General features: G+C 38.6%; 1 protein-coding gene across 1 annotated transcript; it reads right to left on the minus strand.

Moving 5' to 3' along the window:
• Positions 1 to 23,185: 23,185 nt before the first annotated feature.
• LOC141362613 (mRNA decay activator protein ZFP36L1-like) lies at positions 23,186 to 28,142 on the minus strand. Its single transcript, XM_073864918.1, has 2 exons — positions 27,934 to 28,142; positions 23,186 to 26,678 (listed from the first exon to the last, which is right to left on the minus strand). Exons 1-2 carry the CDS (start codon positions 27,991 to 27,993, stop codon positions 25,611 to 25,613), a joined length of 1,128 nt encoding a protein of 375 aa, XP_073721019.1. The 5' UTR covers positions 27,994 to 28,142; the 3' UTR covers positions 23,186 to 25,610.
• Between the last annotated feature and the right edge of the window lie 43,947 nt (positions 28,143 to 72,089).

The raw sequence follows: 72,089 nt of genomic DNA on the forward strand, positions 1-72,089 counted from the left end.
ATTCTGCTAAGAGTCAGGGGTTCTGTGAATTTAGTTTGACCATTTGGATTTGTGTTTAAAGGACAAGTTCAGTATTTTACACTTAAGCCCTGTTTTCAGATTGTTTATGATGAAATAGAACGGTTTTGACTGAAATTTGGACATATGATGCTAGCTCGAGAATTTTCGGTTTCTGTTGTATCATCCCACCACCTCTATAATGGCTGCATAGGTGCACTAGAACAATCCTTCCTAAAATGCATTAAACTTTCGTTTACAAAGACGTGAAACTCACCGAGTGGTCAGGGGTGCTCACTGATATGCTCACACAAAAATCGCTGCAAAAGATGCTTTCCAACAGGTCTTTTAGCATTCGTTGTAAACTTGTGGACCTATTTTTCCAAACGCCTCACACCTGTACATTCTTCCGTTGAGAGCTTGAATAATAAACACTCCAGCCCAGTTGGTGGCGATAATCCACCTTTGCCAATTGCAAGAATACAAACGACGTTCCCGGCACGGAGTAATACCGTACCTCACAGCACATCTAATACAAGTCAATGGAGTTGGACAAAAACTACGATAAAACCTGTTAGAATGCGTCTTTTGCAGTGATTTTTGTGTGAGCATATCAGTGAACACCCCTGACCACTTGGTAAGTTTCACATCTTTGTAAACGAAAGTTTAATGCATTTTAGGAAGGATTGTTTCAGTGCACCTATACACCCATTGTAGAGGTGGTGGGGTGATACAACAAACACCCGAAAATTCTCGGGCCAGCATCATATGTCCAAATTTCAGTCAAAACCGTTCTATTTCATCATAAACAATCTGAAAACAGGGCTTTAAGTGTAAAATACCGAACTTGTCCTTTAAGGGTTTGAGAAAATAAGTGATGGTTTCAAAAAATTTGTTTAAGCAATTCAGAAAAACTGTAATTGAAGTATCGGCTTTAAGAACCCCATACGGCAAAAAATATATATATATATATTCAAATATAATTTTAAATATACTTCAGAATATACAAAAATGTATGCATTGAAATATATATTGAAATATGTTTACAAAAATGTATTTTTACCAATTTTTTTTGGGCACTTTGAAATATATATATATATTTAAGCATTTATATTCATGTTGCATTGGAAGAAAAACTTTGTATATACAAACCTGTAAAGATAACAAGTTTGAAAAGATTAAAATATATTTTCAACTGCAGAAATATACTTATAATTGTACATTTTATATAGAAATTTTGATTGCCTAAAGGGTTGTAAAATTAGAAAAGTGTTTGTTGCCCCTAAACATTTTAATGTTAATATATGAAGGTTAAAACTATATATATTTTCAAATTCAAAAATTTGTTTACTTTCACCAAAGTGTATTTAGCATATATTTAAAACATATTTTTCGGCCAAAGAAATGTATTGCTGTAAGGAACTGTATATATCTAAGATGTTTTTGCTTAAAAAAGTCTTTAGGACTTTGAAAGAAACGAGGTAATTGTTAACATTTTGATGAGAAATCAAGCTACGGGATCTTGGCAAATCTGAGCATATTTTGAAACACATTATTAATGTCTTTTTGAAAGTCGTGAAATTATTAGGATTTGCTTTGTGCAAAATATCAAAAATCTCCATTTAATCTTGCTGTCTAGGAGATCCAGTTGAGATATTTAGGAGATTTTCTTATCTGTGTAATTCTCTCACACTCATATCTCAGAACGTTGTGATTCTTTCTGTGCTTTGCTTTCATACTTTCACCTTTTGTTTTGTCCAACTTTTCCCTCCATTATTCACAGACTTTGCCGTTGTTATTCGCCAAGAGGTCAGACCCAGCCAAGAAATCTGTATTATCTTCTGTATTCACAACCTGAACCAAGGGAAGAAGAATTTTTCAACCACCTCTTTTTCTCCCCAACAGCTATTTTAGGTTAACCGCACATTTAATAAGCTGGAATGGAGTGGAGGGAATTGTACTCTTGTTTTGCTCTTGTACTTTTTCAAAGCTTAGTGAGATTTAACCCCCGCCAGTCTCCCATGAAAGAATCACACACACACACACACACACACACACACACACACACACACACACACACACACACACACACACACACACACACACACACACACACACATGCACGTACACGACAAAGCCTTTAGGTGATCTGCCTGTGATTAACAGATAAGCGACCTCAAATTGCAATCGATGAATCATACAAACGTCACGATCATGATTAAATAACTACATTTATTTCCCAGGATTCATCAAACGGTATCTGCGCTTTGTTCGATGAAGGCATGTTTCAACACTAACATGTTTATTCTGCAGCTAACATTCAGGTCATGCAGTCAAACCTTTTGTTCCTCCAACAATAATCACTTCATGTGAGAACCTGTTGCTCCAGCAACCTCTTACAAGCCTTATCCTCTGGTTTTTAAAGTCAGCGCCATTGGATGGCCCCAAGCGTGAAATTGTGTCCATCATCGCTTTGTGACGAAGCCAGACTTTGCACAAGCACTTGCTGACATCGATGCGGGACTCTTGCAGTAAAATGATTATTTCACGCCTAGATTTCATCGTGTTGTATAGTCATACAGTACAACTAGAGGCGTGCAGTGACTTGTTGTTAGCTGTAAACTTTGCGAACTCAACGAGACCAGTTTAAGTATAAGGGCCATTTCAGGGCAATGCATAGATTTAGGGCCATGCGTATAACACGGAGCGTTTTACAGTAACATTATATCTTATAAAACATTTTTTTAAACAAATGTGAGTTATAATGGAGGGTGGGTAAAATAATGCAAAATTGCACATTCTTGGTTTTCATATAACTACATATGTTTCAACAGCACAAACCACAACCCCAGTAACCACAAAAGTTCGATTACAAGTTAAAGTGCATGTTTTCGCTTGCCGCTGAAAAAACCCAAACAGAAGTTGCTCATATAAGAGGGTGACCATAGTAACGGTACACCAATAGCACATCAACCAATGTATCTCTAAAATATACTTTAAAAAGTCTTACTGATAATATTTTGCCTAAAAGAAACCAATATGTATAGCGTACGACAAACAGATAAATTAGCATTAAAGGAATAGTCTACTCATTTTCAATATTAAAATATGTTATTACCTTAACTAAGAACTGTTGAATCATCCCTCTATCATCTGTGTGTGTGCACGTAAGCGCTGGAGAGCGCTGCGACGCTACGATAGCATTTCGCTTAGCCCCATTCATTCAATGCTGCCATTTAGAGATAAAGTTAGAAGTGACCAAACACATCAACGTTTTTCCTATTTAAGACGAGTAGTTATACGAGCAAGTTTGGTGGTACAAAATAAAACGTAGCGCTTTTCTAAGCGGATTTAAAAGAGGAACTATATTTTATGGCGTAATAGCACTTTCGGGAGTACTTCGAATCGGCGCAGTAACACCCTCCCTCTCCCATTATGAGAGGGAGAAGGGGAGCGGACTTTTCAGGCGAGTCGAAGTACTCCCAAAAGTGCTATTACGCCATAAAATATAGTTACTCTTTTAAATCCGCTTAGAAAAGCGCTATGTTTTATTTTGTACCACCAAACTTGCTCGTATAACTACTCGTCTTAAATAGGAAAAACGTTGATGTGTTTGGTCACTTCTAACTTTATCTCTAAATGGCAGCATTGAATGAATGGGGCTAAGCTAAATGCTATCGAAGCGTCGCAGCGCGCTCCAGCGCTTACGTGCACACACACAGATGATAGAGGGATGATTCAACAGTTCTTAGTTAAGGTAATAACATATTTTAATATTGAAAATGAGTAGACTATTCCTTTAATGCCTCAATGCCTCTCTATCGCCATCTCTGTTTAAAACATAAAATTGCATGTTACTTGCTGTCTGTGTTTGTAATGTGTACACAAAAGCTGCGGCCTTTGTGAATAGCATAGGACACTGTAGCCTATTTGAAAATGTAATCACACAAAGCTTGTTTTTCTTGGTTCTAAGGCTATGCACAGAATCCAGCTGCTGTTTCATTCCCATAGTGCTTTGGGTGTCTCCTGCAGCTGCGACCAATCAGATCACAATGCGTTGAAACTGAAGCAGCCACGGCCTGGAAATACAGAAAACTGTATTCATCCCTTATCTGTATATCCCATTCATGAAAATCAGACTTACACCTCCCTCTCTCTCTTTGACTTTCTCACTTTTGCCCCCTTACTCAGGAGGTTTTATAAAATATGTAACTACACCTCTTTACCACAGGTGTTGCATATTGGTGATTAAAGCAGCTATGCATCTGTTGTTTCCAGGGGGAAATTTTATCTGATTACTGGTCACTTGGGTGTGGAGTGCCACGACCCATTGTTGTTTGAGTTTGGACTAATTTTGCGGTCCTTGAATATCAGCATTATTTTTGAAATCAACAAGTGGTTTGTTATCATTATTTCAAGAAGTCATAAGACTTTTTAAATGTTTTAAACTGCAGGGATTCACTGTTACTATGTTACACTAGTAACATCCAGTGGCAGCTGGTGACTTCTCTTCTGAGGGACGCAAATTCAAAATATGTGTTCGGAGTGTCATGTGTGTTGCTTGTCATTTCAAAATATGTGTTCGTTGTGTCATGTGAACCATGTGCATTATGCGTCTTGTCAAAATATGTGCCGGCAAAAATATGTTTTGAAATATATTTAAATATACAAATACATTTTGATCCCCAATATATTTTTGGCCATTTTTGAAATATTTTAAAAATAAATATATATTTAAAGCAAGGAAATATATTCACGTCGCATTGGAAGAAGAACTTTGTTACAGACCTGTAACATAACAGGTTTGAAACGGTTAAAATTAAATATATTTTCAACTTCAAAAATATACTTTATAAAATTAGATTGTATTTAGAATATATATTTAAAATATATTGCTTGTCATACAGTATGGTTGTAAAATTTGAAATGTATTTGCTTGCCCTTGAAATACATTTTGAAATATATTTAGTTTTAACTTTCATATCAACATATATTTTCAAATGTTAAAGAGTAACTAAACCCTAAACCAACTTTTTTTAGTTAATGATCTGTAAGAATGATGCTTTATTAGTGCTGTTCATTGATTTTAGTACGTTTTTTGACATTTGGATATAAAGTGTTTCAATACTACAATATATGGTGTAAAAACGTCTGAGTGCTGCCCTCTTCAGGTTAAACGGTAGCTACTGCAGTTGAATTTTCCTATTGGATGTTGGGTCCAAAAAATGACTCGTGATGTAAGCAGGTTCAAGCTCACCACGCCCTTGTTACGATCTCACCACACACTTGGTACGAGCTTGGTTCGTCCCCTCTACCTCCGTTGGGATCTGCCCACTTTTCTTGCATTTTTCAAATATTGCCAGTGGGTGGAGTCAGGCTCTGACCAGGGGTTTAGTTACGCTTTAAAATATATTTAGCATATATTTAAAACATATTTTTGTCCAAAGAAATTTATTTTTTCACTGTATCGGAAAAGAAACGCTCATGTTCACTAAATACTTGCAAGACACTCACTTAACAGTAAACTCAGATTACACATGAGATTAAGCGAGTATCTGAGTGTCACTTTTATCATAAACCCTTTAGATGCGTGTACAGCAGGTGCTTATTTTGACAAGATGCATGATGCACGTGATTCACATGACACGCTGAACACATAAAGAGTTTGGTTCCAAAACGCAATAAATCCATTTTGACTAATTTCGGTAAAAATGTGTTTTCTATACCAGGAAAGTAAGAAGATGAAAACCACGATTTTCTGTTACAAACTTTCACATAGCATCTTTACGTTATAATAACATAAAATATTTAAATCCATAATTTGATTTTCAAAGATTTATTATAAAAACTGATATTTTTTTCCGCAAAATGCTATAAATCTATTGAATCAATATATAAATGTGCATTCATCTTTGCCATGTTATATTCATTTAGTTGTCTATTGATATACACTGATTAAAAATCAAAACATAATGACATTAATCAAAACATTTACTCTGTATTAAGAACATAAGTCATTGCTGCTGTCATCCTTGGGACGTCGTCACTGAACTTTTTTGACAGCGATCAGCTGTAAAATGTTTTGGTTCTGCTCAATTTTATTGACTTCAAGTAAAATAATGGAAAGTTTTTCATAAGATCGCCTGGGGTCAATGTGTTAGCATGACAGAAACGTGATGCTGTCGTGTGAGAACAAGCAACAGGCAACATTTTTCCGTGGCTTACGTTTCTTCCCCGCCACGGAAAACCACTACAGGTTTATCAGTTCCGTCAAAAGTATTATTTTGTTTTTGTTTGTTTGTTGATCACAAATTGCAAAGGTTAGATAAGGGAAAACAAGGATTCCGTGTGTATTTAACGCAACGCCATTATTGTTTACAATGCGTGGAATGGTGCGCTGTGATTCGTTGAGCGAATTTATTGCATTCTGCAGAGAAGGAGGACTGGTGCTTACCGTGTTTTGGGAAAAAATGGAAAAAAGATGACAGAATAACACAACGTATATCTGATTTTGCATAAAGTTAATTTTGGTAGTAATTTTTTTTTTAAATGGCGCTTATGGCGATTTGGAACCAAACTCTTCACATATTTTGACATGATGAGCCACACACATGACTGGCTAAATACATGTTGTGACGAGCTTTGCATCGTGCACCATCAAATTTAAGGCCTTGGCCGCCACTGGTAACATCACAAACTAAGTTTAAAAACAAAGTTTCGATACATAATTGAAAACTTTTGCATCGTTAAAAGGGAGAAATCTAAGCAATATTTACCCTAATCTGATTAGTATCGCTAGAGTTTGTTTTATGCACTTTATTTCTTATACAAAGTGTTATATTGCAGCTAAAAAGTCCACGGAACAAGTTATGAAAGAATTAGACCACATTATACATTTATGCAACTCAATTATCAACTGTTCATAAAACTAGGTTAAACGATGACAATCTTGCTGACTCAAGGCTAAGTATCAGTATGGAGAAGGGAGGAGCACTGAGAATGTGGACCTGTCTCTTAAAACTAGGACAGTGCAGACTGACTGACTTTTTGTCTCCACATACGGTGTCAAAGCATATAGCGAACCAAAAAGTGGTAAAATGTAGGGTAATAGCACAGAGGGCTTACATTTCAGTGGTTTGAGGTAACCTGCTTTCTTTTTACTTCTCTGAGTGTTATTTAAAGCCGATCATGGTGATTCAGGATTATACGGGGCCCGTGCGTCAAATAGGCTGACTCACCTAGACGTGTTTCCGTTTAGCTTTAACAATCCAGACCTTGGACTGCTCATAGTCGCTTAACCTGCCAAAAGCAGTATCGCAAGACAGATGCGTTTTTTCAAAGCATCTCTTCGTCTGGATTTGTGGTCGCTTATGAAAGTGCAGTCATATCTATAAAGAGTGTTTGTGTGAGTGACCGAGAAAGGGGCATTAGGAGGGGGGATTCGGGGAAGGGGGGTGATGAGATACTGGTGAAGCAGTGAGCCCACAATGGGCCGCATTGTTCCAGGCTCATAATCAGAGCGGACATGGAACTTGGCTGGAAGATCGTCCCTGTAGCCCTCGACACAGCTGCTGTGACTTCAGTTTATATTCCCTTCATTCTGCCTTCATCAGCATCTCTCTCTTACTCACCATCTCTGCCTTTCCCATTCAGTCCTTGTTTTTCCTTCCTCTCTTTGAGACGAAGGCACAGGAGACATTGAGTTCTCATTATTCGCTTATTACGAGAACAAACAAAAAGCTTTGACATGACTCTATGAAACTTTGTACGTAAATAATCAATGAGGAGCATCTTCATTCTCTGATGGGTCAACCAGTAGTCCAACTAGAAACAATCTTAACAAGATTACAAGAGATCCGTTTCAATGGCGAGAGAAATACGAAGCTTAACAGCTGGCCCAGTGGCAGTAGCTGTGTTTACAATAAAAACTCAAAGTCAGCTGCAAAGCGACTGCGTCATTGGCACATAAAAATAAAACAAGAGACCCCTTCGCAGTGACTCAGAGTTTCCACATAATCATGACCAGTTGATGGTGCTACTCTTTCTCATGATCTGATACATCTCAGGTGGGCAGAATGGGAAATAAAGCCAAAATGTTTCTTTGCCCGTGTTTATTTCTTCTTCCCCTAAAAAGTCCAAGAACGAATTCCATCACGTGGCCTGTCAACAGCAAGCTAACCAATAATTTTCACCTCGTAGCTTTCCGAATTGATTCAAGCATTTGTGGCGTGTGTGTCTGTTGGCTCCACGTATGGTTGGCTGTGGTTCTTGGCCGTTGTTTCCATGAGGTTGCGTGTCGCAGAGCTGGAGTGGTTTTACATATAAACATTACACGGCCTCAACCAGCGACCAGACTCCAAGAACTGTTAGGGTTGCAGGGAGTGAGCTGTATTTTTGACCCCCTTTAGGTCAGGTGTCCACCCTTGTGTTACCTCCCATATGTTCTGCATTTTCCTACGCTTTACTCCCCACCCCCAGCCCCTATGCCCCTGTAATTGGCAGGTAATGTTTCGGCTCCGACCCCTCCTTCGCTGCCATTATTCCTGTTCTGTATTAATGTGACTGCCAGTAGTGGCCACAGGCTTGGCAGCATTTCAAAAAAGGGGCCCACCGTCGATACATTATACACCAGCAGCTTTCACCAAGGTGTGCATTTCAAGAAAGTCTTCCTCTGTTTTAATACTGTGTTTTTTCTTCTGTTAAATCAAAGCTAGAGGGACACCAGAGACTCTTTTTCCCCAATCTGATCTCTGTAACCCCTCCCAGTCCATATCAGATATTCCCCAGCCGCCTGGCGCCTGAGGGAGGCCTACCTTTACCACCCAACACAGGTTAAATCATGCAGATCTGCTGACTGTCATGGTCGTACCCAATCCTGCCCATTCCTCTACAGCCACTTTTCTGTTGAATGACTAAACCTACATTCTGTCAAGTGCAGACAGCTCTCAACTCAAAATACTTTTATTAATAAACAAAAACTCCCTTGAGGGGGTAAACAAGACAAGAATTAAATAAAAGACATGGCAAAAACAAGACAAGAACTCCTGACAGTGTCACACACAAATACACAATGATCCGACCAAGACAAGAGACACAATGGCATATAAATAGGGGAACTAATAAGGGGATAATAACAAACAATAACAGACTCTCCACACAAACACAGAACACGCATATGAGGGTGTCAGGATCCCGGCACCAGAAACAAGACTAAATACACTTAATAACATTAGGGATCCTGACACATTCATAATAATGGATTTTAAATAACAAAACAACATAAATATAAGGGTCCCATTGACAAACTAACAAAGTATCGCTATTGTATATCTTTTGTACATCATTCTATATTTTCATATTTTTTTGTTTCTCCTCATGTCTTTACTAATATGTAGTTACTGTAAAGCTGCTTAGCAAGAATGCAAAATTATGAAAAGCGATATAGAAATAAACTTTAATTGAATGTGGTTTTATTTTCCTATTCTGGCCTTGACTATTTAAACTGTGGACTTTTACATCACGGGCAATTTTTTCTTTCTTCCTCATTTCAGCCAATAGAAAACCGCTTGAGGTAAACAGTTTGAAAGTGGCCACTATTAAAAGGTCATCATGTGACTTTTCCGTTTCTGTTTGGCTTTGTTTTTGTGTTGATTTTGATAAATAACAAACAGAATTCAACATAATGGACGCTTTGGAGAATGTACCTTGACCACAGCGTTGGGCATGAGGTTTCCAGGGGTTCTTCCAGCAAACATTCTTGTTCCTCATGGTGCCTGCTGGGTGTAGATGTGCAAATTGTCACTAAAGCCAAGTACAAGGCTGATGCGAAGTAATTAAACGATGACACAGGCATACACACACAGTCCGGGAAGCATATGTTCCACTGAGCTCACTTGCTGTGGGTAAGCCAGACAAGTATTGCGCGGAAGAATTTATGATCCTTTGTCTAAGGATGTGTTTAGGTTTATCCAAACACATCTCGTTATTCGGTATGCAAACAAAGCTTGTTCTGTAAGTCTACAAAATATGAGTACAGCCTCTTCAGAACTACATTATAGAAGTAAAATTCATAAATGCTTTGATGCTTTTGTTGCTCCTTCCAAAGCATTTTTGTACTGTAGCTCAACTGGTAGTTGAAAGATTTATTAATAAAAGCTATCTCCAAACAACCGTCTCCCCATGTGTCCAATAGGGGTTGAAAATTACATAATTTTTTTTCACCATTATGGATTCTGGCACAGACACAAGAAAACTGATTTGTCCCAGAATCATGTATAGAGGTTTTGCCCATGTAAACAAACAACCCACCCAAGCTCTTTTTCACCTATTCTTCTCCTCCGTTCTCCACCCACCCAAACAGGGCCTTCAAACTCGCCTATTCCTGTCAATCTACATTAAAAAAGTGAGCTGTTAACCATTTATTTTGTTATGTCAAAGAAAACAATCCCCCCCACACCTGGATTCCATTTGCATTTTTCTGTGAAATAAATGGGCTTGTGCATCCGCTGTCTTAAGATAAAGTTTCTTCAATGTTTGAAGTGACAAAGATCACAAACTCCTTATGAAAAAATTACAAAAGACAGCAAATATGCATAGGCATGTACAAATACCAACCCATTCTCACCAAAAAGCGTACAAATGACACGCAGTGTGATTATCGTGCAATAGATACGCCAAATTCCGCTTTTGCGTGCATATGATACGCCAATCCTTCCCATTCACTTATATGGCGAATCGTTTCATGTTGTTTTATTTATTGATTTATCATTTGTTTTCTGTTTTTTTTTACCGTTGTCGCTTGGGTTCAGGGTTAGAACAACTTTTTGTTATATAAAAATGACATCCCAAACCCCATCTCTAACCCCAACTCCAAGCGACCATGGCTTAAATATAGACAAAAACATAGAGAAACCTGTATATTAAATAACCTGCTTAAACAAATCTGAAATCTAACCCTAAACCAAAGCGAAAATGGTTTAAAAAAAAAACGGAAAACAAATGAGAAACCAATAAATAAAACGGCATGAAACGATTCGCCATATAAGTGAATGGGAAGAACTGGCGTATCATATGCACGCAAAAGCATTGCACAATATCACACTGCGTGTTATTTTGTACGCATCTTGGTGAGAATGGGTAGACAAATACACAAACATAGTTTACATTGTCAGAAAATTGGTCAAAATTTGTCCCAAGCTGTCAAAGGTCCTAATATGTACCATTAGTTACAGATGTGTATACATTTGGTACCAATATGTACCTTAGAGATACTTATATGTACTTTGAGGTACTAATTGTTACCCTTTGGTACCAGCATGTACAAACATGAACCCTTTAGGTCTAAAGAGTATCACCCGTTTACACCTGACCATTGACGATGTATAAACATAATACTTAGTTAAAGTTAATCTATGTCCTGCATGTGTTTATTCAGCTGGCTAGTGGCTAAACTGAGCTCTGGAACAAATATCTGTCATAAATAAAACCTTTAGTTTTTATTTATATATATCACTGCTATGAAGGGAGGTTTCGCAGCCATGCAAGAATTCAAGGACCTGTAGCTAACATTGTATACATAAATTACAATGGCACCTATTTCATTGCTAAAAATATCTTATTTTGTGTATTTGGTATAATACAATGTGTTTGCATGGTTTATTGTTCAAAAAACACATTATTTTCATCGATTTTAAAAGCGCCGTGTCCCTGATGTGACACTCCTTACCATGTTTGAAAGATTCAGTCACAATGCAGTGCTGACAGAAGTTAACTTACAGGACAGGCTGAGTCTGAAGTGGGAGGAATTATAATAATGTCGGTCTTGTCTACATCACCAATCCCAGGAAGTAAACTGTTGCCTACAATCCGTGTGTTTGTTGTAGTCCAAGAAAAGAGATTTACGTTGGAGACGATAACTCGCGTCATCATTTCCTTTGGGGTATGTACCTTTTACATATCGTTAACATGTACTAATACACACTTACACACCAAAGGAAATGTAAAATCATGAATCGGACAATAGGTGCTCTTTAACTACTTTATAGCTAGATATAATATCTGACCGAAAGTAATTTACTACTAATTTATATACTACTCTAAAAGACTCTGTTGTTATTGATTCTATGCGGAAGTCTAGGAAGTTAAGCTTGCTCCACAAAAGCTGTTTGTTTATGTTGTTGGCCTATATTAAAAGCTTTAAAATATCCTTTGTATCTATAGTGCACCTGTCATGCCTAAAAATGCTGCCTAGTTGGCCTCTTACACTGTATGGGGTTAAACAGGTTCAACTGTAGCGATTCGAATGCTAAGTGAAAATGATTTCTGAGTGATTTGTGAGAGGACAGTGAACACACTCATACACACAGACACAAACACAAACAGGTGGTGGATCATTTAAGCTGTGATTTATGAAGCTCTCTGAGTTTCATTGTGCTGCTCTTCCTCCGACCTCCTCGGGTCTCTCCAGGACTCCTAAAAACAACCTGATCTCCTCTCCTAAACAATAGAGCATGCAACCCTCACCCTCTGTTTGCTTCTACATGAGCATGACAGCACGCCTGAGTCTGCCTGTACAGCTGTGAGCAACTATATGAGTCAAAGACATCTGAATTCACACGGGTTCAGTAACACCCTGAACTTTCTAGTGTTCCTATTGCTCAGATGAAGAAGTGAAGGTGCTTACAAATCCAAGGCCGCATGGGTTTGAATTTCAGGGAATATACTGTATGTACTGATCCAAAATACACTTTCATGGTGTAAAAGACATCTTATCCATAAAATCACATTGAAATGCATTAAAGTAATTGTTGGTGGTACTCAGAATGACATTTTAACTTGGATCCCACTTGTATGATTAAAGGGACACACTACTTTTGAAAATATGCTCATTTTCCAGGTCCCCTAGAATTGAACATTTGATTTTTACCTTTTTGGAATCTATTCAGCTGATCTCCGGGTCTGGCGGTACCACGTTTAGCATAGCTTAGCACAATCCATTGAATCTGATTAGACCATTAGCATCGCACTAAAAAATAACCAAAGAGTTGGGATATTTTTCCAATTTAAAACTTGACTCTTCTGTAGTTACTTCGTGTACTAGACCGAAAATTAAAAGTTGCGATTTTCTAGGCAGATAGGACTATACTCTCATTCTGGCATAATAATCAAGGACTTTGCTGCTGTTACATGGCTGCAGGAGGCGCAATAATATTACGCAGCAGCCGAAAGTAGTCCCCTTAGTAACTTGTAATGGCAGGGGACTATTTTCGGGCACTGCGTAATATCATAATAGCACAACTTTTAATTTTCTGTCGGTCTTACTGTGGGTTTACACCAGATGCGAGTTCAACGATTTGCACGAGTAGATTACATACAAAGTCAATGCGAAGACGCGATCAGACGCATCATTCGCATCGCCCTCATGCGAGGACACGTCTGATCGCGTCTTTGCATTGACTTTGTATGTAATCTACTATGGGCGGCGCGTTTGCTGTGAAAACACGCGCTACTCGCATCAAACACGTCTTTGCCCAAGTTGAAAATATTTAACTCGAGTAAAAAATTTGCATGAAACGAAGTTAAATCCCGCAAGTAATCTAGAGCGAGCAACGCGATGCGATTGCACGCTTCGCGTTTGGTGTAAACCCACAGTAAGTTCACGATGTAACTACAGAAGAGTCAAGTTTTAAATAGGAAAAATATTGAAACTCTTTGGATATTTTTTAGCGTGATGCTAATGATCTAATCAGAATCAATGGATTATGCTAAGCTATGCTAAAAGTGGTACCGCCGACCAGAGATCAGCTGAATGGATTCCAAAGCGGTAAAAATTCAAATGTTTAACTCTAGGGGAGCTCCAAAATGAGCATATTTTCAAAAAAAGTAGAGTGTCCCTTTAAATAGAAAATGAGTGAATGTTTAAAAAAGGCCAGCATTGCATGTCACTACCATATCTGGGAGGCTGGTGTCCCATCTAGACCAGCCTTTAACCAACATAAACATAGGGTAATCTGACTGAAGTGAAAACATTTGTATGTCATTCATCTGTATTTTTGCGTGATTAGGTAACATATAGTTAAAAGTTCACTAGAAGTTGTGGGTGCTAAAACCCCACCAGCGAATGCACTCTTAAGTGTGACTCTGAAGGTGGCTGGTAGCACATCGACTAAAAGTTGTGAAGTAGCTTTAAAAAAAAGAATATTCTGCGGTTGCCCAAACTTTATTTTTTGACACATGACCTTTATTAGAGTTTCCACATCCCTTCGACATTTGACTATATTCGAAACACATTCTTTGTAGCAACAGTAGGCTTATTTACTAATGGAGAGATTTTATGCTCTATTGTATACATATGTTTATGTCAAGTTGAGAAATAAGGCTTGTGTGTACATGTGTGTTTGTGTGATTTGTCTGAGCAAGTGAGCGTGCCCCGAGGAGAAGAGGGATGGCTGAAACAGGCCCGACTGGTTTTGGTTAGGCTTAATCTTGATGGAACATTGCCTTAGAGAATCTGTGGGGAGATTTACAAACACAATCTCAGGTTAAGTGACTTTTTTCTTCCAGTGCTCAGTTACACCTCCCGCCCAACCTCCCAGCACGTTCTACCTGCAAGCGAAAGATTAATTTTTGACACTGGATGCCTTGTGTCACCTATCATAATCTTTCTAGCTAAACTTGCGGTAAGATGATCCTACTAATAGGCTTCAAAAATCACCTCTGAAAGGTCAGAACTTACCATTTTCCCAAAAAATGGGAACCTAGTATACCTATAAAGTTAAACATAAAGTAGGATACCTGCTAGAATGTAAAATACATACAGGCCACACACCACAAGCTAACATCTTAATTTGTAAATATTGTCTGATCATTGTCATATTTCATTTATGAACCGTTTAACACAAATAAGCATTATTTTCCAACATACATTTTTGTACACTGCCCTTAGCAGACGGATTACTCATTTCAAGCTAGTCATAAGATAAGCCTGCTATCAGGTCTGTGTTTGTCTGTCTGTTATAACAATGATATCGTTGGTTATTTTGAAATAGCGGGTTATCAAAGCGTGTCATTTCTTGGTGCTCACTCACAGTCCTACAGTGATAATGAAACATGAAGTGTGCGTGTGTGTGTGTAAAAGTGTGTGAAAGAGATGGAAGCAATATTCCCCCTTAGGCATTAACTTAAGGTTCATCAAGGAGATAAGCAGCTCACAGGCCTCCAGCGCTCATGTCTGACATGTTGAAGCCTGAGTGCTTGCTGAATGGCTTCTTAGCCCTCAGGAGAAAAAAGCTGAAGTGAAACAAAGCTTATAGACGCTAGTAAAAGGTTTGTCTAAATGGGTGGAAAGAAAAAAACTGTATGCCCACATTATTGTCGAGGATCTGTGTCTTTGTATGAAATTTAAATGACCTGTTTGTCTCTCATTACAGAGATTGGAATGTGTTGTGGGAGTCAACCTGAGCTTGAAAGTCTTATTGGATCATGAAGGTTTGGTCGTATTCAGTTACGTCTCTGGACACGCATGGGGGTCTGAGTGTCCCCACTTGTTCCATCACCTTCATGTTCACCCCACACATGTGCACGCAAACAGCCCAGGTTTCCTGCCACCCACTGCCTGCACTTTGCACTTTAACATCACATCAACCTGCGACTTTCCCTTATTAAGGTAAGTTCAAACTGATAATGTCACTTCCTTACTTTGTAATGAAGTGAAGGTAAAAATGTCCGACCATGGCCGCTGCCATGTTATGTAAAAACGTCAGTTTGGAGCCAGGGTATGCACAGAAAGAATCGTCTGTGGAGCCACAGGCGAAGCCGCTGTATCAAACTCCCGCCCAAACACTTGCACGCCCAATTCAACCACGCCCCTCTTTTGACTGGCTTGATAAAATAAGGTAAGCTAAATACAACTCCTTTTGTCAGTGTGTGAAATAACACAGAGATCGACAATGAATAGTTAGTTTTATCTTCAATCTTCCCTCGAAGCTACGAGAGTCTCGCTCAGAGATGCTGTCAATCAGAAATGTCAATCATAACGACACGCCCTGTTTCTATAGCATCAAATTACTAGCTAAAATTAAACTTATCACAAAAATTATACTGAACATATATCAGCGTGATAACAACTACCTTAAAGGACCAAAACCATATTTCGGAAAATTTTATTGGAAGCTTAAAGGAACAGTATGTAAGAAATTTATATCAATTAATCATAAAATGGCCCTGATATGTCACTAGACATTAAGAAATCATTTTTATTTCAAATACTCATATCACTGACAACAGTGGTCCGGCCAGGATATTGTCATTTAAAAAGTGGAGTTGCAGCCCTCAACTGATGTTTATGTTGTCATGTTGTGTACTGGCCATCAGTTGTGTGATTGCAGTACCAGTTTTAGCCACAAGTTTTGTGATTGCAATACCAGTTTTGGCCACAATCCTACATACTGTTCCTTTAAATAATTGTTTTATTAGAAGTGTAATAATGCCCAAAAGCTGCGGTGTGACAGGATGTACAGCTAACAAGCCAACAAACACAGAAATATGTTTTTATAAGCTGTCGAACCCAAAAAACGAGCGTTTAAAGACACAAAAGTGGAAAAAGGCAACTTTTCATAGTACTACTATTATTAGAACTATACGCCCACTGGAGGGAAACATAATCGGCGATCCACTTTTGTGTCTTTAAACGCAAGCAGGCGACCTCTCGCAATACAAAGTGAATGGAGACGGTTGGATTGCTCCCCCCGGTGGGCGTGGTTTTCAAATTAGCATATCTGCGCTTTGTCTCTATGAGGCACATCTTTCAAAAGTAATATCATCACTTTATTTATTACATTCAGCCAACAGTAATTAGTTACACTACTAGTTACATTACTTTATAATTACACACCAAAAAAACGGTAATTGCAATCTGTGAATCCATGAAAGTTAAAAACTATTTTTTAAACAAATTTGGTAATTTAATAAAGCAGTAACATATATTAAAATTTGCAACAGGGCTCAAGCAGGTGAAAACAACCAAACATGTTGGCAGAACAATAAAGAGTAGATACCCAACAAGCTGCATCTGAAAGGCCTATTTGCGTATGTCGCCCCAAAACGGCAAACCTTCCTCTGATTCCACAGTGGTTGGAAGTGTGAACACCCCATTACGGATAAAACATTCACCTAAATAGTTAATACAATGTTGCTTTTAACCAGCATGGTGAAGTTGACATTGAGAGCAGTTGAATGTGTTATCAGGGTGAGAAACCATGAAAGAATCAAGGTCAGGTGTTGCATGACATTGACGGCTTGTGCTTCATCTGCAGAGGTTCGAGAAAGAGCGATGCAGGAAGAACATGAAAGAAACATGGTTTATAGCTTTGGAAAGGCTGGTACTCTCAGGTTCCTTAAATGTCAAAGCCAACATCAAACACACTGAGATACTGTATGTTGCCTCAGAAGGGTTCAGGAAAAGTGGAGGAAGAATATAAAAGAAACATAGTCTATAGCTTCAGAAAGGTTGTTCATCAGTCTGGTAATCTAATCTAAAATTTCAGTAGCAATCTTAAACACCTCTGGTGTACAGACTTACACAAGGTGAACTTCTCAAAATTGGGTCACACATATTGCTGAATTTCTATCTTTGTTGGTCATAGCTTTACACGTCAACTATAAAGCATTGTCCTCGAGCATAACATCAGACATCCACTGTGTCTTTTTTCAGCCTGCCAGTAATAATATACGCTCAGACCCAACCCAAACAGTATGCGCAATAAAATGCACAGTAAACATTATAGATGTGACAGGACAAGTGTTTCATCTTCTATTGACAACATCTTATCTCGGTCTGTTTTACGAGACATTCTGCTGTTTCAGCAGCGAGAGCAATGCTGCAAATAGAACCCAGTGTTTGGTTGCAGTCAAAACCACACTTTCCTATGCACCTGGTTCCATAACCACCTCACCTTCATGCTGAAACCTTTCCAAACCGCACACTTCTCGAACACTTCTCTTTCTTTCGAGCTTCTTGTAGCTTAATTGGTAAAACGTGGCGCTGGCGATGCCAAGGTCATAAGTTTGAATCCTAGGAGTTGCCCATACTGAAAAGTATATTAGATTACATTCAACTTTATAGTCATTATACTGTAAGTACACATACGAAGCCAGTGAAATATATACATGTATCTAAGTTTTACTGTATGTTGATTTTAATGAAATAACCAAAAATTCCAAATAAGTATTACAACTTTTATTCTGTTGTACTGTTCTCACTTTTGTGTGGGTCAAAGGTTGCAGATGTAAAAGAAACCATGTGACTGATTATGGGAACAGCCAGGGGGCCAAGGTTAATATTCATGAACAGATCTTCAGAATTAGGTCATGGGATAAGTTGAGGATGAGAGAGTAAAGATAAAATGGATCTAGTTCTCATAAAAAAAAGATCAAAATATGTACCCCACCTGTCACTGGGGAAACCAGTTCCCCTTATTAATGTCCAAATGTGTACCATTAGGTACAGATATGTATATATTTGGTGGCAATGTGTACCTTTGAGATACTAATAATACATATCTTTGAAGTACTCATAACCTCTCTATGGTACCAATATGCAGTGTTGGGGAAAGTTACTTTTAAAAGTAATGCATTACAATATTAAGTTACTCCCAAAAAAGTAACTAATTGCGTTACTTTGTTACTTTTCATGAAAAGTAATGCTTATGTTACTTTTTAGTTACTTTTGCATTACTTTTTCTTGGCTGAGGCTTGATCTCTTTCAGGCCTTGCAGGTATTTTTATAACTAAAAGTTCTGCATTCAGAAATTGCATATTTCATTACAAAAATGTCGAGCTCTGGCCTGCCATCTCAGTTTTTGACTCAAACTGTTCCCACACAGGCGTGTACGCATAGAGTGCATAATGTGAACGTTTAGTTTAATTCAGATTAATTTTTTTTAATCAAATTAACTTGCATTACTTTTTTAAAAAGTAACTCAAATGTTAATGTGTACATTTAAAAAGTACTCGTTACTTCAGAAAAGTAATCCATGTTACTTGTAATGCGTTACCCCCAACACTGCCAATATGTACCTTTGAGGTACTAATATGAACTCTTTAGGTGCAAAGCTGTACTTTCAGTCATGGCTATAATACCATAAAAATAAGCAGAAAAGAAAATGAAAAAAAGTTAAGTTTTAATCTTTCCATGACCTTCAGAAGATCCAGATGATGCAACTTATTGTTGAAAAAGTATTGTAGAATATTCCAAGTTTTTCATAGGGGAGGGGCTTGTTAAAGGGAAAAATCATAGACATGAATAAAATGTGTATTTAATCTAGATTTCTTATGGAGCTTATGGGAAATGGAGTCAATGCAATAAACATTTGTCTGAAGGAATTTACTAATTATTTTAAAGTATAATGATAGAGAGTGGGGATGGATGGATAACTATTTATTTAGTGTTCTGGGTATTTTATTTTATATATTTTATGTACAGTTAGTTATTGTAAATGACACTTATTTTTTATACATACTACATACATAGTTTATACATCAGTGTCATATAGGGGCTGTTTCCCAACCAGGGCTTATCCTAGTCCCAGACTAAAATGCATGTTTGTTAATTCAAAAACACATTGTACTGACATATCTTAACATATATCAGTGCCATTGTTTTGTCTTAAGATGCACACTAGTATTGTTTTCCTAAGGTTTGTTTGTAAAACTACTTAAATGTTCTAATATAACTAAGGTCTAGTTCTGGATTCATCTGAACCCTCATAGGGGCAGTTTCCCGGACAGGGACAAGACTAGTCCTAGACTAAAATGAATGCAAGAGCTGTCCAAACTGAAAACAACCTGCACTGACATATCTTAAAATACATTAGTGCCCTTTGTTTTTGTCTCAAAATGCACACAAGCAATGTTTTTAGTAAGGCATGTTTGTTAAAACTAGTTATATTTTTAAATTAAACTAAGGCCTAGTCCTGGCTTAAGCTATTCTCTGTCCGGAAAACCACCCTATAATGTCCTGTAGACAAAAATGAATATGTTTATTTAGATTTTCTAATGATATCTGCCTTATGCTTAGTCAAGACTAAAACAGTATGTAGTTCTATTAATATAATATATATTGTGAAATGAGTTACATGCCTACAGGGACATGGAAATTCATCTATGACACAACCAGCTTGTTATTTTCCCACCACTACATTACCATAAGTACTGGCATATGCTTCCTCGTTGTTTTGGTAAAATATTCCAATTTAGGAATCTGCAAGTAAATTTGTTTCCCCTGCACAATGCCACAGAGAACCAGCCAGTTATCTTTAATCAGATGTTATCACTGACCCTGGCCTTCCATTTGACCTCATCCGCAGACACACGTACACATGCTCAGCTGTGGCTAGTGATATAGAAAAAAGCAGAATTAGCACATTTTGTCTATTTGCTCTACTCAAACAAGACTCATCCATTCCAGGATAGAGGAATTTCAAAGTCTACGAACTGCACGATTGCTCAACGCTGATATACACAGGCTAAGTTTGTCACTTGTGAACGACAGCTACGTAGAAAGCCGCATATGAAGCTTTCCGGACCGTGCGCTCTCTCACTCTGTAGCGCAAACTACAAGCGTGATACGAAACAAAGCCCTGCTTCCTGTTTATGACGAGAACGTATCATGTACCTATATGTTTACATGCGCATTTTAGACAAGTGTTGCAGGATGTGGCCTAGCACGAGGGTGGAGATTATGAGTACGGTGGAGAAAAGCTAAGGAGGATGAGGGTTTCTTTATATAGGTGTACCTGACAAAACATACCAAGCGAGTGGAGCAAAGTTGTTTCCATCACCTGCACAATGGAAATAGAACAACAACAAACGTTTATGAGATTTATGTTGTTGCTTCATGTTTATATCATATCTTGATATGTTTAACTTGATATATATTTTGTATGATCTCGATCTGGGTGGCAACAAGGTTCTTGCAAATACTGTAAATCAAACAAAGTAGTGTTCTTTAGAAAGCTACACTTAAATTGCTACACTGTCAGAAAAAAATTGTCAAAACACGTACCCGAGCTGTCACTGGGGTGGTACCCTTTCAAAAAGTACAGCTTTAGACATATAGGTGCAGTTTCTCAGACAGGGTTTAAATTAATCCAGGGATAGGCCTTAGTTATATTAAGACATTTAAGTAGTTTTTACAAACATACCTTACAAAAACAATACCAGTGTTCATCTTGAGACAAAACAATGACACTTGATATATGTTAAAGGGGACTTTTTTAAGATGTCAAGTAAGTCTTTGGTGTCCCCAGAGTATGTATGTGAAGTTCTGCTCAAAATACCATATAGACCGTTTCAGCAGTAACAACATAAACAAGCGGCTGCACGTAACTTCCGGTAAACTCCGCTAAGAATAAATAACAACAAAGTTCTTTAAACGTAGATTATTTATATAACAAGCAAAAAAACAACACATAGATTACCTAGGAAACCAATACATTTGTTATTTTCGACGAGGCATTTGTTCAAGAGATCAGTTTTAGCAACTAGTCAGACCTTAAAAATAACGAAACCGGAAGTAAGGTTCGGATCCAGACGTGTATCACGTGCATCCGATGAAACGGTCTATAGACAATTATAAAAATTGTCACTTTGTAGGTGTGAGCAAAAATGTACCGTTTTTGGATGTGTCCTTTTAACTGCAAATAAGCTAATCTCTGCACTAAATGTCAGTGCGAGAGAAAGTGCAGATTAAGGGGCGGTATTATCCCCTTCTGACATCACAAAGGGAGCCAAATTTCAATAACTTATTTTTTCACATGCTTGCAGAAAATAATTTACCAAGACTAACTTACTGGGTTGATCTTTTTCACATTTTCTAGGTTGAAACATGGAAAAAGTCAGATTTTCGTGATATGTCCCCTTTAAGATAAGTGAGTGCAAGTTTCTTTTAAAGTAAGGCAGCTCAAACATGCATTTCAGTGTGAGAATAGGATAAGCCCTTTGCGGAAAACCACCCCAAAGGGTTCATATTAGTACCTCAAAGGTACATTTTGGTACCAAATCTGTACCTAATGATTCATACAATAGTGGGACCTTACATTTTGTTTCTGACAGTTTAGTGTATACAATATAATATAACATACAAACATATGATTATACATCTTTTGTCAAAACTCACTACACCTTTTAACATTTTGCATTTATTTTCAAGTGATCACATGTGGATATCAGCCTCTCGAGCACAGGTGCAAAAAATAACCACCAAAATATATGCATTTTATCACATCAACTATAAGCATATACTCCACTAACATTTAAATACTATAAGGTGTCCATAAGCTTTCTTTCTGTATCTTAATAGTGAACAGTATAGTATATTAATGTTATATGTCTATATTTGATCATTTACAGTACACTTTAATAAACTTTTATTCTTGCATGACGTGTTCTTAATAAATGCCACCTGCTTTTATATTTTGTGATCTAATGACATTAACATTTTAACTTCCACCGCAGCCTCCTAAACCTTTGAGATCCAGTGTCACTATAACTGTATGTGTTAAAAGGGGATTTTTCTGTTAACATAATCTATTTAAGAATAAGGTTACATAACGGCCAGACATTTTTCTGTTATTTTGATGTAATGTGCACTTCTCTTTTCTTCTGTCATTGATTGTACCATTTCAGCAGAACCCTGGGAAACAGATTTCCCATTAGGAACACTGCGTAATCACCCAACTGGAGTTTGACCACAGTCAGGTCAGTACCCCACCAAATCTTTTGCAAACTACCAATGAACACACTCCTTACAGGAACTCCCTCATTACAAAGTCAACCATGGGCCAAAATGCTTGATCACTGTTGCCAGATCCTCAATGATTGGGAAAGCCATAATAGTATTGGTTTTCTGTGAAAATCTCTCTTAACCAAATAAGAAGTTTGTGTGCTTTTCTCTTCAGCGGTCACTCATGATGATGAGTCTCTCTATAATTTAGCATTGGGGTTGAAATGATAGATGAAAATCTATCTTTTAGCAGCATTACTGGCCGAACACTTCTTCTCTGCATTATTGCAATGTTTACACCATTATTGGTGTTACTAAAATTGTAATAGTATTTAACAAGACATGAAACAATTAATGACAATGCATCAAAACATCCAAAACTTCACACAGAATGACACTCCAAATCAGTAATTTTCTCAAAAATATGGGTTTTTATTGGCTTTAACTGCAATCAGTCATTACAAAAGAGAGATCAACCTTATATAAACGCATAGAAATTACTGTAGTGAACAGCAATAGCTGTTTTATAAAAAAAATACATTCAACTCTTAAGATACTTTCTTTGTGTCTATACTGTTAACCGACTTGGACAAGCATTGCTTACACCACTAAGGATACAAGCAGAAGAGCATTGCAGCTTTTTTTAAGGCAAAGAATATTTGCTCATGGAATGTGTAGAGGCACTTTATATATACACACATTGGAAGCTCTTCAATCCAAAACACAGAACTTCAAACCCATAAGATCACAATTATTGCCTGCAATTCGTCATATCCACTATATAACTGAAGAAACTGCTTTAACACTGGAGGTTTATTACCTGCAACATCAAACCTTAAACTTTGTAACAAACAAATCACAACAATAAAAATGCACTTCATGGTGGTATTTAAAATGTGCGAATGTTTTAAGGCCACGAAAGTCCCTGCATTTCAGGTCAACTCAAATTTATCGAAAAAAAAATTGTGCAGCTAATTTCTTCCCCTGTGGCATTAAACATACGATTTTAAATCAAATGTATTGGCAATCCAAGTTTGTTTATTACAAAACATAATCGGTTCAGTACTTCAGAACGTGCCATTCGTGGGGACTAGGCTTGCCTCAAGTTAAAAAATAAAAAAGGTATGGGGAAGGATGTTTTTTTTAAATAACTGTATTTATGCTTTTGTAGGCTCAAATATTAAGGAATGATTGTATAGTAGTACTGATTTTGCAGTCAAATATTTGGGACAAGGAAATGACAATAAATCTACAATAAATAAATCAAATGCAGAGATTTTTTTTGTTTTTGCTTTAAATTAATTTTCTTTTAAGTGTAGTTGCCAACAAAACTCATTGTAGTACAATATATTAAACTGTGAAAAAGAAAGCTGACAAGTCTTCACAATCTTAAGATTAATACAGAAGATCATAATTTAACATAAAAGAAAATATATTCTATCGTTTCATTATCAAGATAAATACAAACAAAATTAACAAAAAATGCATATGATCACCAATAAATATGTTTTTGATAAGTTAAATAAGCAGTGACAAGCGAAACCTTTTGTTCTCAAAAGGTTTTCAAACAATAACAATAATAACCATAATAATATTAATAATAATAATAATAATAATAATAATAATAATAACAATGACCATAATAAAAAATAGGAAAACCAAGAGGTGGATAAGATGTGATGAAATTACAAAGTGCTCCTGCGAGCGGAATCTACGGAAAAAGCGTGCTTGCACGAAGAACTAAAGTGAAGCTGCAGGAGGCTGAACTGCATCCTGGGAATGATGGAATTCCCCCTCTGCTTGCTAATGGCCCGAGGGGAGGCAGCGTATTGAGGTGGGCAGAAGAAAGAGTTTGTCTCAAATGTTTAATAACAAGATTCCCTTCCCAACAAACGTTAAGTAACCAGCAACTAACGGGAAATGGGTGGCAATGACAAAAACAACAAAAAAAAACAAACAAAAAAACGTAAAGAATTGTTCAGTTTTGAGTGGTGACGTCTCCCATCTCAGGGTTTTGTGCTGGCTGGCTTTATGAGAAACATGGAGCACATAGCACCCGATTAACAAACTAATACGTGCCTGAAATATTCCAGATCTCCGGTCTCATTCAACCCAAATGAGAAAGTCCTTCCTGCAGTGAATCTGCAGTTTAAAAGGAGGGAGAGCACATCCACTCAAAACAAGAGCTACATAATCAGGCCACAAGGAACAAAAATATAAAGAAAAAATTAAACAGTGGTCCGTTCACCCCAACACTCAAGACCATGCACCTGTCTTTTGTCACTATTCATTACACTCATTTACCTTTAAGCCGGTCTAAAAAAAGACAGTTGTGAAAAGTCTAAGCATGACACTCGTGAACTTTAGTTAGTTATGAAACAGCGTCCTTGAGAAAAGTGGTAATTTTCAAAGCGGGGGGGGAAGCGCGCAGATCTCTGCCTTAACTGTGCCGCTGGCTTTGCTACACTTAGCACCTGGCACAACAGTCTCATACCTCTCACGATTAGCGTTTGGCTAATCCGCTTCCTACTCTGCATGTTTGGCACAGTCACACCGAGAACATAACGGGGGCTCCATGACCAAGCCCCTGAAAACAGAACAGTGTTGAGGCTGAGAGAGTTTTAGCTTGTTCTGGTTAAAATGACTATTCAAAAAGAGACAGATCCCTTAATTCGCTGCATTGAGACACAGAGGCGATACAAGGAAGGAAGTCTACGGCGTCTAGAAGGCCAGAGAAACGGCGAGAGGTAGAGGGAGTGCTAGCGTCTCATCCTCTCTGCCCAAGACTGCTGCATGCAGTGGAAAGGGAAATGGGGGTCTGGCTCAGTGTGCTTTAGTCATCAGAGATGGAAAGCCTGCTGAAGATGGGCAATCGGCGGGTGGTGTCGAGGACAGGCGATTCGGAGCCGCTCGTACTTCCACCCGAGCTGCTCTGATAGCCCTCTTGGTCAGAGAGAGAGTCTGGTTGGCTGGATGGAGACTCAAAAAGTTGGGGAGATTCTGACATGGCTCGAAAGTAGAAAGAGGTTGTGGTTGGGGAAGATGGTGCCTGGGTGGAGGGGTCAGAGCAAGATATGGGCACGCTGCCCAGGCCGGGGCTAAAGAGGTTGGCCAGCTCCTGGCTGGAATACGTGAAGGGGTTGCTGCTGGGCCACTCGAGCAGCTCGTCGGGGGAAAACATGGGTGGAGGGGTGACGGAGGTCGGGCTGTCCCTTAAGCCTCCAGAGCTGGGGAAGCCCGCAAAACTGTAGCTGTGTTGCAGCCGTGGCCTTTCCATCTTATTGGAGGTGGAAAGGGGGGACGGGGTAGGCGGTGGTCCACGGCGCTCCTCCGCATTGTGAATGAAGTGGCACCGCGGGCCGTAGGGACAGAAGCCGATGGTGTGGAATGTGCGGCAAAGCTCCGTCTTGTACTTGGGATGGCGGCTCAGGCTTCGCAACTCGTGAATGCCATGGGCAAACTGGCACTTGTCACCGTACTTACAGGCACCGTTCTCCTCGAAAGGCCTGCATAACTCGGTCTTGTAGCGACTCGAGTTGACCTGACTGTTGGGGCCTCCAGGGCCCGAACACTTCTGCAGCAGGCGATCCCCCGTCTCGGAGAAAGAGCGGTCTCGAAGTCGGTTCTCTTTGTTGCTACTGCCGGTGTTTCCCGTCCCTAAACCGAGCAGGGACTGATCTGCTTTAGCAAAGTTCAAGAACTGGTTTTGGTTGAGTTTGGTGCTGGCCGAAGTAATAGAGTGCCGGCGCTGATAAACCCCACCTGTGGAGGGTGTCCCTACTGCCTTCCTGTCCAGCAGGCTCCCAGTGGGGTTGGAGATGGACAGATTTGCCCCCGTGCAAGGGACAGAGACAGGGTGTGGAGTACTGAGGATGTTATTATTATAGTTCAGCATTTTGTTCTACAAAAGAAGAGAATGGAAGACGAAAATTAGGAAAATTGAGTCAAGCTTTTGAATTCCACACAAACAAACATCTTTATTACATGTGGGCCAGAGACATGCTCGAATGTCTTCGTACGGTTGCGCTTGCTTGAAGTTAAAACCTTGACTTAATACAGACCCATACAACTGCAAGTTTGGCACAATGCCCACTAAAGGAATGCTTGACTACTGTACATGTCAGACATGAGTAAACCCAACAACACTCGGTCTGGGACGGTATCAGAAGTGAAATCACAGTCTGGTTACATTAAAAACAGAACTACTGATGCACGTCTAAATTTTTCCATGAGAAAATATAATCCTTAATGTACAGGGTAGAAACATAACCATAGACAGGTTTACTGTTGTAACCACCATGTACATTAAGGAAAACATGTATTCATAACAGTGACTCATCAACAAGGGTCGAACACTTGTGAAATATACAAGTTGACACTTAAGAGAATCAGAATGAGGATCAGATTATCAAGTTTGGTTTCATCTATTTATTATTAAACTGACACTTTTTTTAAGTACACCACAGTCAAATTTCATTACCAGGCAGTGAGATGATTACAGTACATAGTGTGTCCATTACAAGAGTTTTATGGGTTTGGTATAAAGACATTTGGTTATAAAAAGGTCAGATCTTTGTAACAAATTCTTGTTTCACGCAACAAAAACTCATTAACTTTTGACAAACTATGTTCAGACTACAGTTATGGATTAACCACTGAGGATATAAACTCATATTTTAGTTTAGCTCGATTTTAAGTCACTCCTCCAAGTCAAAGTTTACAATGAAATCACGAGGCTTAAATATAAAACGCTGCGCCATTCATATAAAAGTTTATACACCCAAACAATTTAGTACAGTTTGCCTTATGGGGCGGCAAAACCGGTTGCTCCAATTTCACACGATAAACAATTTGAAACAGACATTGTTGTGAAGTCACAGCAACAGATTTAACAGAGCAAGCCCAGCAGGGAATTTCACTGGATGCATGGCCGCAAACAGCAGTAAGTTAGGTCTGTATTGCTAAACTTTAACCAAAACTATTCCGGTTGGCAGAGTGGCGATTAAAGCAAACTGTCGTTTTTGTTATTTAATACGAGCGCAAATGTCGATTCAAACGTAAAAACAACGCAGGAACGTCAGATAAAACTTAAAAACAAGGCTTTATCGTCTACATTCCACCAGACAAACTGACCATATTGAAACTTTTTCACGTACCTTGTTGTTGATGATCGCTTCGCTATAGTCGAAGAAAGGCGACACCACGGCTGTGGTCATCTTCCGATCGAGTATAAGTCAAACTTAGCGAGAGGAATCGGATGTCTTAAATTGTCACAAGTTGTGTAAACTTTAGTTGCCCTAATAGAGAACCCCCTCTGTCCTGCTCCGCAGCGACGCAATGGCTTTTTAACACACCCGCAGGAGGGGCTAGAAAGAACGCTATACGGGGCGTTCCTCTCCCTGCCGAATCGCTTTGGCGTGTTCATATTCACGCAGAGCTGTGCAGACGGTTCGACGTGTGACATCATAGCACCGCAATAGCGAACGAGTCCCTCTCGCGGTGTTTTGATGTCATACGCCGATTCGGTCTGCGCAGCTCCGCATGAAGTCGAACGCGCCTGAAGTTTCCCTCAACTTCTGTCTCTCTTTAGAGTACAACGCAGCAAGCAGCCATACAATAATAAACAAGGAAGCTCATGTTTAGTTGTTTGCTTTGTTTTGTGTGAATCTAAATAAACTTTTTATTAGCAATGTAATAGCACAACATTGTGGGTGCCATATATGATTTTCATAGTTGGAATCCATTTTCTTATTTTTACATGCATTGATTCCATTTGTGCAACAGATGGCAAAAGTCGGTGTTCTGTTTAGGAAATGTTTTTTTAAAAATTATATACTATTTTTGTTTTTAATATAGTATGTATATTCCAAAACGAGTTGTTTTTATTGTAATTACGATTACTTAGATAAGAAGTGAGGGGGTTCCCGTTTCTTTATATTGGCATTATTTTAATTCAAAACAACGTAACGGCTTTGTTTAATTTTATACCAAACTGATATTTGCTCACCAATATTTGCACACCTGCTTGTTATTAATGTACACGTTTTATGTCTTAAATCTGACCCGTGGGACTTTCCGGTGAGTTGCTGGAACATTTAACCCTTTGCTGACCAAAAAAAAAAAAAAAACACACAAGAAGCTTTTCCTGCAATTCCACTAACATTACACACACACACAAATCCACGGATGCACGCGCGCACGTACTGTCAGCCATAATATATATATATATTTTTTTTTGAGAATTCATCTATTAATTCTACACTTGTATTGTGTTAAATTTAAAGTCATAGGTTTAAACTATAGTTTACATTGACATAGTTTAATTTTATGTTGCCTTAATCGTGATGTCATTTGTAGTGGACATACCAAAAAAAAGTTTGAGAACAATTAATATCAATAATTTTTGCAGAATAATAAAAAAGAAAAAAATCAGGCCTAAGTGGGTAAAGATGTTTTTTAGTTGTATAATTGTGACACCCCCACCCAAAAACAATTAATGACAGGGCAAGAACTGCCCTTTTCATCTTTAATGCCATTCTGCATTTTAGATGTAGAACAGGACCTCAAAAAGTTTTCCCTAAACGTTGGAGGAGGGGTATAAGGTGTGGAAGATTTCCATGGGATGCTTGTTACTTGTTAAATCGCCCTGCGGCCCTGGGCTGTGTATGGGGTGGAGGAGGACAGTAGGGAGGTTGGGATCATAACATCCCCCATCTCATCACCACCTCTCAGCCAGAGGTGGAAGTTTTAATGCTTTAATAGTGCACACAATATAAAAAGTGTAAAGAAGGCCAAACTGAAGGTTGATGGGAGGGATACATGTAACTTCTCAAACTTTTCTCAGCTTTTCTGATAGCAGTTACTTTATTCATATTTTGATAATGTGGAAAAATAAAGGAATGAGAGTTATATATAACATAACTCACTTTTCACTTATAGGCTATATAAAGTCCGGAAATATGTCTACTTCATCTTAAGCCCAAAACTCCAAACCAACAATAATTTATCTACATTGGTTATGTGGTTACATAGCATCACAAATATAAATACAAATGTATTTTGATAATGTTTATGTCACTGTTTATGCAAATCCACATTCAAATTTATTGTAGTGGTTGTGACGATTTGTGCAGTTGGACTGTCGGCCTGTAGAGGGAGTACTTCATGTCAATCTGTGCTTTACTCTTCCTTTGGTATTCCTGTGCATATCTGTGCAGGAGATATGCAGGAGGAATTAATTGAAATATATTTAAGTATGAAAGGGGAACATGTGAGTTTCTGAGAGACATTTTATGTGGTAACCACCCCACTAGTATATGTAAACTTATACCATGTGATTTTACAGTAACAAATGACAGATTTATCCCTTAGATTAATATTTTTGACATAGATTTTACTTGCAGCTCATGGGCAAGTAGAGTCTAGGATTTTGTTCCTCTTTCATTTTTTACTTTTCAAGAAGTCTTTTAAAGGCTAAGGACAATTAAAATGAGACTAAATTAATTGTCCATAAAGCTTGGCCGCAGTAATGTTAGTGGTACACCACCAGACCTCTCCAGTCATGTTTTTCCCATGCAACTCCTCTAACAGCTTTTGCCCTCTTTCCTTTTTATAGAGCGCTCCAGCTGTACAATCAGCTGTTTGAACAAGAGTAGATTAAATAAGATGAACAAGATGCTGAAACGTTTATTGTGAAACTCTACAAATGTTGAATGTTCCTACCCGACTGGCAAACCTAATTTTCTGTTATTTAGTTGATTGATAAGCTTGAGGATGCTGGGAAAATACAGGAAACTGGATGCAGTTGAGAATAGGAACTGTTGGAATTTAGTGGGAAACAATTTTCAGGATTTGAGGATAGGAAATAGTAAAGTGATAAAAATATGATTACTGATGTAGAATTTCCTGACTGGCAGGTTTTTGTGTTGAGTTTAGCAAGTGAAATGTCAGGTCCATTTCCTCTCTGACCGGCTTTCCTGCCCTGCAGCCCAGCATGAGGAAGGCTGGAATGTCCTATCTAGGTCAATTACTGTCATGAAAACTATTTAGACAGGATTAGTTTTCTAGGTAACACTTTACAAAATGGTTGTATTTGTTAACAATTAGTTAATGAATTAGTTAACATGAACTAACAATGAACAATACTTCTACAGCATTTATTCATCTTTGTTCATGTTAATTTCTGCATTTACTAATGCATTTATAAAATCAAGCATAATGTTAGTTAAAGCACCATGAACTTACATGAACAACTGTACACTGAAAAAAATGATTCATTGAATTTAATAATTTTTTTTAAGGTAAGTGGTTGCAATCAATTTATTTAAGCTACATTTTTAACAGAAGTTTTATATTTTATTTTACTTTACTAATCTTTTTTAAATGTTTAAATGTAGCTTAAATAAATTGATTGCAACCACTTACCTTAAAAAATTTATTAAATTCAATGAACTATTTTTTTCAGTGTATTGACATTAACTAACTTTAACAGAATAAATATGCTGGAAAACTTAATTGTTTGTTCATGTTAGTTAATGCATTTACTAACGTTTACTAATGCAAACTCATTTTAAAGTGTTACCGTTTTCTAAATAGTGTCTGATTTACAATATTACCATTTATTCGGACGAGAGCTCTGTAGTTATTACTCAAGTGTCTATTGTCTAGATGTAAGTGTTATGGAAAGTGATGTGCTCAGGAGCAACCCAGTCTCACAAAGTTGCGTATAAATAGCACGAAGTGTGAAAATTGTGCAATACATATGATATGCCAGTCCTTCACTTAAACGGCACATCTTTATTGTCATTTTATTTATTGGTTTCTATTTTTTTGCTATTTTTTATCATTTTTGCTTGGGTTTAGGGTTAGAACAACTTTTTGTTATATAAAAATGACATCCTAACCCAAACCCCAAATTCTAACCCCAACTCCAAGCGGCCATAGCTTAAATATAAACAAAAACATGGAGAAACCTGTATATTAAAGGGACACTCCACTTTTTTTGAAAATATGCTCATAGGAAAAATATTGAAACTCTTTGGTTATTTTTTAGCGCAATGCTAATGGTCTAATCAGATTCAATAGATTGTGCTAAGCTATACTATAAAAGTGCTAGCGCCAGACCCGGAGATCAGCTGAATGGATTCCAAAACGGTAAGAATCAAATGTTTAACTCCAGGGGAGCTGGAAAATGAGTATATTTAAAAAAAGTGTAATTTCCCTTTAAATAACCTCCTTAAGCAAATCTCAAATCTAACCCTAAACCCAAGCGAAAACAGTTTAAAAAACAGAAAAAAAATGAGAAACCAATAAATAAAACAACAACAAAAAAAAAGATGTGCCATTTAAGTGAATGGGAAGGACTGGCATATCATATTCACGCCAAAGTGGAATTTGGCGTATGTATTGCACAATTTTCACACTTTGTGCTATTTATACACATCTACATGAGACTGGGTAGTCAGGAGACTCTACCTACTGTATTGATCTAATGTCAAAACTACTAAAACCAGCAATGAAATTATACTTAGCGAGAGCAAAAACACAATAAAGTCTGAATCCAAAAATAATTTAGTTCATTACAAAAGCAAGCTCAATTCCTAAATGAATTTAATGATGGTCAAAATAAAATGAGAATCACTGTGAAAAAAATGAGATATGTAGTTTCAGAGAGGACCCCTGAGAAAACTCAAATAGTTGATATTGAAGAAATCAAGGTTTTATTTTTACAGAATCTTCCTTATATTCATAAAAAAATTTATGTCGAAAACAGTAGAACACAAAAAATGACATTAGCTGGGTTTTCACAGACTGGGTCACATATGCTTACAATATATTATGCATATGATATGACATGCTTGAGAAGGAGCCTTTGCTAAACCATAAATGTTGAAAATTGAAAACCTTATTGACCTATGTGTCAATGTGATCAGATTCCCCCAGTGGAGGTGTTCCTTAGACCTGACCTCCGAACAGGTGTCATGGTCAGGCTGCGGACACTACTGAAATGAGATATTATCGAGCCCTTCACTCAGCGTTGTCAAAATCAATGATCTTTGTTAGCAGCGACTAACCTGACAACAGTGGAGGCCATTCTCAGTGTGAGAACCTTCCTCCGTCCATCTGTCTCCATTCTGGAGCCGACCCCCTCCCTCAGACCCTCTCCTGTGTGGTCACCACTGAACTAAGGTTACACAGTCCATGTGTCCAGTGCTGGACAACAAACAAGGCCTGAAGTAACTCTTCCCATTTCTTCCATGCGGGTTGTATTCATAAAGCATTGTTTTTAATTTACCGCACGTCTTTTTTAGGAAAATATTGGATGCAAGATGAATGCAGCAAGTTCATTTTTATTTATTTATTTATTCGTATGCAATGTTTTTATGATCTGGTTTCTTTGAAACTCAGCATGTGGTTTGCGTTAATGTCTTGTGGACTGTGCAACAATGTTAAACTCTTTAAAATTGTTTTGTTCCAGTGTGATTCAGTCCAGAATTTCTGAATCAGCATATCAAGTTCATGAGCATGAAAGCGGTGACAAAGGGGATCAGCATAGCCTGTTTTAATTCAGCACTTGACAGCTTTAGCCTGTTTTAAATTCTTTGGAAAATAAACTGACTGTAAAATCAGGTCTATGAACATGATAATAAAATGCTACTGGATTCCACTACATCTTTTTCGTTTCGGCTCATTTTCATGTAAGATGGAATGGTATGTCTGGTTTAAATGATATTTGGCATTTATCAAACTAAATGTCTCATGGCTTTATCCTTCTTTATCCTTGCATATATCATTGACACTCGACATGCATGGATTTGCCCATTTAGCATTTACTATGTCATCATATTTTATGACGCACATACCTGTTCACTCATGCTGTGAGTACAACAGTCTGTTTACATTTTTAAACAGGTTTTTTTTTACAATTTTTACATTGCTAATGTACATCTTAGATAGAAATTGACATACATTTTTCCCTAATTCTATATTTTTAGTATTTTACATTACTCTTAATAAATTTAGATTTGTTGTCTTTTTCTTTACATCTGCTTTGCTATTAAAGTGACACTTTGTAGTTTTTCAACCTTCATAATATATTTTCAAGACCATTGTGATGGTACATCGATAGGTTGAATGACATGTCCACCATAGCCTGACAGGGTCTGTATCGCTTTTACTCATACTTTTTTATAAGTCCTGTCTGGCGCCCGAACACTATTTTTTACGTGAATTTTACTGGAGGCTACTTGCAGAGTTTAGAGAGAGACTTATATCACGTGACATCATTGCGCCGTGGTGGCATCATGGACCTATGACTCAGGCAATCTGGGTTCAATTCCCTTTTAAGGTAATATTTTTTAAATATAAACTTTAACTAAGCGATCACTGTTACAACTGGCTTATAAACGTGAGCTACGCGATCTTTTGGCGTTTGAAAAAAATAAAACCCATGAAATTATATTATATGACACATGACATGCTGAAAGGCACACTTTGTGACCTGAAGAGTTGTCTTATTTTCCTTCGCGACAGTGCTGCGGCGCTTGTGGCCTCTAGTGGCGCTAGATGTGAAAAATACATATCTAGCACCCCCTAGTGGCCAAAAAGTTACATGGTTAAGCATGTTTTAAAGTGATTGATAGGGTGATCTGTGTGGTTGCTAGGTTGTATACTGGCCAAGATCAAAAGATCCCAACCCCGAAGGGGGTTGCACACCGGACGCCCAGCTTAGCGCCGCACCGTTCTAAAAAAATCAAACACATTGTTTTCTATGAGTATACGCACATCGGCACCGACAGGTGGCGCCTGTCCGCGGCGCCCAGCTTTTACTCAGAAAGTTGCTCAAATCCCTGTCGCGCCACAGAGCGCCACTCACGTAGTTTAACATTAAATAACATCAAATTTGTCCCAAATCATTAATGATTAACATTAGCTGCTAACGTATATTTTGCATTTTTAACTAGACGCTTTCTGACTAAGCTTGCGCTATTTAATGTGCACTTCCGGTTCTACGATACCTCCAAGTTATCCTAGACGTGACTCGACGCGGCGCTGTGCTGAGCTGCGCGTCCGGTATGTGACCCTCTTTAGTCATCATAGTTTGTAACTATTTGTAATCTTGTCTTTTAATATTGTTAATTAAGTTATGTTTATGAGCATTTGTATTTACTTTACAGTACCTTGTTTAAAAAGACAAATGAGGAAAGGCTTGGGTAAAGACCACAAGCCAGGACTTGAACTCAGGTCAAACGTAAGACTACCATGATACGTCAGCATGCTGCCCACAAGTCTATGGCTACAGCCCGGTTTGGCTTTAACGTACATCTATGGGTTTTTGGCTGTGAATAATTGCTTGTGACTCAGCTCTGAGAAGCTCAAACATGCAGTATGATTACATACAGTATAGATTTTGTCATTACATTGACATTGGACAAACTCAATACGCCACTAAATGCAAAAATATGGTACAAAGAAGTAGACCAGAATGGAAATCAATGTTGGGATTCTTTTAAGAAGCTTCAGTGGTCATATGCAAGGCAGGGGTTATCTAAACATCAGCAGTTTTAACATTCAGAGGCTATATTTGGTCAGATGAAGTTATTTGTCTCCTTTAAAAAAGCACGTAGCATGTAGACCTGACTTGAACCGTGAACCACAGCTGAGATGTTGAGTGAAAGCCGCTTTGCCCAGTTGAAGTCTGCCTGAACGTGTTTTACCAAATCGGCTCTCTACTGTAATTACTGTTATCCACACAACAGTACAGCACCTAAACCTGTACTTGCGCTCCATACTTGCGCATTTGTATCAATTATGTTCGCCAGAGAGGGTGTATTTGCGGCCGCGTCTCACAATCCACTTATGGGCATGTATAGAGATAATTGACGTTTTCAGGCAGAGGTAAAACAGTGTGGTCAACAAAGCTGAATGCAGCTCTTCCCATATAAAACTTCAGGTGCAAGCTGGCTGCAGGAGCTTGGAGACAAAAAATGCTTCTCAGTTTTTAACTTCATGGTGTAAGTTGGAGATCATGGAGATAAAAACAGGGATTTTGTTTCTGACTTGCTGTAAATGCCATATTACCAGTGTTCCTTGTAATAATGATGAAGTGGAGGCGAACGAAGCCTTTGTGAGTAACTTTAAAGATATGTGGGCCGTGACTGGGCAACCACAGCTCGGTAAATCTTTTCCTGTGCATTTATCCCAGGGAGAACAGGGGAGGCTTTTAAAAAGTGTTTGTGTGCATTGACCTGCCAAAAGAGATCAATACTTTCTTGGCCTTTGATTTTGATTTCATGTTTTTGTTCATATTCTCCAAACTTTTCTGGCCATTGTCCATCAACAAAGTTACTTTAATATAGCCATAAACAAGTTATATGACCACCCAGAGTAAAGTTTTATGACTTTATCTTTCATAGCTCAGGAGACTTGTGACTGAGAAATGAGTTTTCAGTCAGTGTCATTAACGGTTTGCCTCATGTTTCCTTTTTGAAATTCCTAAGCAGAAATGAAAATAGACACATTGGAGTCATTCAATAGCAATATAAAAAAGTAAACATGTGAATAGCATAAATCAGTTGTTTTGGTGACTATTATGTCGAAACATATTTTTGCAGACTGTGGGATCGCATAGACACATATAAGGGCCTGAGAGCGCTCAAGTGTGAAAATGTAAAAATATTTTATCGGATGTGACTTTCGTTTACACGGTGACTGCGTTTTTGGGGCTTAAAAACGCAAAAAAGTGAAACCACCCTCCAAATCTTAAAAACGATATACCCTCGTGTTCCTGTTTAAAGGGTAAACGCAAAAGTCTGTTTTCGTCGCGTACGCATTTACGTCACAGGCATATGCCAGTTCATGAAAATAGCAACAAACATGTCGGATTATTTCCATATGTCGGACCTTCAAGTTGCCATAACAGCTCTGATAAATATACAAGTCTCTCAGCAGTTTTACGAAATATTCACAGGATTTCTGATGAGAGAAGGCGCATTAATTACCTCCATCAAATTGTTGATGCGGCAATTTGTCGGAGGCAAACCAGACGGCTTTGGACGAGACCTGGGAGAACAAGGAAGAGAGTTGTATGCAGGCGCACAGATTTGGTGGTGTTGTGTGTCAGTGCTTCACATTGCCACCTAGCTGCTTAGAGTGCATACTGCATAAAGCACTATTCGGACAGGATTAGTTTTCCAAACGACGTTTGAGTTTCAGCGTGTCCCCCAGGACGTCTGTGATTTTATGTATCGATTCGGACGAGATTAAAATGATGCAGGCTATTCCAGAGATGGGAGTGTCTGTTTCATGCATTTGGGCATTGCAGTAGCACATGCTCTGGATACGCATGTTTGTAATGTTAAATATTTTGCTTTAAATGTAAAATTATGACAGAAAATTTAATTTATTAATTTAATTTTAACAAATCAAAATAAAATATACAAATCCTACTAAAGTAACGTTAGCCTATGTGTTTTATATAACCGTCTGCTTATAACAAACACAAAGAAATGAAGAAATAATGATTAATAAAATTTTATATCTTTATTAATTAATATTACCATTCCGGAGTTGAACAACTTTGAACGGAGTTTCTTATAATGTTAATGATATTACAGTGTTTAGTCTTAACAGTGTATGATATTCAGCTCGTCTTGATTTAATTACTTTATTTTGCCGAATGCAAAAAAACATTCATATCTGAATGAATGGGACTCAGGAAATACAATATACGTGCATTAGTAAGACCTTACGGCAGATCACGTTGGCCAAAACACGAAATGAACCGCGTTTTCAAAAGAAAATGCGGGCAAACACAGACATTTGCATCCGGACGGGATTAAATTTCTCAGAGGACCTCTGAGTTCGCCGAAAAACAGTAGGTAAATTGCTCTGGATTTTTACGGAGGTCGTCAGAGAAAAACATAGACATGGCCGCTTCGGACGGGATTAAAAACACAGAGGACCTCTGAGAAGCACGATTTTCTCAGAGGTCCCCCTGTAAAACTAATCCCGTCCGAATAGGGCTTAAGATTACAGCCTTTGTCTAAAGAAACACCTAAGAAGCAGAATACTTCAGCAAAATCTGTGTTTTTTATATTGAGCAGGATCAATTTTGGTCATTTTTCTTTCACTGTAAAATAATTATGTGTTGGTTCAACTTAAAAAAGTAAGTTAACTGGTTGCCTTAAAAGTTTGAGTTGATATGACTTAAAAATATTAGTTAACTCAAAATAAATAAATACATTATTTGGTCAACTAATAAGTTGAATTAACTTTGAATTTTAAGGCAACCAGGTAACTTACACTGTAAAACCTAAAAAGTTAACTCAACTCATTAAAACACATACATTTGAGTACTGTGAACTTAAATATAGTGAGTCTTGCAAATATGTGCTTATTTTTAAGTTCACAGTACTCATATGTATGTGTTTTTAAACTTAAATGGTTTAAGGCAACTGGTTAAATGGTTTGAGTTGAATTAACTTATCAGGATTTACAGTGTACTTTTTAAGTTGAACCAAAACATTTTTTAAGAGTTTTTGACTACTTAAAACTGAAAGACACCAGTGTTGGAAAAGTTCATTGATAAAAGAATAATGTAACTGATATTTATTGTACCTCGTTTGTCAACAAGAAATATATTTTTCTGTCACTTAATCATCTAACCTGGTCAGTAGGCTGTTTCTGACATCCTCTGACTTCAAACTTTGTTAAAGGTTTAAGGATTAAGTTTTAAAAATGGAGACAAACACCTCTAAACCTTTATCTGTTTTCATAACACATTAAGCAAGAAGTCAGCCAATGTTTTCCTAGACATTTTTAGTGCCTTTTATTTTTCTTTCCAGAGAGAAAGATCTAGAGATATCTGCTTAAGTAAACAGAAAACAGACACCACGAAATTGAAGTGAAACAAGAAAGACCTTCCAAGTATCTCCAACTCTAGACCACATGTTCTTCTCCATTTAAAGATTTTGAGAATTTCTCTACTGATGAAAATGTATCAGATTTTTCTTTGTCTCCATCATTGTCAAAGATTTGAGGTACAGTGAAATCCCAAGGGAAATAATGTGAATGTCTCGTATACCGTTGTATATTGTAATGGAGCGCGTTCTAAGCCTCCGGTTGTGCTTTAAACAATCTCATCATGTTCTCCACTAAACCTCAGATGACAGAGACAACAAATAACAAGAAGTAACATCTGTAAACTGTTTATCTATGTGTGTTTGAACTGTATTTTTTCGGTCAGGCTGTCAGTCTGTTTGTGTGAAAAAAGAGGAAGGAGAAAGCAGAAAGTGTCACGAACGGGGAACGGGAGTAAGGACGCAAGTGCAGAGTTCACATGAAATAAATAAATCAGGAAACAAAACATGAGTAACATACAACATCGAGTAAAACAGGAACATCCAACACAGGAACAGACAGGGAAGAAATGACAATGATCCAGCAGTGAGCAAACAGAAGACTAAATTGACAAACAGGTGTGATGAGGCAGGTAATTAATCAATGAATGTCCAGGTGATAACAATTGGAACAGAGACAAGACATGACACGGATTAACCGTGACATTACCCTCCCCTCTACGAGTGGCTACCAGACACTCACATAAAACACAACAAAAACAAAGTCTGGTAGCGAGAGTCCAAGGGAGGGGTGGAGGGCTTGGGGACCCTGGCGAAGCCGGCAGCCGCCGGGATGAGACCAACAGGACGGTTGGCCGGACTGCGCCAGGAGAACCGGAGCGATCGCTCCGAGAACCGAGGCAGACGAATTACCCCCCTCCTGGGAATCGTCGACGATCAGATGCCCCCGGAAATCATCTCCCATCCCCTTGCGGAAACGGAGACCCTCGGTAGCCAGCCCGGGGAAATGATCGAGCGTGGTCCGTTCCGGATCCCCCTGCGAGCAGGATGGTGGTCCTCCGAGGGACCGTCGACGACGACTCAACCGTTGGGGGACCGCCTGGGCCGATCCTCCTCCCGCAGGAGCGAGCGATCGCTCACGGTGGTCCCCAAGAGACATCGGGGCTGATGGGGAATGAACCCCGATGTCACTACTCCCCCTCGATGAAACTCCTGGGGGAGCCGCCCTCCGTGAACCTGCTGCGTCCAGTTTGGCTGGATCATTCTGTCACGAACGGGGAACGGGAGTAAGGACGCAAGTGCAGAGTTCACATGAAATAAATAAATCAGGAAACAAAACATGAGTAACATACAACATCGAGTAAAACAGGAACATCCAACACAGGAACAGACAGGGAAGAAATGACAATGATCCAGCAGTGAGCAAACAGAAGACTAAATTGACAAACAGGTGTGATGAGGCAGGTAATTAATCAATGAATGTCCAGGTGATAACAATTGGAACAGAGACAAGACATGACACGGATTAACCGTGACAGAAAGAGGCCGAGAGTCTTTGTGAAAGAGAAACTGGAATCAATTACGCCCCGGTGTCCACTGTGGATATATCCACGCTTAAATATACAATCCCTCAACCTCAGCGCTACTCGGACCCCGTCCCACATGGCAGCCCACACTGTTTTGTCAGCTCATTCCTCGTCCTATCGTGTGACAATGGAGTATGGAAACTCTTTTGGTGCGTGTTTTACAGTGTTGGTTTGCAGTTTGTTTGCCTTGTGTGCCTATTCGCAATCTAAAATCCAGTAAAGTAAAATGGCTTTCCCAGAATCCACATTTTATGAGCCCCTATCCCCCTCCTCTCCGAATCAGAATGCATTCACCAAACATTTGAATCACACATCAGTCCAACTGCCGCTGCTAAAGTCTAAGCCTTCCCCCTTTACTATTAAATGAAGTACAGATAAGTTCCCAGTGTTGGTTATTGCCAAGAACTCAAATCATGAGCGTTTTGACAAATCACAGTCTGCTTGCTTATTTTACTCAGACATATCGCTTTTTATCATTGTCCAGCCAGAGAGATACTAAAGTTATATTAGAGGAAAAGGAACTAAATTGTTTCAAAATGAAAACCACTCTGTCTGGAGATGAGGTTATCGATACAGATAAAATGTGACTTTAAAAACGCACCCTTTTTCACATGAAACTATATCATTGACTCAAAACATGCATGACCTGCAGTGATGCTTTCCAGAACAAAAAAATCATGAACAGATCAGGCTTTTGATTAATAACCACAAGCTTCATCAACTTCAACAACGTTTTTAACACATATAAGTACATGCATGTTTCAACAGTGTTTCAAAACAACCACGAAATGTAGTCAAATTGCGTGTTTCATTTGCGCTAAATAGATACTCGGAAAGAGATAAAGAATTGCGACACTAGAACCTAGCACCTAGTCATATTGAATCTCATAATGCGTCATCATTTTTTATTTCATTTAAACTTCTTTCACAAAATGTGTCGCAAGACTGATTTGTTAGTCAATATTTGGCTAAATATTATGTCAAATTAAAAAACGTAACATTTGTTGTTTAATTCACAAATTGCACCACAATATACTTGTAGAGCAAGTAGCCTTGTATAAGATGCACTCTTCGAATCTTGGATCCAAGCCCTCTTTCCTACAATATTTTCTGTCATTTTTCCACTGTCCCATCAAGGTTATATTTTCAAAGAATGTTCTTTACATTATGAAGGATGATTTTATGTAGAAAAATTGGGTTTTCACTAGAAGAGTCTCATATTTGTCAAGACCTATTACTGTAAATCCACAGTTTGTTACCACTGTGGGTACAGTAGGTGTGCACATTTCGGCCTTGCATTATGCAGTTACAAGTCACAATTTTCTCCACTACGTAATGCGTGTTCCATTCTTAAAATGTGTCATACGTACAGTCTAGAGAGGCACATCTACTGTTCTCCCACGTTTATATTTTTTAAATATTGACCTTTAGACTCGGTTTGGTTTGGTACGGTTAAAAGCCTGGTGCAGATATAATCAGACCAGTGTACTTACCTCCCACACAGGCAGGTTTGCGTAAAGAAATAAAGAAGAATGGAAATGTTTTAGTTTTAATGTTTTTCTGCAAGTGGAACCCCAGACATCACTTCCAACATCAGACAAAGTTCTTTTTAATGGCTGTAGACATGAATAATCTTAGAGGACAAATATCTGGAGATTTATATGGTTAACTGAGTTTTCCATTAAATACTTTTAGATTTTTTATCACATGCTGTGGTGAAGCTTACTAATGTGAAAGCTCTTAACTCCCTTTCCTATTTCCTGTAAGGGGCTCTTGTGCCAGCCTACTGGCGCAGAACTTAGATAGCTCAAAGGGATGTTAAAATGAAGTAATATCGATTTTTCCCTATGTGTTGTACTGTTGATTTCCACAGTAGGGCAAATAAACATTAGTAACCTGCGGAGAAAGCATATCCAATTGGAAAGTCACAACTGAGATCTCTTTCATTTCTCAGTTTTTTCTCATAGACAGCAATGAGATGAAAATCAAATAACATATGAAAAGCTCAGATGCAAAACTCTCTAAGAGCGTCTGACGTGTTCTTGTAAATTAGCATTTTCAGTAATTTCACTTTAATAGCAACGAAAAGGTTATTATTCAGTAATTAAAATGCCTTATTTTCAGAAATGTCACTTTAGTCATTTCATTAAAGGTCACGTTCTTTCTGATCCCATTTTTAAAACCCTATTTAGGTTGTAATGTTGCTATAATAGCATCAATAACATTTGTAAAATGATAAAGCTCAAAGTTCACTGCCAGGCGATATATTTTCTTTAACAGAATTCGCCTTTCAAAGCCTACAGCGAACGGCCGGTTTGGACTACAGCCCTCTACTTCCTGTTTAATGACGTCACTAGAACAGTTTTTTTGACTAAACTTCGCCCACAGGAATATGTTAGTCACCAGCTAAGCTAACGGCAAGCTAAGCTAACGGCAAGTTAAGCTGCTATTAAATCACAACACACTAAACAAACTTCACAATCACAACTCGGTACGTATTTCTAAAGTAGGGACTTCATAGAACAAGAAAGAGATCAGCCTGTTTTGAGGACAGTAAAAACAGCGGTATACAGATAAATAAAATGTGTGAAAAATATGTGAAACATGAACACAGTATTGCTTACTATAAACACAATTAAAGCTTCAAAAACACAGAAAGAACGGGACCTTTAACAAATTTGACTGTCTTTCGCTGCAAAACCCTTTAAGTACATGCAAAAAAACTCCTCTCCAAAAAATCTCCAGTCACTCTTCGCTATCCTTTCCGAATAAATGTAAAAATGTAAAAATTATATAAATTATTTGTTAAACCTCCTTTAACCAGGTAAAAAACTCACACCTTTGTTCATGTAATTCTTCTACTTTGCACTTAAAGGACTTTGCTGTAAAATCGTTGTGGCGTTTAATGGATTTCGCCAACAAACCGATATTTCCAAGGCCCTGTCCCAAATGGCACACTCCGGACTTGTGGACTTCTTCAGACTCCACTTTGATGACATCATGTAGTGCAGACTTTAGGGACTCTTGACGCAAGTCCACATGTGTGCACCATAATCGTATTTTGAGACAGACTCGAGCGTCACAATGGAAATAGGAACATAAGTTGCCCATCAGTGTGAACTCCTCCCATCCGTCGTCTGATTGCTCTTTCGCAAGGACTTCTGGGTTGGTAAAGTGCATGAAACCTGCAGCAGTGCAAAGGGGGCGCTGTTAAGCACACTTCGGAGCAAAAAATGACAGATGGGACATCCTATGGACTCCTAGACTAAGCAAGCACGTGCAATTTAAGGCCACGAGGCCGAAAGTCCACATGAAGTGTGTAATTTGGGACAGGGCCTAAATGGCCTGAGGCTCGGATTAAAAGTGAAAAGCATACAACATATACTCGAAATGTGACCTCTGCATTTAACCCATCCCAGTTAGTAGTAAACACACGCACTGCAAGTCATGAACACACACCCGGAGCAATGGGCAGCTATCCCAGCACCCAGAAAGCAATCAGGTAGGTGCCTTGTTTAAGGGCACCAGAGTCGCAACCCACCGGTCATGAGACTCAAACCGGAAACTCTTGGGTTACAAGTGCTACTACTGATCAAAGAGTCTACATGCTACAACTATCTAACTGACTGAAGTGGATTTGAAGCAAAAGTTGATAAACGTATAATATATAGCAGAGAGCATTCAGTCAATATCACAATCTTGGTATTTGACGAAGGTGGCATTTAGCGGCTTTTGCACTTTTTTCTAGCATTACACTTCTCTTCTAACAAATCCTAGTAATTTCACATGTCTTTTCCATCACTGTAAAAAAATGTAAATTCAACCTACTATTTTAAGTTTTGACCTGTGATAAGTTGACATAACTCATAAAACACATTTAAATGGTTCAACTTAATTTGTTAAGTTAAAGTAACATAAAAATATGTTATATGTTGATTTAACAAAAATGTTGCATTTTGTACAGTGCGGTTTAAGGAGAGATCTCAACAATGTCTCAAACCATGTTCGGATTTTCCAAAATACCAATAGTCTGAACTCATCAAATCCTTCCCAATTTAAGTTGTGAGCTATGCTATCCATAATATGTATAGATATATATACTTTTACTGTATGTCAGTAATTGTTTCTTTTGCGTTTTTTATGTCCACTCAGCAGTTTTTATGAAGAATTTGTTTATGTAAAAGATAAAATGGTGCAGTTATACACATGGCGCCCTGGATATGTCAAGCCCTCAAAGAGAGCCTTTCAGCCGAAAACGAGTGCTTTGCTCTCCCCCTTTAATGGATGATTGATAAAAACGTTCCTGCTTGTTTATGAAATCTGACACATGCTATCTCACAGACTGCGATTGGACTTGTGCCCACCAGGCCTGCCCCTCAAAAATAGAATGATTACAATAGCATGTGTTTAAAGTGAACAAACTCAGATAAAACAACAGGAAAAGGCTTGTTAAACTAATTTGGAATCAAGATTTTCTTGCTTTCAAGACTAAGTTTGGCCTTGAGCTCTTTATGAAAGTGGGCCTTTAAAAAAGAGAACAAATTTCATTGCTTTGTTTTTAGAACGCCTGCCTCTGATTGAGAGCGTTCCGTCACACACGAAAATATGCGTTTGTCTCATAAAGAGGAGACAGATGCAAGGCCGCAATTCAAAGCCAAGAACGCTCCAGCTTTTATTAGCCAAACAAAGGGTAATGGGGTTGTCATACAATGTAAACCGATGCTACTAATGGGTGAAAAGACCCTAATTATGATGTTTTCCATAGCGATGAGCTTCAAAAAGCTAAGAGAAGACATTTCAGAAAATGTAAACTTTACGCTTGTGACTTTTCCCTCTCGTATAAGCAGAAGTGAGTGGCAATACAGGAAACATCTGGAAGCGGATCAGCGGAGGTCTTTTGGGAGATGACAGGGTGAGGATTAGCTTCCCTTTCCACACTGTTTCATGCCCTGGGAACAGTGTGGGTTCTGTGGAGGTCTCTTTCCAGGCCTCGAAAGAATAAAGAACTACATGAAGCAAAACAGCCGCAAGAATGAGATACTCAAAGCACACTGTAATTATCATGAGGTAATTTTATTGTGGTGTAAACATGGCTGTGTTGCAAAGCGAAATATACTGGTCTGTATTAAGGTCAGGTTTTCCTCCTTGAGTAATGGAGAGTGCTTATGTTTACTGTTTCAGCGGTTACTCAAGGGTTCTCAAGGATCCTGCAGAACTTCATTATGTTCTGGTCTTCGCATTAAACCAACTCTCTCAGTTGTGTCTTCTTTGACCCACATGCACGTAAATATGCAACATGTGAGTTTGCTCAGTTCTTTCCATGTCACGCTACAACCATAAACTGCTACGCCTTTACTCATGTATGCTTCTGTACCGCACATTTAGGGATTTCTCTTCCACTCACCCACTTTCATTCACGCACCCCGCAGATAACTTTCTCCATCTGACATGCACATTTTCAAGCTTCACTACTCTCTCCCACACACTGTACATTGACACTGTACTCAACTGACTCACAAGTCTTTCCCACCCCCTCATAAATACCTCAGCTCACGGTAATCACTAGATTTCAGTTTTTGACTCCAAGGTGGAGAATAACTTTGAATGAAATCAAAATCAGGTGAAATAGGGATATCGTAGAAATCAGAAGAGATTATGAGAGAAAAGGATTATGGGATTGGACAGAACGCCATGAGAGAGAGAGAAAGTGCGCAGTCATGCTTCTGGAATGCGGGGGAGGAAGGGGGCGGCTGGCGTGACTGGCCCATTTTTCACAGCCTTAATCAGAGACAGCTGTCAGTGTGAGGGGCGGCCGACCGGGCGTGTGGGGGAGGCATGGGGAGAGGGATGAGCGCGGAGGAGAACGGTGCGCGTGTACTTGGTGGAGTTGGAGTTTGTTTATTTCTTTAACTGAGTGGAAAGTACGGGGGAGATGCGGTGGAAGGGGTGTTGGGTTGCGTCCACCTTCCATCTTGCTCTTGTCCCTCTGGAGCACGTTTGGCAGTGTCTTTTTTAATCTCTGTTTAAGCTAGTATACTTACATCCATTTAACCCGCACAGGCCTCATAACACTTTACCTTCATACTCACCAAAGAGAGCAAGCTCCATTCACAGTCCATTCATAGTCACACAGATTCTCATGTACTCTTTTGTACAGTAACTCATAACATGTGTCCGGTTCTTTGGTTATACGCTTCAACTTTCAAGGTGTTGAAAACTTTCAAGGTGTATTGTGCAGTGATACCCTAGGAAAATCACTTTTTTAAGATACTTTCAGTCTAAGGTGCTTAAAAGAACCACTCCTTCAAGCACAAAATGCGTTTGTACTTGGCCATGAGGCATCACAATTGTCTGCTTGAGCAAATCACTAAGGGCGCATTCACATTATTCAAACCAGTTTTCCAGACTGCGTTTGACCCCCAAAGTGTAAGCACTCCGCACTGAGCCCTGGGGCGGTTTGGTTAATCAGGCCCTGGCCCGCTTGCAGAGGTGGGCTCAGGCACGGAATCTGTAGTGTGATTGCAAATCGCTCAAGAGCGTGGTTCAAAAGGCGAGACGTCACCTTTATCTGCTAACTGTCACCTTCATCTGCCTTTGTAAAAACCTTCTGATGCACGCAGCAGGGTTACGCGAATGTCTGAGCGGCACAAGCAATAGATCGACTAAGCAATATAATAGGGATGTGAGAGGGCTGTGTGTCATCGCGCCCCATACGACTGACAGACTTAACTTTACGATGGGCTCCAGTGTTCAGAGAGTGCTTTACTTCCAGTTTTCTTCAAAACAATCACATCCTAATGACGAATGTGTGTTCATGCTCAGCTCGATAAAAATACAGTGAGAGTGCGTGCTTCTGGGGGAGTGGGGGGGACAATCGTGGCACAGTTCGGTCCGGTTAGGTATAATGGTAAATGGACTGCTTTTATATAGCTCTTTTAACAGACCTATGGCCATCCAAAGCGCTTTAAAGTTGCCTCACATTCACCCATTCACTTACACATTCATACACAACCTTGTAAGCCATGCAAGGCGCCATCCAGCTCGTCCGGAGCCACTGGGGTTAGGTGTCTTGCTCAAGGACACCTCGACACTTGGTCCGGTGGAGCCGTGGATTGAACCACCAACCTTCGGTTTGTAGACAACCTACATGAACCATTGAGCCACTGCCCCCCCCCATCAGTGGGCCCTTATAGTCAGTTTTTTCCAGCAGGCTTGTCTCAAAATAGATGCACAAAAGTCACAATACTATATCCTAGATTTCATTGCATTCAGTGTTGGACTTTGGGTGGCGAACATATGTGTATATAACACAATCCCATTCAGATAGTATCCTGGGAGCATCTCAGTCTCATGGGCGCTTGTGTTTGACAGTCAAATTCCAGTGATGTCACAATCTTCTTACCTCATCATAACTTTGTTAATATGAAGAGAAAACAAAAACCTTATGGAGGAAAGCGTTGCCTCGTAGAGACTCGCAAACACGGCAACATTAGGTATAGCTTACTTTAAACAAGATAAACAGTTTCTCAGTTGCAAATGTGAGCAACACGTTCGTTTGTTTAACTCAGTGCTAAATTTGGTGAGCAGGTTAGATAGAGTTTGATCAGGTGATTACAGTATGATTACTTTCTTCCTTTTCTGTTCCAAATCTAAGTCCTTGTTTATGTAGTCGGAGAGTGTTTCCTGTCTGCCATGGATAAAGGCTTATGGGAATACTTCTGTCTAATGACGTATTGGCTAATGACAGACAACTGCACAGATGATTCATAATTCCCTGAGTGACTGGGCACCTTTATCTATACCTTTACTGTATCTAGTATATTTTTATACAAATTTTGTAAAAGGTCATTGTATAAATGATAAATAGCTGACATCATTTTGTAGTATAAGGTGTTATATTAAATTTGAGATGTAGTTTGTCGGCACCGTTTGCACTGACAATCGAAGTTAAAGTCCCGACTTGAGGTTCTTCCTTATCCTGTTCTCCTCTGCCACTTCCTGTTTCTACTACAACATCCTATTGAATAAAAGGCCATAAAAGTCCATACGCCTAAAAAGGGGCTATTTTAAATACCCCCTTGTTATGCATCTTTCTGGTATTTATTTACACCAAAATTGACATTTAATTCCATTCTATCAAATTTCCCTGAAGTGACCCATGACCTTAGTTCCTTTCAGTCCTCTTATAAATTTAGCTTTAGATGTAATTGATACATTTTGGGTAAAATCTAGCAAAAAACAAGGCTTGAATTAAAGGATTTTAAAAAAAAATAGACAAAATGGGGTTTGATATGAGACTCCCATAAAATTTGAGGCCAACAACAGAAATGGGGCCAACTGTCTTTATAGTTTTATGTTTATATGTGATAGTTTATAGTTTAGTTACATAAAGATCTTAATACTGACAACATGAATGGTGAGAACAAAATTGTGATTTGTGCATGTCAATGATTTAAAATCAAGCATAAAAAAACATTTAAATGTGCCATGATGCTGTTGTGTTGCCAGACTTTCGGTGTTTTCCCCATTAACCACCTCTGAAGTGCAACTAACTTATGCAACTAAAGTGTATGTCAGTGCACTGTGTGTGTGTATTTTAATGTGTGTGTTTGTGTTCTATTTTGGTAAAGAACTCCCCTCATCTGAAAGAAGTGCTCATTTCCTGTGTGCATAGACTTATCTGATGGTATAACATTTGTGTGGTCCCTCTTTTGTCTAGCAGTGAAACTCAAATATGGCTTTGGATGGCTGTCTTGGCTCTGTATTTTCATTTGACTGAGACAAAAGTAGATTTATTATGCGCTTTTGATGTGCGATGTACTGTATGTGTGGTAGCAGTGAATGTTTTTGGATTTAAGTATACACGCATGTGGCTAAATTGTTTAAAATTATTACACTTAACACTATGTCCTTTACAAGTGAGTTACAAGGCGATATGTATTTTTTATATCTCAGAAATCGCAATCAACTTAACAAATGATGCTTTTATGTTATGTCAACTTATCACAAGTTAAAACTTAAAAGAGTGAGTTGAATTGACTTTCATTGAAAAATTAATATAGTGCAATTGTACGTTAAATGTGCACTCTCAGAAAAAAAGTGCAAAAAGGTGGGATGGTACCTTTTTAAAAAATACACTTTTGTTCTTAAAGGAATAGTCCATTTTCTTAAAAGAAAAATCTAGATAATTTACTCACCACCATGTCACCCAAAATGTTGATGTCTTTCTTTGTTCAGTCGAGAAGAAATTATGTTTTTTGTGGAAAACATTGCAGGATCTTTCTCATTTTAATGGACTTTAATAGAGCCCAACATTTAATACATAACTCAACACTTAACAGTTTTTTTCAACCAAGTTACAAAGGACTATAAACAATCCCAAACAATCAGCAAAACGATTGTAATTTTTGACAAGAAAAATAACAAATATACACTTTTAAACCACAACTTCTCGTCTTGATCCAGTCGTGATGCGCCAGCGTGACCCCACGCAATACGTCATCACGTCAAGAGGTCACAGAGGACGAAGGCAAAACTCCGCCCCAGTGCTTACAAGTGTTGAGAAAGAGGACCGTTCCTACGTTGTTGTATGTCGAATGATACTAATTAATGTATTTGTGTCAGTGTATTGTTTACAATGGTCCGCAAATGTGCGTTTCATATATGTAACACGTGACCTCCCTACGTCACTACACATTTACGTTAGGTCACGCAGGAAAGGACCTAGACAAGAAGTTGTGGTTTAAAAGTGCATATTTTTTATTTTTCGTGTAAAAATGACAATTGTTTTGCTAAATAAGACCTTTATGCCTCGTTTGGGATCGTTTAAAGACCTTTGAAACTCCGTTGAAAAAAACTGTTAAGTGTTGAGTTAAGTATTAAATGTTGGGCTCTATAAAAGTCAATTAAAATGAGAAAAATCCTGCAATGTTTTCCTCAAAAAACATAATTTCTTCTCGACTGAACAAAGAAAGACATCAACATTTTGGATGACATGGTGGTGAGTAAATTATCTGGATTTTTTTTTTTAAAGAAAATGGACTATTCCTTTAAAAGGTGCATATTGGAACCTCAAAGGTACACAATGGTACCTTGGAGTTACATTTCTGTACCTAAATGGTATTATGAGGACCTTTTTCAAATGTACATGTACTGTCCCAGTGACAACTACCTTTTATTTTGAAAGTGTGCCATAAATTGAATGTATATGAAAATATTTACCTATAGTAAGACATGTATTCAAATAAATACATACAGTAAATGTGACCCAGTCTGTGAAACCCCATCTAAAGTAATTTTACAATGTAAAGAATATTCTGTGAAAAGATTGAAATGAAAGTGAAATCAATAAGTAAAATCAAACTTTGATGATCCTAATCTCATAATTAGATTATGACACTTTAGCCTGGATTTCACAGACAGTGTCACATATAAATGTGTCAAATGCAAAGTTTATTATTATTTACATATTGTATATGTCTATCTGTGTCACATCTGGACAATTCACATTGTCCCTGAATTTCCTTTCTTATGTATATTTTATTAATGCCCTTGGACTTTGCGTTTTAACCTCTCCCTTTCGTCCTCCCCTCTTATCAGGCAGATATGGGTCAGGTTGACCCAGGCCTATGTGCTGCTTTAAGGGGGATTGCTCTTCGACTCATCGCACTATCCCCCACAGGTCAAAGTTCAGACCCAATAACCCAATCCCACTGGGTTTATTTACCCACATATCTCCGCATTGCTAAACCCCTGTGTGACTTGTATGTCATGTATTCCCTGCCAAACTACATAAACACACCCGTGAGACATTAGCCTCATCTCTGAAGTGCTCTCATATTGTCTTTAATTCCAAAACACGATCAGGATTCCGTGTTTATCATGGTTTTATCAAGCAATATTGCTGATGGTTATCAGTGGTCTGCAAGACGTCCCTGTTTGAAAGGGAGCTTTCTTGGTACTTTCCAAGACACTTTCACTCTCTGCGCCTGTGGTAATAATCACTTGTGTTTACTAAACTATTAAAGACGGGGGCTCTTGCAATGAGTCATCTTGTAAACCTGGCTTTTAAAGTTTCACACTGTAGACTGCCCTCTTGCCCTTTAGTGGTTTTACTCCCAACCCATAATCCTTTGCCCACGACACAGTCAGAACAGAAGCAGACGTCTGTGGATGTCTCTTAGATAAATAAGTCATAAACGCTATCTCAAACTGTAAGCATACAGTGCAAAGAAAGACCAACATACAATATAGAGTATATTTAACCATTATCAGCAGCTATTATATACAGAAAAATGTCTGGTTCTTTAAGAGTGAGATTGTATGATAATGGTCAGTTAATTCTAAGATCCTTTTAGAAAACTAGCAAAACTAACACCACTAAGAAAAAAGTGGGGCATCTTGTTTTGTTCTTTGTTCTGAGCGGTACTTGTGACAGGAAGTGAGGTCACGTCCTGCCATGCTATACTAAGGTGGAAAGTGGCCTGATAAAGAAGCCCCCAAATTTCCTTCGTCTTAATTTATCGTGAATGTGGTTAAATGAAGCCAGTTGAGGTGACAAACCTAAATTTCCCTCCTGCGGCCAAAATATCTAAAGATATAAACCTAAATATACTGTAATATATTTCACTATGTTATAAACCCCCCACAGTATGTAAATACACAACAAGCTGTTTTACTGTAATAGGTTAACCCCAATGGCATGTTTGTCAAGACAAATGTGCCATTATATTCAGTATCTGCTGTTACCTACTGTACTGTATCTTGTAGGACACATGATAATTTGATAAAAGTATCCTGTAGGCACAGCAATGGCCATACTCCAACCTTAATCCTTTATAACACAGATTGTATATGATTTGTTTTTACATGGCAGATTTTTTAAACCAAACCTGATACGTTTTGCATTTCTTCTTCATGTTGTTTAAAATGACGCATCCAATGGGATTCTCGGCACTTCATGTTTACTTGTGATTTACACCATATGAATTTTATCCTCCCAAACCCTGAGGAGCATCTGTTTATTATTTCCTCTGAACAATAAATGAATAAATAAATAAAAGAACAAAGTAAAACATCCCAAATCCGCTTAAATGATCCTGAGTAATGTGTTGTTTATAACAAATTACAGTGTCATTTTCAGAATGAATAACTTTTTATAGTTTCTGTTGAATAGCTGGATAGTTTCTGAATGACAGGGGATAGTCAAACTTTACAGGCTGTTTATGGTGTGTTTTGGCACAATGTCGAAATGACCAAGTTAATTAAAATCAAAGCTTTAGGTGACTACAAATACTACAAATATGTTTGTTCTTGCACGTACACATGAACCACATGAACGATCGGGGAATTTTTTGGGAAACTTGGAAATATACAGAATGTTTTCGGTATTACACTGGCAAGAAGAAATAAACAAAGGTTATTAAAAGTAAATGATTTTGGAAGTCGAAAAAGGGTTCCAAGTTGTCAACCATTACCCTTTAAAAAGTTCCCAATATGTACCATTTATATATTTTGTACCAGTGTGAATCTTTTAAGTCCTAATATGTACTTTTTGGTACCTCTGAGGAATTAATATGAACTCTTTAGATGCAAATGTAGACTTTTTAAAGGGTACTCAGCTATTTCTGATCATTTTTTCTGCAAATATGTGGCATTGATGGGGTTAACTCTTACAATACAAGCTGCTGGAAGATACTCAAATCATGCAGGGTTCAACAGATTATGGAGTTCATGTCAGCTAAAGTGCACTTCTTAAAGCAAAGGATGACAAATCCTAATTCATGTAAAATGTTCAGTTCAATGCTTCACTCAATGTTAATGTTGATCATATAATTTAACTAGTGGTCTTAGACTTTTGGACTGCCATATACAGAAAGTGTGTTAATGTGTATGTGTGTGTTTGCTGAAAAAATGGGGCAGGATGTTCTGAGGTTACTCTATAAAGTGAAGATATCTTTCTCACACACACTTTTTATCTCTCTGTGGAACATGCAGAGGAGTTCATAAGCACTGTGTACTGTTTCACGTCTTGGTACATATACATAGGCGCACATGCACAGCCCACAGTAATGCACTAGTTTAACCCTTTCCATGCCCACACAGGAAAACCTTTTGATTTTCGTGGTAAATGTAAAACCTTATAAATCGTCTACAATGTTTACAGGAAGATGGTTCCGGCACAGTACTGCCGAGGTCTTAATGTTCCTATGAAAACAGTGTGACATATTACATAAACATCAACTTTCTGTTTCCATTCCAGAGCGCTTTGTGTTTAGTCTGATAGACGTGATGTGAGCTTGCGCACGCAGATGATGCTAAGATGGGGAGGCCAGTGACGCTGCGATGAAAGTAGGTTGTAATGTACATCACAGCTGTGACGAAGGTAAACGGGTATACATCTATAACAAGTATGTTTATGGTAATTCCAGCCATGTACACGTACGTATAAAGGATATAAAACATATGCAGACTGGTAAACAATGAACAGTGCACTATTGCAAACAATAAACCTTTATAAAAATAAACAAATAAAATCATCAGATATACAGATGGTGTACACAGCAAACTAGGCCTATAACACTTTAGCTAAATAGACTGCAAGTAAGGAATAATTGATGGGGGCCATTAAATTATTTGAAAATAATGCTCACCCAAGATGGGAATGCTGCGGGTGTGCATTATATAAGGTATAATTGAAGACGGGCCGTTGAATTATTCAAAAATAATGCAAACCCAAGGTGATAATGTGGCCCGACGCGAAACGTACAGTAGTGCCGTTACACCGCGGGTGTGCATTATTTTCAAATAATTCAAAAGGACTGGAGTCAATTATTCTTCTTATACCACGGTTACCACAAACATTGCTCTGTTGCCCATTTTTTAAAGGGACATTCCACTTTTTTTGAAAATATGCTCATTTTCCAGCTCCCCTAGAGTTAAACATTTGATTTTTCCGTTTTGAAATCCGTTCAGCTGATCTCCAGGTCAGGCGCCAGCACTTTTAGCATAGCTTAGCACAATCCATTGAATCTGATTAGACTATTAACATCGCACTCAAAAATAACCAAAGAGTTTCAATATTTTTCCTAATTTTTTTAATAATCAAGGACTTTGCTGATGTAACATGGCTGCAGCAGGCGTAGTGATATTACGCACTGTCCGAAAATAGTCCTCTTGGTTATTTTCAATGGCAGGGGACTATTTTCGGGCAGTGCGTAATATCACTACGACCTGCTGCAGCCATGTTACATCAGCAACGTGATTATTGATCCTTGATTATTACGCTAGAATGAGAGTATAATCCTAACCATATCTGCCTAGAATTCGCAACTTTTAATTTCCTGTCAGTCTTAGTGCACGATGTACAGAAGAGTCAAGTTTTAAATAGGAAAAATATCGAAACTCTTTGGTTATTTTTAGTGCGATGCTAATGGTCTAATCAGATTCAATTGATTGTGCTAAGCTATGCTAAAAGTGTTAACGCCAGACCCGGAGATCAGCTGAATGGATTCCAAAACGGTAAGAATTAAATGTTTAACTCTAGGGAAGCTGAAAAATTAGCATATTTTCAAAAAGGTTAGGTTTGCGGTTTACAGAAAAATAATCAACAGCCATGGAACATTTCTTAGCTAATCAGAATAAAGCATTCAACAGGCCCGTGGTATAATTTTAAATAATTGAAAGGACCGAAGTCAATTATTCTGCTAAGAACACGGACATTGTCTGGTCATTATTTTAAGACATTTGACAGGTCAGGTGTGTGTTTATCCAAAAATAGTGCATGCGCATGGAACATTTTTCAACCTCAATCAGAATAAAGCATTCAACAGCCCCGTGGTATAAGTAATAATAATGATAATATTCAGAATAATGGTTGAATAAGTTTAAAAAGTTGATAAACCTCAAATATTGAATATTTGATAACATTCTTGCTCACCACTAACACTTTCACTGGACAAGGCCAGGCAGACCGAGCAATCTTGCTCGCCATGTTTGTTCAGAAGGGCGATTACGGAAAGGGCCTGGATAAGTGAGTTTAAATCGAGCCAGAGTGTTTCCTTTGGGAATTTGTTAATGATTTAAAATACCCAACAAAACAAGTCCTGGGAAACAGGCTAGTATTTATATAGCTGTTGTCTACCTTGTAACCAATTACTTTCTAACTATTTTAAACGTGAAATTATTCTTTCGTTCTGGTGGTAGTAGTTAACTCTGTTTTCGAGCGCTTTCATGCTGAGAGGCCAGGTGTGTGTATGTGTGTATTTTGTAGGGGGTGGGGGTTTTAATGTTCAAGGGTTAACTGTAATTCAGACACTAGAAAAGTAAGTGCCCAAATTACCAACAAGCTAAAATAATTTCCTGTAGTGGTGCTTGGAAGCAGCTATTTCTGCCTCGCCTTGTTTATTTTGGCGGGGGGTGGATGTAGAAAGGGTCTGTGGACACATAATCCTCTCCCAAAAAAGTGATTTATTTATGAATTCCAGCCCTGAACTGTTCTCCTCCCCTCTCGGCTTGCATGCCTCTAGAGAGCCTGCCAGAAGTCACTGGCTGATGTTTACAAGACTGTATTGGCTATTTCCCATGGTGCCTTGTGCCTGCAGTGATATCTTATTTATGTAAGGCCCGATATGGGAGAACAGAGGATTTTATTTTTGGGCTATTCCCCATAGATAGATCCGATTCCTCCAACTAGAGCCATTTCCTAAATACGTGCGGCCTTTCAGGTCTGAGACCATGTTAGTGACCTTGATTTAGTCTTTATTAATTGACACTTTTAATACATTTCGTTGGAAATTTATTTTTTGATGAAAGATGTCGGGCTTCATTTTCCCTGTTAAATTCACTGTGAAATTGCTACAATTTTGTTATGCACTACACTTTTACAAGAGCTTTGAAGATATGAATCGGAGAGCTTTGTTAGTATGACAACCTGCTGGCTGTCAAATCCGCAAAACTTTCTTATTCCGGGTCTGGACAATATAATCCGCCCCTCCGACTATGACTCAACATATATGTGTAAATGTAATGGTTATAAGATTTGCAGCAAAATGTACTTTCTTGCCTTTGGCGAGGACTTTGTAAATGTTTGAGCACAAACAAACAAAAACAAAGCATATTTTTGACATTACGACGACCATCTGGCTTTTGTAATACCTTGCGTCATGATGCGTGGCTTTCTCGTCGATTCTCGGATCTCTTCTGCCCCTCAGCTCCAACCCCCTCCCAAATGGGTAGTCTGCTGCTATTCCATTTTTTCTGGGCTCACTCTTGCCGTGTAATCTGTGACAGACTTGTAGCGACAAGTATGTTCTGGCTGCAAAGCCTTGTGAGTTAATGAGCACGGCATTGCTGCGGAGGGAATTATGGAAATGCTTCGCTCTCCCCGGCTACGTCAACGCTCGAACACAGATGTACATAATTGTAAAAGTCTTTTGTATGTGTTTGTGTGCGCCTGCATCAGGCTCTGTGAGGGCCAGTGGAGAATTCTCTTATAAGGGCCGCACTACCAAGTAAGGAAGAAGAGTCTCTCCAGCTACATCTAACTGTGTTTTTACTCACTCACTCAATCGACTGTCAGTAACTCCCTGTCTTTCATCTAGCACATTTCTTTGACTGAAAACATAGCTTTTTTTCTGAACTTGTCAACATGCGCAATTTGTTGCTTGCTTGTCCTGCAACAACTAAAACAGGACGGAAACGATTTGTTTGTTATATTTGTTCAAGTTTGCTTTTGTTCTTATGAAGTGCACACTTAAAAATAAAGGTGCTTAACAATGCCATAGAACGTTCTAAAAAAGGTTGGGTTATTTTCAAACCAGAGCTGGGTTAAAATAGGACAAACCCATCCATTAGGTTAAATTAACTCAACTCAAAACAAAATCTTCAAACAATCCAGCAATTTAAAATTAAAACTCCGGCATGGGTAAAATTTCGTATGAGGAGCTCAGATGCTAAAGCCGCTAAACGGCACTTTCTTCAAAAATGGCTGGGTTATTTTTGACCCACAATGGGTAAATATTGAACACAGAACGCATCGCTGGGTTAAAAATGACCCAATGCTGAGTTGTTTTAACTAAGGATTTCACAGTACCAAAAATAGTAGTCGGTACCAATACCACAAAACGTACACGGTACTAAAGTCGGTACCACAGTGTTTAAGAAACAACAATTATACTTAAACTTTTTTTATTAAAACATTTCAACATTATAGAAAACTTAAAGAGCTTTTGTTTAGGTTGGCTGTGTTAATGTTTGTTGACTTTTCTCCTGACTCTCTTGGTGTACGTCCTCCTTCTGGCTAATACTGGCAAAAGAGAGAGAAAATAATATATTTTATTTATTAAACATACTTTCTGACAATGACTAATAAATCAGTGAAGGCTACAGGTGCTAAGGTGCACTTATAAGCACAAACACACAATCTAAATGCATAGTTTAATATCACTCACATTGTTGCAGGATGAAAAAAAATTATTAAAAACCCTTAACATTTTAATACTTATTTAATCCGTTGACATCAGGCTACATTTTGGTGACAAGATGGCTAAAATCTCAATTTTGAGCTCATTTGAGTTTATTATAATGTTACAAACGCAGTGTCATTAACATATAACTGTCTAATGAAAACATTATCTAGCATAAAGTTAGCTTGTTTCACGGCAACAATGCCAGCTGCCTCAAACAAACATAATATAGGGCCTGGGTTTAAGATTAAAGTTTTATCGTTTGTATATGATGTTAATGTAAATTAAAACTTACCTTGAAGTCTTTAAAGAGATCGGGGTGTCTGTCTTTCAAGAGCTTTGCCAAATTCTTTGTTTGATTGCAACAAGCTACACTTGACTTTAACTTTAGAGGGGTTTCCTGTGTGTTTGTACGAGAAGCTCTTCCTCTTCTTTAACTCTTGTGGTGCGACAAATACACACACGCATATATGCTGCCCCTATCAGTACCAGAAGAGTTTTGCAACATCTGTACCTCCGGTACCAGAGAAAACAAGTACTGTCATGTTAAAAAAAAGTGGTATCTTCTTGGTACCGAAGTATCGGTTCTCGTGACATCCCTAGTTTTAACCCAACTGCTGGGTTATTATACCCCATAATTGCAAAACAACAACCCAACATTGGGTCATTTTTAACCCAGCATGGTGTCATTTTTAATCCAACATGTGTTGTGTCCAATATTTACCTATTATGGGTCAAAAATAACCCAGCCATTTTTAGAATGTATGTTCATCAAATACCTTTGCTTCAAATATACTTAATCCCAGCCTCAGGTCATCCTGAAATACCACTTTGTTGGCAGAATCCACTAAACGGAATGTCTATGTTTCATCAAAGTCCTCTAAATGCACGGAAGATTATTTGGATGAATGCACGCAAAACAACTGTGGATCAAATTTAAAATTGTGTCATTTGTGAGAACTTGGAACTTCGGGAAATATCCCGAATTTGGCAGTGACATGAAACACAGTTCTCCCTAATGTGTATTTCAGTTTCTTCATTTTTACATTTTGAATTCTGACCTTCAGAATTTGCAATCTTTCTAGTGCATCTTTACTTTGCAACTGTTTACTATGTCTTGCCAAAGAAATGAAGGTTTTTGCACAAAAAGCTTGCATAGACTTTCAGGGTTTTGCAGCGAAAGAGTTATTATTACATTCCAAAGTGACATTTGTAAAAAAAAAAGGTATTTGAGTTACTGACTAATACCCTTTTCATTGCCATTGCCAAGTGAAATTACTGAATCTAGACATGATGAGAGCCTGATAAAAATGCTAATTTCTTAGAAAGTATGTCAGATGGACTTAGAGGGTTGAGAAGGTAATGTTAAAAACCAAGGTTCTGATTGCTCACAAACAAGCAACAATTCCCTGTCAACCGACTTCCCCAGGAAGATCATAATAGTTAATAAGCTTAAACCAGTAGCTTAAACTATCCACAACCAGCACAAAAGTTCAAGTTGGCCTTAACTAGTTTTTCAGGTAGGTAGCTACATACAGCAACATACCATTTTTGAAAGATCAACAATCCAAAAAAAAAAGGCAAAAGGAGATCGGCATTCTCCGTTATAGCCCCCACAATGTGAAATAGTCTGCCTATGTACATTCGACAGGCGCCATCGTAAGTGGTTTTTAAGTCTCAGCTGAAGACCTGTCTTTTTTAGATCTTTTTTTATGTAGAGGTTTTATTGGGTTTAAAATGTTTTATTTCTTTTATTCTTCATTGGTATTTATGTGTTTTTACTTTGCTTTAATAGTGTTTGGTATTTGAAGTGTGATTTACAGTAGGACATTTATGTTTTGTGCAGCACCTTGGGCAACACAGTTTAAGACGAGTAGTTATACGAGCAAGTTTGGTGGTACAAAATAAAACGTAGCGCTTTTCTAAGCGGATTTAAAAGAGGAACTATATTTTATGGCGTAATAGCACTTTTGGGAGTACTTCGACTCGGCGTAGTAATACCCTCCCTCTCCCATTATGAGAGGAAGAAGGGGAGCAGACTTTTCAGGCTAGTCGAAGTACTCCCAAAAGTGCTATTACGCCATACAATATAGTTCCTCTTTTAAATCCGCTTAGAAAAGCGCTACGTTTTATTTTGTACCACCAAACTTGCTCGTATAACTACTCGTCTTAAATAGGAAAAACGTTGATGTGTTTGGTCACTTCTAACTTTATCTCTGAATGGTACCATTGAATGAATGGGGCTAAGCTAAATGCTATCGAAGAGTCGCAGCGCGCTCCAGCGCTTACGTGCACGCACACAGATGATAGAGGGATGTATCAACAACTCTTAGTTAAGGTAATAACATATTTTAATATTGAAAATGAGTAGACTATTCCTTTAACACCCTATAAACTCAATAAATATTTTTCACAAGCAATAAAAAACTAAATCAATGTTAGATTGCTGCATTTGTTTGCTGGAAACAGGTTCAAGAGTTCAATCCCTGCTACAAAACCACCTGCGTGAAATCTTAAAGAACAGGTGAAAGTCTAGCAGGCTCTACAGCCACAAGCACAAATCATAAGTAATAAGAGAACAGATCATCTAGATTTCTGTTGACCTCAGGGTTCAATACTAGGTTCCTGCATGAGTTTGGCCTTGTGCTTGATCTTCTCAATATAGCTACCATAAGTCCTCCAGTATGAAAAAGTTAAGCCGGAGGTCAGGAAAGCAACTTCTGTTCCATGTAATGCAATCTATATGTCATTGCTTTTATTGTAGATGGTTTATATCTAGCCATGTCACATGCATCAGTGTTCTCCTGGAGACAAATGATTTACTGGATATAGCGTGTGATAGACTGAATGACGAAAATTATTCATTTTCTCATTGATTTCCAGCCATCCATGGCCTCTACTCAAGCTTAACTTTGACTGCCATGTAATGTTCTCTAATCAAAACTGTCATTACTGATGAAAAAGAGCCAGCATTGTTTTCAATCAGTGCACCATTACTGAGAATAAGAGCTGACATTATTTTCTCACTGGGTCTCTGTAATGTTGTACAATAAAAACCTTTTCTTCATCATTGCATCATCGCTTACTTTTCTGTGATTTTTCCGGGCACCATAAAACTGTGATTACGGATTTCAACACCTTTGCCTCAACAATGAGCAGCTTTCCTCACAATGGTACACTTTACACCACTTCATTATTCACCAGGCTCCAGCAAAACGTCCTTCCCCTGGTTTAAGGTTACCTATAGAGCTACGTTCACATGCATAATTTGTCCGTTTGAGAAAAGACAGATGTTTTCTTCCTTTTGTGCGTTTGCTGACAAAATCACGTCCACGTTGCTTGTGTGAACGCCTCCTAATGATCCATACAAAGAGGGTTAATTTATCAGACCAAGACTTGGGAAATTGAAACCCGTTTTGCCAGGTTAAGTCTGTTTTTGATACGCAAACTTTGAGAAACGCATGCAGACTCCAAGACGGTCAGATGTGCCATTCCCTTGAGCGGCTGGAGGATGTTTGCTAGCTGTTGTGAAACTTCCTCTGATTGGGAAAGTGTTGGAATCGACTTGCATTTTTTTTTTTTATTGCAGATTGTGCTGAAGCAGCTGTACCAGAATAACATATCACTTCTCATTTAGACGTAGAGGGAGGTTCGGATGAATCATTAGCAGAAGACTTTCAACACCAGCTGAAAAAAAGCAGTAACGTCTACTTGTGGTCATTTGTTGTCTGAGGTTACAAACTTGAAGCATTCAAAAGATTTGTAGTTGCTGCATTAGTATTAGAAGATGACTGGTAACCGATTTTATAACTAAAAGAAAGCGCTTAAAAGAATCTCAAATTCAACTTCTTCTCATAGACCGTTCCAGACAATGTATTCCATCTGCTTGAGCTTTTTTACTCGAGGGAGTGTCGAATTCTGACTTTAAGCAAAGCTTCTTGGCCTGCTGCCCTTGTTTGTACCATGTCCAAATGTCTCTTTTCAGCACCCTCCTCCCTTCTCCTCTAGTTCTGGCTTCTTTTATTTGTGTAATTTGTGGAAAAACCATAAACATTTGTGTATGATTTGTGGAAAGGGACTTGAGAGCGAATAGAGAACAAGAGAGAGAGGCTGTCAGTGTGGGAGTGTGCATGTGTGCTCTGGACTAGGAGGATATTTATGGAGGTATCTAGGGGGCGTTCTGGACCCGTGAATGTACCATGGGGCCCATAATGGCAGATGTGGAGGTTTTGTGACAGTTTCCTTTTGCTGTGTCAGAAATCTGGGTCAAACCTTATTGTCATGTTCAACTCTTTGTTCTAGTCGTCTTGCCCTGTTATCGTTTCACTTGTCATCCTTTTGTGCATTTTTTATATTTTAGCAGTCTGACCATAAAATTACTCAAGAGAAGTATAGGTTGATAACGCGTTTGGGTGAATTGTAACCTGGATTTTGTAACCTGACCCTTTTTTTTTAGTGTAAAACTTTTTAACACAATGGGCTCTATCTTACACCCGGCGCAATGCGCGACGCAAGTGTCTTTTGCTAGTTTCCACCCTGCGCAATTATAATTTTCACGTTTAGCGCCGCGTTGTTTAAATAGCAAATGCATCTGCGCCCCCTTTTGCGCCCATGTGCGTTCGGGTCTGAAAACAAGGTGTGTTCAGGCGCATTGTTGGCGCGTTGCTATTTTGAGGCCACTAAAATAGACTACGCCATTGACCAACAAAAACCTGGTCTAAAGTCGCGCAATATGTTTTTTTGTTATTTAAAGAGCGCATTAGTAATATGCGCCTATTAACGGGAGGACAACGCGGGTTTGCTTATCACATACATGAATGCACAGCAGCACAAAAACGTTTTTAAATATGAAAGATTAAAGGATTGAATATAAAAGATTATTATTAAGTCTCTTAGACATAAATGAGGACTAATTATGAGACGTTAGAAGGCACAAAGAGCTGCTTCACCTGCAGCCTGGTAAGTAAATAAATGCTTTGCTTTAAACAAATGAAATCTATTTTAAAATGCTTTTAAATGCTACCTCACGGATTTATTGTATATGATGACTCTGTACCTGTGGATATGGTGAGATGAGAAAATTTTTTAAGTAATGCTTAAAAAAACTCGTGACGCTGTCCAAGTGCTGAAACGTGCGGAGAGCGTTTGTAAATTCTTTATCTCCTGTTTTAACAAATAAAGTATTTTTACAGTACAAACCTTTTCTTACATACTAGCCTGCTTTTTTACTTCCGTGAATAAAAGAAAACAGGATTTAAAGTTTTTAATAAAAAAATAACAATTTCAATACAAGTGAAAAACAACACAATTATTTACAGTTTTTTTTCGATTGCTAAACGACAGTGGGCACAACTGGAGCTACATGTGCAAAACTCTAACTACAGTCTGCAATACCAAAAGTCACCTGAGCTAAACTGTACATATCACCTGCAAAACTCACTTCAAGCAACACAACTCTAAACACATGACTCAAAACAGCTCAGTGCAGCCAAACACTAAACACAACCCTCACTGAGATAACACACACTGTCACTCAGAGCACACTGAGAGGAAAAACACTAACATCAAACACCAATAAACAAAATACTAACTTTTTATCTTTACAGATTGAACAATTTCAGTGACTTCATACAAAGTAATGTTTTCTTCAAAGAATTATTTATTTGTTGATTGATTTATCACATGATTTATTGAAATTTTTAGAACAGAACAATTCTTTAAGGTAAATGAAAATTTGCAGTTTGCTTCAATAGTCTGTAGTAATTTATGGAATTACAGTAATGAGAAAAAAAGGTAGAAACTAAAAGTACATACTGTAATTCATATATGAAATTTTTTTTTTTATAATTGAGTAGCTAATCGTGCCTCTCTCTAGCATCAGGCCACTACATACCACCCTTCTCCCTCCACAAACCTGTCTTCCTTGTTCCATTTCCAAAATTAGTTTTTCTGAGCTCTACATATATATATATATATATATACATCATATTTATATGAAAGGTAATATTTTATATATATGAAATATATATATGAAATTGGAATTTATATTTATATGAAATTGCAATCATCAGTGTTTGAAAGGCACAAGACTGAAATCAATTCTGTTTTGAATGTGTGGTTCACAGTTTTGACAGCAGTGTGTTAGCATTTGAACAAAGTGCTGTAAATCCACAGTGTTGTGCAGGTTGTGTTTAAAGTCATGGGATAAGTGTGTAGAGTTTTGAAAACTGTGTTTAAACAATGAAAAATTATCTAGAGTTTGGTCCACATGAACTGCTGCTGTGCAGACTGTAGTTAGAGTTTTGCACATGTGACTCCAGTTGTGCCCACTGTCGTTTAGCAATCGAAAAAAACTGTAACATTAATCTTAAACTGGGGATCTTCTTCCTCCACTTAGTTTTTCAGTTTACAAAGTCCTTCATCTAAATAAGGATTAGACATAGCGCCAGCGCAACAGGCTTTTAAAGGGGATGAGAGCTGAGACTTTCATTGGTTTATTGCACGTTACGCCCAAAATACTCCCATTAATCATTAAAAAAATAGGACCAACCCTTTTCGAACATGCGCTCGGCGCACAAACCATTCCTCCCGTCGTTAAATTACCAAAACTGGATTCGGACACGCCCATTTAGACGTTGCGCTTTGCGCTTTAGACCATGCGCTTAGATCGTTAAAATAGGGCCCAATATCTTTACATGACTGTGTGCAATTTATTATCAATAATTTTTCACATTGTAAAGCAAAAAGAAATCAGTTAATTATTACCATAACTGCACCCAGATGTACCCGTCCAGCTTGTGGTATTGTGTTTGTAACATACTGTAGCAGAAGTGTGTGTGTGTGTGTGTGTGTGTGTGTGTGTGTGTGTGTGTGTGTGTGTGTGTGTGTGTGTGTGTGTGTGTGTGTGTGTGTGTGTGTGTGTGTGTGTGTGTGCGTGCGTGCGTGCGTGCGTGCGTGTGTGTGTGTGTCTCTTTAAACATAACACTTCGCCTTTATCAGCTTAAAGAATTGAAAAACTGATGAAAAGCAGAAGTGACCATTATGAGAGGCTGTTGACGATGTTGTCATGTGTACTCGCTCGCTCGCTCCCCCAACACGCACGTACAATCCAAACTGAGTTCAGTGAGTGTCTTGAATGTGTTGAAACCGGGTTCCTGACCCCTCTGTTTAGACATTGCAGTAGATGTGGTGATGACAGTGTGTGCTCACAGAGGTCAAAGGTTAGGGTAGGGAGTGGTTGCTCAGAGGGAGGGGTGCTGATGGAGACTCCACAATCTCATCTGTCATACTTCACGGTGACCTAGCAGTCTGCCTTTCGGCCATTGTTTATGTTTGTATATGGGTGTGTGTATGTCCATTGGTTTGGTCTCATTGATTGATGGTTGTACATAAGAACCTGATGATATGTTTCCAGTGTAACAGCATACATTCAGATATTTCGTATTACACTTCTAGACATAGCGTATCGCATACTGTATATAACTTAAGTTTTTATAGAGGTTGCTCATTTGAAGCTTGGGAGACATTACCCAGCAAGCATTTTTGCATTTAAAAGACATCTAATAGCGTCCAAACACAGGCCAGATGTCTAGGCTAAAACTTTAGGCTGTCAGTGAAAATGTAATAGACGTCTAACAATAGCCCAAAAATGTATGAAATGAAATAAATAATAAAAAACCAAACACCTTTAAATCACTGCCGACTTTGCTTATATGATGAAATATCATACGTCTCGTATGTTATTTTGGCAAAAACGATGTGACAAAATTCAAAGTTATTTTGGCCAGAAGTGGGTTACTCATAGCTTTTGGCATCCATCTTCCCCCAGTTTGTGGCCCCCCAGTTTGAGAACCATTGACCTAGAGGACTAAAAATGACTTGCTGGGTAGGAAGTTATGATTAAAGGGACTGTAAGTAGGATTTTAAGTGTTTTATTAATCAAAATCAATGCCTTTATTCATAAATATGTTTTCATTGGTGTCAAATGACCTCTGCCAGTGATCTGACTTTTCTTTGTAAGCTTAGAATTTCTCCTCTTTACTTACTTTGAACAGGTAAGTCCAAGGAGACTTCCATATCGTATATTTCACAATCTGCTTAGTTACTGGGATTTTCACGCACAACCATTTCTAGGGTTTACAAAGAATGTATACATGTATACATGCAGTATGCGGCAGTCCTGTGGACAAAAATGCCTTGTTGATGCTAGAGGTCAGAGGAGAATGGGCCGACTGATTCAAGCTGACAGAAGAACAACTTTGACTGAAATAACCACTCGTTACAACCGAGGTATGCAGCAAAGCATTTGTGAAGCCACAACACGCACAACCTTGAGGCGGATGAGCTACAACAGCAGAAGACCCCACCGGGTACCACTCATCTCCACTACAAAAAGGAATAAGAGGCTACAATTTGCACAAGCTCACCAAAATTAGAAAGTTGAAGGCTGGAAAAATGTTTCCTGGTCTAAAGAGTATTGATTTCTGTTGAGACATTCAGATGGTAGAGTCAGAAATTAGCGTAAACAGAATGAGAACATGGATCCATCATGCCTTGTTATCACTGTGCAGGCTGGTGGTGGTAGTGTAATGGTGTGGGGGATGTTTTCTTGGCACACTTTAGGCCTCTTAGTGCCAAATGGGCATGGTTTAAATGCCACGGCATACCTGAGTATTGTTTCTGATCATGTCCATCCCTTTATGACCACTATGTACCCATCCTCTGATGGCTACTTCCAGCAGGATAATGCACCATGTCACAAAGTTCGAATCATTTCAAACTGGTTTCTTGAACATGACAATGAGTTCACTTTACTAAAGTGGCCTCCACAGTCACCAGATCTCAACCCAATAAAGCATCTTTGGGATGTAGTGGAATGGGAGCTTCGTGCCCTGGATGTGCCTCCCACAAATCTCCATCAATATCAATATCAATATGGACCAACATTTCTAAAGAATGCTTTCAGCACCTTGTTGAATCAATGCCACATAGAATTAAGGCAGTTCTGAAGGCGAAAGGGGGTCAAACACAGTATTCGTATGGTGTTCCTAATAATCCTTTAGGTGAGTGTAGGTTAGCATAAAAACAAAGTGTTAAACATTGAGTAGGCTATTATGCACTAAAAGTTGCACATTCTCCACTTACCATATCTGTTTATTACACTTTTTTCTCTCACTTGCTGTACTCTTTAATGTTGCTTGCTTTTGGTCTCCATGTTGTTTATCAGCATGGAAGCATCATACACTGCCAACTACTGTCAATAACATGCATTTCACTGGAATATACAGCTACACTCACATTAAGTTGTTTCTAAATGAACAACAAGCCAAACAAATTACAAGCTATTTAAACAAACACCATCACAAACTTGACTTTAACCCTAGACATTAATTTACTACATACTAGCTTTAGTTTAAAGTGCTCTAAGTATTCAGCTCGCCCTCATTGCACTTTAGACTTAGCATCCTCACTAGCATACAATCAGCACTGACCAATATACTGTAATGTCATGATATTTTGAAAGTGGTCATCAGATCAGAGAGTATCTGCATGTGGGGGGAGGCAGGACCGAGTAGGGCAGAGCTCCAGGCCAGGGTGGGGACATAACAGTGATAACTAAAGAGAAGTGTAGATGTGTGATTAAACACATGTCTGATAACAGGTTAAAGTGCTGAGTGGGTTTAGAGGTTCAGATGGGTACAGGTTGACGTAGTGCAGGGGTGCCCAAACTTTTTCCTACCAAGGGCCAAAAATCAAACCGAGTAGCGTGGGCCGAAAGTAAATGTGGCTGTGTTATATTAAAATTAAAGTTGCCCTGATTCTCCTAATTTATAATTTTCTAATATTTTAAAAATTAATAAGCAAACATTATTATGTTTATGCATAACTAATGCAGTTTTATTTTCAATGTTAACTGTTGTATAAAAGAAATCCTCTCCATACCGTTTGTTGAGTTTCGTGATGCTATACGCCTTCAAGTATGCATATACATTAAAAAATTATCCACTTTAATTCCCTGCATTTAATTTAAATTTACATTTTTGTAAAGTACAAATAAATGTTACATTTTAGAAAATGTTTAATTAGAAATATAAACATCTGGGTCAATGACGTTTCTCCTTTATCCTTATCTCACCTAGTTTGGGCACCTCTGATTTAGTGGATATGAAGAGGTTGCAGGAGATCTTTTAAGAATTTACATTTACGTTTAAGCTGGGTACACACCACAAGATATTCGGGCTGAATTTGGGCCGATTTCCCCCTTACGACAATCCTAGGTAGAGTCCCGATCATCTTCGTGGTTGCACTGATTATCTTAACAGATTTTCCTGTGGTGCGCTGTGTGTTAAGAGCGTCTGAATCTGCTCAGAAGCACGTCGAGGCAGAATCCTGTTGTGTGGGGGAAGCCCAGAGGACAAACTCACACACACTTTGTAGATTGTCAAGTGAAACGAAAAGATCCCAATCAGAAAGCATGCAGATGAAAGATTAAACCATAACAACTACATGGCGCAGCAGGCACAGTCCAAAGTGAGATGGACATCAGAGATGTACACTGCAAAAAAAAAAAAAAATTTGTGCATAAAACAAGCAAAAAATCTGCAATGGGGTAAGCAAAAATCTTGAAAATTTTTCTTAAACACTAAATTCAAGAAAAATTCAAGAAAAATTAGCTTACCCCATTGGCAGATTTGTTTAGCTTGTTTTATGCACAAAATCACTTAAATTTGATATTTATGGTCTAAAAACTAGACTTGGGTCATTTTGCTTATCAAGAAAAAGCATCTTAATTTTTTTTTTGAAAATAATTTTTTTCAGTGTAAAAAAAGCAGTCCATTGTATTAATGTCATTTCTTTATGCCTGTTGTTTGCCATGTTTGTTTACTGTGAAGTCACGTATGGACACGAGAAACATCACAAGATCTCTGCGAGATTTCCTGTGTTCTCAGCTGAGACTAGCGTTGTTTGTGAAGTTAATCTGATGGTGCGCGGTGTGCTGTCATATACACACTATATAGTACCAAAAATGTTAAATCATCCATTTTTTCATCATGTTTGTGGTCTTTCACATTTTGAAAATCTGATAAGATATAAAGGGGACATTTCACAAGTCTTTTTAACAATGTAAAATAAATCTTTGGTGTCCCCAGAGTACGTACTGTATGTAAAGTTTTAGCTTAAAATTATCATAGATCATTTATTATAAAATGTTAAAATCACCACTTTGTAGGTGTGAGCAAAAATTTGTTGCGTGTGTCCTTTTAAATGCAAATGAGTTGATTCCTGCACTAAATGACAGTGTTGTGGTTGGATAGTGCAGATTAAGGAACAGTATTATCCCCTTCTGACATCACAAGGGGAGCCAGATTTCAATGACCTATTTTTTCACCTGCTTACAGAGAATGGTTTACAGAGAAAGTTACTGGGTTGTTATTTTACACATTTTCTAGGTTGATAGAAGCACTTGGGGACCCAATTACAGCACTTAAACATGGAAAAAGTCAGATTTCCATGAAATGTCCCCTTTAAAATATCTTTTGGTGTGGCCCTAGCTTTTGGCATGTAGCGGACATTTTCATCCAATGTGACTTTCAAGATAACAACCACTCAAAACTAATAACACACGGTAACCCGGATGCTGCAAATCATTTTGACAGGAATAGTTTAATATTACACAAAAATTAAATATAAACATGTCTTTTAATACCATATATGACATTATATTTACAAATGATGAAACCAAATAGTGTGTTCGTGACATCTTGTCTTATCTCAAAAGTATAAGTAAACAGATTTTTCTCTCTGAATTCTGCATTTGTTAAAAATGAACATATAAAATATTTCAAATTAATCAATATTTAATGTTCCTTACCTTAGTTATGATGTAAATAGCCATGTTATTAGTGAGACAATGTACAGGCATCTCGAAATAAGCCCCTTCAGTTTGATACCAGATCCTTTACGTTGGGTCTTCATCACACTGTCAATGCTTATTTATGTGATAACAACCAGCTGCCTGTACATGATCCCTTACATAATGTCTGTTTGTTGTTGAAGTTACTATAAAGACGCTTAAGGGCCATTTCCACTGTGGCTGGTAACTACAACTATAAAGATTTTTACTTATGCAAATGTCCTCTTTTTCATTGTCAAGGTTGTTCTATTTCATCCCTACTGACCGCCAGAGGCGGTGCTTAAGCACTGAATGATCCATCTCGCGCATGCGCAGGTCGAGTGTTTATACCAACAAAGTCACCCGTGACCCCTGATGCCTACGGAGAGTCTATAACTTCCGGTGACATCAGAGGATCTGTTCCTTTTCATCTTCTCGCTTCGCAGGTTGTTTTTTCCGCGCTAGCAAAAGACTAGGATATTGTGTTTCATTCGTTGCTGGTGGCCTTGTGGCATTTTTTTGTCGGAGCAGCGAGTTGCTCGCCCTCCAAAGGCCGCAACGGAATCCACCGACAGGTGGTTCAAAAACTTTATATATAAAGTTAACTGTTTGTTTGGTGCATTTGTTGGTGACGGCTGTGTTTTCGCTCCCTCTCCCGACATTTGTAATCTAACGTTAACGGTTACCGTTTATATTATTGATTCATCTGCGATTTATTGTTTATTGTTGTAACACGGACGCGTTTTTTGGTTGATTGTTCAACTGCGCTCGTGTAAGTTAGTTACCTCGTGCCAACTCGGTTGTGCCGGTTTAATTGTTCAACGTCTATTTGCGCTTAACTGCGTTTTTTGTATTTAGTACCAACTCGGTTGTGTCAGTTTTTTGTTTAACGGCGTTTAACTGCGCCTGTGTATTCGTGCCAACCCGGTTGTGCCAGTTTTTTGTTGTGCCAGTTTTTTGTTAATCGTTTCGGCGCTTAACTGCGCTTTTTGTATTCGTGCCAACTTGGTTGTGCCGGTTTTTGTTAATAGCGCTTACCCTTAACTGGCTTCACAACATTTGCGGTGACGGTTGTGCTTTCGCTCCCGCTCCCGGTACTGCGTTTAGTGTCTTATTTTTCGTTACCCTAAGCTGGTGAAGGCAGTGTTTTCGCTCCCGTTCCAGCATATTTGTGCCTTGGTGACTAGATTGGTGGCAGCGTTCCCACTGAAGCTAATCTTTTTTCTTTTTTGCTACATTTGTTGGTGAAGGTTGTGCTTTCGCTCCCTCTCCCGGCATCTGTACTGCATTCTGTGCCTATTTTTTCGTTGGGATAGTTTACCCTTAGCTGGTGAAGGCAGTGCTCTCGCTCCCGCTCCCAGCATAGGTGTGCCCCTGTGACTAATTGGTGGCAGCGTTTCCGCTGAGGCTACCTTTTTTCTTTTTCTCAGTCGCCAGCATGGTTGGCAACCACTCCTGCTCGGCCTGTATGGCTCCTCTGCAGCTTGAGGATGGCCATGATTTATGTCCCTCATGTCTTGACTTCGAACATTTAAAGGAGGGTCTTTCTGACGACCCCTGCATGAACTGTGGTATCATGCCTCGGGCAGTGAGGGCAGCTAGACTGGCTGAGGTGGAGCAACTGTTGGGCTCTACTTCGTCAATTGGACATTTGACCCCAGCCCAGCGGCTGGTTCCATATCAGACTGGGCAGCCTAAACGTCAGGCTGCTGAGGCCGCCGGCCCCACTCCTGCAAAGAAGGCTAAGGGACCCCGGCTTGCCTCTAAAGTGGACCAACTAACAGCGGAGCTCAATTCTATGAAGTCTCTCTTCCTGGCTTTCCAGTCCGGGACTGGAGCAGAGCCGCCAGATGATTTTGTCCCTTCGGCAGCCTCCTTGGAGTCTGAGGACGATGTACTTTCCATGGCAGCATCAGCTGGCCAGTTTAATGAATATGAGCCAGAGGTACTTCCACAGATGGGAGCCTCCCAACCTTCTGCGGCCAGCTCCCGTTCTTCAACCCATAGCTCTACTGGTGGTGTTGAGGACTGCTCTATGGGAGCCATCATTCGTATGGCTTTAGCCCGTCTCCAGTTGGACGTGCCGCAAACTCATCAGACTCCGGCCAGTGCTATTTTCAGGCGGGTCCCAGCCTCTGTCAGCTTTACTGCGCCCCCATCGGAGGAGTATTTGAGGGAATTGCAGGCATGTTGGAGGGATTCTAAGTCCCTCTCTCATGCAACGTCCGATGGCCGGACCCTGGCAGCCATGCAGGATGCACAGAAGTTTGGTTTAGACCGCATGCCGGCAGTTGAGCCGACTATAGCGGCTCTTATCATCTCACCTGATGAGGCTTTGAGGCCGGATGCTAGGTGCCCTCGTCCCCAGTGCCGGGTTACAGATGACCTGCTCTGTAAGGCCTATGATGCAGCGGCTCTCATGGGATGCATCGGTAACTCCATGTCCCACCTGATGCTCGCTTTGTCAGCTTCCCTGCAGGAGACTGAGTTGGATGCCTCTATCCACAG

The sequence above is a fragment of the Misgurnus anguillicaudatus genome, unplaced genomic scaffold (assembly GCF_027580225.2).
Source record: "Misgurnus anguillicaudatus unplaced genomic scaffold, ASM2758022v2 HiC_scaffold_28, whole genome shotgun sequence".
In the NCBI taxonomy this organism is placed as follows: domain Eukaryota; kingdom Metazoa; phylum Chordata; class Actinopteri; order Cypriniformes; family Cobitidae; genus Misgurnus; species Misgurnus anguillicaudatus.

Excerpts from the sequence above, each read along its gene's own strand:
- LOC141362613 (XM_073864918.1), bottom strand. The coding sequence starts at position 27,993 with ATGACCACAGCCGTGGTGTCGCCTTTCTTCGACTATAGCGAAGCGATC. Across the intron at positions 26,679-27,933 it reads AAGCGATCATCAACAACAAG|AACAAAATGCTGAACTATAA; the intron begins GTACGTGAAAAA and ends CTTCTTTTGTAG.